This window comes from Rhinoderma darwinii, chromosome 3 (genome assembly GCF_050947455.1).
Source record: "Rhinoderma darwinii isolate aRhiDar2 chromosome 3, aRhiDar2.hap1, whole genome shotgun sequence".
Taxonomy (NCBI): Eukaryota; Metazoa; Chordata; class Amphibia; order Anura; family Rhinodermatidae; genus Rhinoderma; species Rhinoderma darwinii.
Genome location: NC_134689.1, coordinates 284,005,059 through 284,077,147, shown reverse-complemented (window position 1 = coordinate 284,077,147; position 72,089 = coordinate 284,005,059). Strand labels below are relative to the sequence as shown.

Sequence of the window (72,089 nt, the reverse complement as noted above, 5' to 3'; positions counted from 1 at the left end):
CACGAGTGGTTTGGCGCAAACCATGAGGCCCCGCTGACCTCTCCACTGAGGCCTGAATTTGGTCTTGCAAATGGCGATTAATTTGCTGCTGTTCTTTTAAGGCCAGTCTGTGGGCTTCACCCAGCAGAATATTGGTTTCAGCCTGTGCACGCATGGCTTCCTCATGCACCATTCGCTGAGTCGCGTTGGCTTCTTGCAGAGCTGTGCTTATCTTCCCCTGATTGACATTAGCCTGAATCAGCTGCTTAAGTATTTTATCCATTAACAGTCTCTTTTTCTAGCCCTGTTGCCGCCTTCACCCAAGACATACACTTCCAAGCACTCTCGGGGGAAATTGTGTTGTTGCCCCCAGCAACGATTTTCCGCTTGGAGCAGAAAAAGTCCTTTTTAAATAGGTGTATGTCTCTTTAAGACCGCGCCCGTATTCTCCACCATATGTGAGGGTTTAGCATCAGGAGAGGTTGGTACAACGGTTTCTTCGTAGTCAGAGACAGGGACACAGTGCATTAAAGTTCATAACAGGGCTTTGCCTGTGTTTTATTCTTGTCAAAGAAAACAGCCTCTTGTACAACAAGGCAAAATACAAAATAAATCCTGCTCGTCTGAACACTAACTAAACAAGATATTATCTAACTATAACAAGTGCCTTCCTACCAGGCACTGGACACAAAGTAACACACATAGAATACAGATTACTCCAGACTTAGTAGTCACCGGTCTGAGTCGGGGGGAGGGGATCTTTACACACTGTGTCTGCACCTTTTTATATACCGGCGGCAGGTGTAGCTAATTGAGCAGCAGCCTTGTCCTACAAACAGAGATGGACTAGGGATTGGGGAACCCGTCCTGCTCTTCCCCAATCCAACTCCAGGCCCTTTTTTACGGCTTTTCCTTAAGCCGAGATTGGAAAGCTAGAGCTTTCTATTGCAAAAAATACTCATTCCCTGGAGCCTAGGATACATATGACAGGATTTTAGGGGAAATGTACCTTCCCTCAATGACTTTACCTGTCACTGTCTCACAATATATATATATATATATATATATATATATATATATATATATATATATATATATATATAATACCAAGAACACTCAAATGAGGTATTAGATGATATTCAGGTCAAAATATTAGTTTTCAATTTTGAACAAATTTATTCAAGGGTCCTCATTGTATTGCGAGTCCCTACACTAAACTAACAGAACTATGTATTACATAACTAACTAAATTTAACTAACAGGAATACACAGCATCTCTAGCAGATAGAGTCTTGCTGCCAGGGCACTGCTCCCTCATGGCTCCCGAAATAATCCACAAAGAATTCACAAATTCGTAGGCCAGATGTTCCTGGTCTTCCTTGCGGTGTCTCGTCCGAAGTCAATGCTCCAGTGGCCATGTGATGTCACCATCACCTGTTGAATCGTGCATACATGTGAAGTTGTGCAGGATGACACAGGCCTTGATGACGTGATTGACATTGTCTGCATCCATCTGGATTGTCAACATGAAGACCCTCCATTTATTTGCCAAAATACCGAAGGTGCACTCCACATAACGACGAGCCCTGGTAAGCCTATGATTGAAAATACGCCTCCGCTTGTCCAAACCACACCTAGGAAAGGGGGGCATAAGATGGGTGGAGAGTCCAAAGGCCTCATCTGCCACTATCACAAATTGTGCAGGGTCTCCAAAAGATCCGGGCAGTAGGCCGGGTTCTGGGAGGAATAGCTGGTTGCTTAGAAGTCGCTGACCCATTCTGGAAGCCCTGAAGTTGCCAGCATTCGAAGTGCTACCATAGGAACCGATGTCTACAATTACAAACCGGTATTGACTGTCAGCCAAGGCCAACAGCACTACCGAGAAATACTGTTTGTATTTGTAGAATCGGGACCCAGAGTGTGGTGTGTTCTTCACTCAGATATGTTTTCCATCCCGCGCTCCAATGCAGTTTGGGAATTGTGCGCTGTCTATGAGCTATACACATCCACTGTTCTGCCGTGGGTTCAGGCATCACAGTATCTTTTCGTTTCCGCCAGATGAGCAAAGAGGTGGACATGATAATTCCTGAAATGGTCGACGTCCCCAATAGGAATTCAAAATGAAGGGACGCAAACTAATTTCCAGTGGCATGGAATCTGACAACAAAAGATAGAAACTTAGATTAATTACACAAACTATGCTCTGTGAGATTATCAACAGTGCAAAATAACATAAAAATTACATTACTATTTATTGGATATGGTCTTTGTGGCCTGCACATTATTTTTGCAGGGTAACATGGTAAAATAGGACATTAAGGGCTCATCCACACGCTGTGGAATTGCTGTGTTTTTTTCCGGACGGAATTTCGGACAGAAAAATCTGCGGAATACAGTAGCAGCATAGTGGATGAGATTTTACAAATCTCATCCACACTCTGCATTAAAATTCCAAGCAGAAATTGACCTGCGGTGCATATTTTTTGGACCGCAGCATGTTAATTCCTGCTGCGGAAAGTGGACAGAATTGCTGTGATTTTCGGAGATGTCTCCTTTGTGAAAAGCGCAGCAAAAGACGCACCATTTTCTGCCGTAAAAATCGCATTTTGGCTTCAGTGGAATGTCTGCGTTTTTCAATGGAATTGCTTCAGAAATTTTCTGCAGCAATTCTGTTGTGTGCGAACAAACCCTTATATTGGTAATTGGATAAGGCAGTTTACCATAGTTCTAGCCTAGGCTGACAGTGCACATTGTTTTTTTAAAATGCAGACAGTATGTATTCTTACCTCAGGGTGACGATGAGATGTTCCTCTGGTGAAATGCTGTGACGCATGTTAGTGTTCCGAAATGTTAGTGTGGAACGCAGCTCCTCCAGTAGCTGATCAAATGTTGCGACTGACATCCGGCAGAAGGAATTAAATTTTGCCTGATGCAGCCGCAGGTCCTCATAAAGGGTGTGGAAGTGCCATTTGGAAGCACGTTGGGAGATAATGGGATGAGCCCAAAGCCTCCTTCTCCTCCTAGGTTCTTCTTCCACCATCTTCCGTCTCTCTCCATATGTGCGAGAGATACGCCACATCATAAGAACATGGTCCAGAGCTTTGGATGTCATGTTCCTAAAAAAGTTATTTAAATCCAAACAGACGAAGCACAGCAAACCGACAAAGCTCTCTACGCTGTAACAGCAATAGAAAATGGCGATTTCCGATCAATTGACCTTCCTGTAGGTGTTCCCAGAGGTTGGAACCAAAATTGTGACCAAAAATATTGCCTTCAGTTTTTTACGCGCGTGTTAAATCCTTGTCATACGCGTGTCATACGCACGTAAATAACGGACACACGGAAGCACAACGGAGACACTCACGTGCGTATAATGCAGCGTATTTCACGCCCGTGAATCTGATACGCTCCTGTGAATGTAGGCCATTATCACAGAGCTGTGTGGCATGTATATATCCGCTATATATAATTGGGTATAGTTCATATATATATATATGCCTCCCTATTCCAAGGACATGTAGGTAAATACCCTTCTAATACCGCCATAAGGTGATGTGTAATCCCTTACCCACATGGCTCACCGACCCCCCAACAAAAACAATGCCTGCTCAACCCCATCCTGTAACCCAGACAAGAAAATGTCCAACCCAAAATCCGTCAAATGCACTCCGTCCGGCAACAACAATCCCCTGTTGTCACCCTCCAACTCCCGATGGCGAACCACCACTCCACCCCTAGCTCGGACAAACCGAGACACCCTCGTATTTAAAAGGCGCCTGCCCCGTTCAATGGCATTCACATCCCTTGCCCAATGCTAAACCAAAAGAGGAACAATCTCCGACCATATGAGCACTAAACGGGGGAAAAAGAAAGCAAACCTCTCCAAATCTGAATGAATAAGCTAAATTAACTCCCCCAACCTAACTGAACACAAATCATTCCCACTCAAATGTAACACAACACCGTTGGCACAAGCCGATGCCGACTGATGTCGACCACTTCTCCAGTAAACTTTGACATTTCCAAAGCCCAACGACCATCCTCCAGGTCGGATAGCAGCCCATCACTCCGCCCAGAAGACAAAGGAGTGCCCGAGAATGCACACAGAGGGTCTGGTACCTAAAACAAAAATCAAATTAATGCAACATAAGATCAGGGCGAACATATCCAGCAAAACAATCCGACCTCCACCGACCAATGCGCCTCACCGCCGCATCGGATAACACCAGCTCACTGTCCATCGTCGCCGCTCTGATTCTGAAAGAATGAGTCCCATACTCCCTCAGGGGTTTTCCCATCTGAACTAGTGCTTACGAAAAATAGACGAAAACTGAAATCTAGTAAGCGGCCTACCATCTAAATGCAATAAAAATTGAACCCCTAGCCTACGCACACCCAGGAAAGCCGACACCGCCTCAACCGGACAGGCCTCCCCAGAACCGATCAAAATGAAACCCAATAACCCCGCCAAAAGACATCCGTTTTAGAGCGACGTAAATGTAAACGAACCCCCACAGAAGAAACTACGACATCTTCGAACAGGAGGGCCCCCGGACGAGACGCCCTCATCGGAACCAGCTCCGAAAAATGCAGAGCACCAAAAAAAACACAACGAAAAGGCCACCAAAAATAAAACAGATTCATAATGGGAAGAACAAATCAACGGGAGCGCCGCAATAAGTTGCTTTAATAAGGAAAAAGACACTGGCCTATGCGACTCCCTTCTGGAGGCCAATTTTTTCCAACCCTTCAACGCAAGCAAAATAAAAAAGGACTTAGTAACATCCGACCAACCCTGCAACTTGGAAAAGAAGGCAACCCCGGCCAGGTGCCGCTGAGCTACCACCTCTGACACCCCCCGCTCGCGCAAAGCAGTCAAATACTCAAGTGTTACAGTCTTACGCAGCACGGGATCCTCCCCAACACATCTATCCCCAGCAGCGCTCAACCATTCCTTTCACCCATTACCGTAAGTAGCCCAGGTAGAAGGCACAAGGGACGACCTCACCAACGGAACTAGCTCCGATCCAGCAGCTGCCAAAAGAATTACGGACAGCTGGTCCCCTCCAGATCCGCCTGCGGGCAAAGGGAACGAAAAAACTGCCAATTAAAACGAGATAAAGCATCAGCAACAACATTATGAACACCTGGAATATGGCAAACTCGAAACCGAATGTTACATTGTAAGCAAAGCAACACGAGATGCCGAAGCAAAGCCAGAACCGGACCTGAGGAGGAAGTAAGTTTGTTAACTGCGAAAACAACACTCATATTATCAGACCAAAACACCACAGAACGATTGGAAAGCAGCGCCCGCCACAATTCCACAGCGACAACTATGGTGAAAAGTTTCAACAATGTCAAATTCGCGCACCAACTCCTGTCCCGCCAGGAATCAGGCCAGGATTCAGCACAACACGCCGAACCAAGCATTGTACCAAAACCCACCGCGCCAACGGCATCCGTAAACAATTCAAGATCAACGCTGGAAATAGGAGGCGCCATCCAACACGTACAACCATTATAATCCTCCAAGAAGGTGCGGCAGACGCGCAAGTCAGCCTTAATGGAACTAGAAATCCGCACACGATGAGAAGGCACCGAAACACCGGCTGTAGCTAGGGACAGCCGCCTGGAAAAAAAACAGACCCATGGGCATAATACAACACGCAAAAACCAACAAACCCAATAAGGATTGGATCTGTCGCAACTCCAACTTACGTGCAGACAAGGCCACATCCAATGCAGAATGCAACTTCACGACCTTCTCGCCAGGAATGGGAAAAACCATGGCACCGGAATAGATTTAGATGCCCAAGAAACACAACACTGTCAACAAAAACTGACACTGCTCAGAGGAAGAAGGCCCGACAAAAAAAAAATCATCCAAGTAATGAGTCACCGACCCACAACCCGTAAACTCCCGCACCGCCCATTCCAGAAATGAGCTAAAGACCTCAAAATAATAACAAGAAATCGAGCAGCCCATAGGCAAACATATGTCACACAGCCCAACACATGAAAACAATCCGCGTGAACAGGCAACAAATGAAAAGCGGACGCAATATCAGACTTAGCCATAAGGGCACCCGCCCCCGCCCGACACACTAAGTCGACAGGCTGGTCAAAAGAAACATATACAAAACAGTTGCTAGCTCACTGCTAATGCCGTCATTCACCGACCGCTCTCTAGGGTGAGAAAGATGATGAATGAGGTGTAACTTACCAGGCTTCTTCTTAGGAAACACACCAAGCGGCGAAACCCTAAGATTAGGAAATGGCAAAGCAGAAAACAGACCGGCCAAGCTCGACTTCTTTCAACACCTTATCCCTAATGGCATCAGGAAACTCAACAGCCGACTTCAAATTTTGAGACAAAACCGGGGCGGCCTGTGCCGTAAAAGGAATAAAGAAACCATAACAAAAACCGACTCCAAGCAGGGCGGCTTCCGCCTTCTTGGGGTATCGGTCTAACCACGGGAGCATCGCGGACACACACACCAGCGTACTCCCCTCTACCAACATCCGCAGGGCGGACGACTGTAGTGGGCCGGCAGGAGCACATAACAGCGAAATGGGTTCCGCCACAAGTGGAGCACTCATGCTGGAACTTACAGGAGGCATAAAATCTGCAGTGTCCCTCATTAAAGAGCCAACTGGCAGAATGGGAAGTGGCAGGGGCAGCTGGCTGAAAGGGCCGTTGCACCATTATCAAGCGCAACCAAACGTCAGTGGCTTTGCTACCTCAACCAACCTCAAGCCTCTGAGCCAGCCGCCTCCGAAACTCCTTATCATACCGTCACCAAGCCGTACCCCATGCGATTTATACGCGCTAAAAAAAACTTCAAGGTAAACAACTAAAACGCACAATCAAGCCGAGCCTGACTAAACACACCCCCCAAAATAGTAAAGGCCTCTAGCCAATTATTGAATGACTTCACGACCTTGGGCTTAACCAGAACGCCCGCGCTCCTTATCATCCGTCGACGAATCGACCAACAAAAGGGACCAAATGTCAATGTAGTCATTCTTACATATCTTCCCACGAACATCCTCAGAACGTGAGCCCCCAGGAGAGAACACTACAGAAATAGGAACCTCTGAATGCAGGCACCGAAGTCGTTGACATAGAACCATGGATTCAACCATGGACCTCGCAACCACGGCTTGCGCCGATGGTACCATGCAAAGAAACGGCACCTGCCACCAGAGATCGCACAGCAGACAATAATTCAGCATCAGACATGTTATCAGCATTCCAAACCCTGCAGGCCAGCATACTCACCGTGTCTAGGAGAAGGCGCAGCAGCCGGTGCGGACAGAGCCACCACAGCAGGCAATGTCACCGGTACCGCAGAGGGCAGGGCCGGCGCAGGGGACTCAACCCTGCGAGCTCCAACAGAGGAACCGCGACTACGAGTACCCCGGCCGGGCCCGGCACGAAGGCTCCTGCCACTTCCACCATCGACCAGCAAACTTCCATGGGAGACGTCCGAGAAGGAGTCAGAAGGGGACCGCTCATACCTCTGAGCCTGACACCTGCTATAACACCGGGACCGACTACAATGCAACCCCCGGCGACGACGAGACCTGGAACGGCTATCTCCACTGCGACCGTATGAACCCCTAGACCAAGGGGAGCCATCTCGCAATGAAGAGCATGGGCCCACAGCTGGAGGCATGGGCAAGGGGGAGCCACGTCAGTGGGAGGGGCCGCCGCCCGATGGGCCAGTAACCCTCGGGAACCCCCCGAGAAAAATAACTCCAAACCCATCCTGCGACCCCTCATCCTCTGGCAGGGAAAGGTCAGCCACGCCCCACTACATCGCACTGAATCCCCCACCCCGCCCTACCTTCCGAAGTGAACAACAGGGGGACACTCCCGGAAGGAGGAGCAGCTGCCGCTGCAGAAATAAAAGCCGAGGCCACGGCCTGCAGAACGGAGCCCCGACATGTCAGTGGGTGGGGCCTAAAACCCACCCAACCCAGAGGAAACCTGGGCACCCGGCGTCGGAGGAACCATATCCCCCGCTACAGCCCCCGACACCCCCGAGATCCAAGGCACTGAGGCCGGGGGAGGAAGCAAATACAGCAGGGGGATGGGCGGCAATGCATGTGGTGCCAGAACTCACTTCCAGCGGCCGCACCCTACCTTGATCAGACGGGGACAGACGGGCTGGCGGTCGAGACGTGCACGCTGAGCGCCGCCGCCCAGAAGACAAAGGTGGAGCGACTGCATTCAATCACTCCCTTCCGCCGCAATCGTGGCGCAGATCGCCTGCATTAGCTACTGCCGGTACATGGGAAAATTTGGCCAAAAGAGGACAACGGCAGAGGTGAGGGAAATATATACTACCCCTTATTTGCATAAACCGTCCCCCCTCACTATCCTAACGCCCTCCTCCCCTTATAATCCTGACTCAATGGAAAAGGAGGGAGGGAAGACTACCCATCTCACCGTAACCCCTTAGACCACAACAGTCCCTGGCTCAGCGGTTATACACCTGTGAGCCTCCATGAAAGCTAGTGCTTCCCGCATTTTGCCTTATCCATACGACAAATGGTGGACACCGGCTCAGAAGCTGAGTCGGTTAACACCATCCCCGGGTGTTGGCAGCATGTTATAACTGACATACTGCGGTAATGGCGAGGACCGTAGTTTGCTCCGATCCCAGCCATTAACCCCTTAAATACAGCGGTCAAATGCGATCATTGGCACCCCAGCAATGAAATTTCCAGGATGCCGGTGGCTACAAAGGCAACAGGAGGCCTAACACTGGCTTCCCGGTCTGCCTCGGATGGAAGACCTTCAGGCCCCGACCGGAGGCGGGGCCAAAAAGGCTTCCGTAACCGCCGGCAAGATGGCGGCGGCTCAGGAGCTGAGCCGGCGTCATCAGCGGTGGATGTCAGCTATATGTTACAGCTGACATTCACCCGTAATGACAGGAACCGCATCTAGCTCCAATTCTTGCCATTAACCCCTTAAATGCAGCGATCGAAAGCGATCGCTGCATCTTAGTGGTTGGCAGCAGATCGGCAGCTCTGCCCTGCAATCGCAGGACTGCCGACTACTACTATCGCAACAGGAGGCCTAACAATGGGCTCCTGCTTTGCCATTACGGAAGCCGATTAGGCCCCGCCCGGAGGCGAAGCCTAATCGGCTTGCTGTCAGTGAATGACTGACAGATCTAATACATTGCACTACATAGGTAGTGCAATACATTAGAAAAATAATCTGACAGTTGGACCTTCAAGTCCCCTAGTGGGACTAAAGAAAAGTGAAAAAAAAATGTGTAAAAATAAAAGTTGTTAAAAGTAAAATAAAAGTTTCAAGTAATAAAATAAAACACAATTGCCCTGTTTCACTTATCAAGTCCTTGATTATTGAAAAAAATAAATAATGCATACGTATTTGGTATCGCCGCGACGGTAACGGCCTGAGCTATAAAAATATAATGTTATTTATTCCACGCAGTGAACTGCGTAAAAAAAAAGTAAAAGACAATGCCAGAATTTCTATTTTTTTTTTTTGTCACTTTGCCCTACAAAAATTGTAATAAAAAGTGATCAAAAAGTCACAAGTATCCAAAAATTGTACCAATAATAACTACAGCTTGTCCCGCAAAAAAACAGCCCTCATACAGCTCCGTCAACGAAAAACTTAAAAAGTTATGGTTCTCAGAACATGGCGACAGAAAAAAGACATTCTGGACATTTTAAGGGTATGTTCACACGAGGGCGTCCGTTACGGCTGAAATTACGGGGATGTTTCAGCCTGAAAACATCCCCATAATTTCAGCCGTACCGGCATGTGCAGGCGCTTGAACGCCGCGTCTATTACGGCCGTAATTAGCGCTGCTATTCATTGGAGTCAATGAATAACGGCTCCAATTACGGCCAAAGAAGTGACAGGTCACTTCTTTGATGCGGGCGTCTATTTACGCGCCGTCATTTGACAGCGGCGCGTAAATTTACGCCTCGTGTGAACAGACAAACGTCTGCCCATTGCTTTCAATGGGCAGATGTTTGTCAGCGCTATTGAGGCGCTATTTTCAGACGTAATTCGGGGCAAAAACGCCCGAATTACGTCCGTAAATAGGCCGTGTGAACATACCCTAATTGTGCAAAAAGTTGTAAAACATAAAAAAGAGCCATAAATTAGGTATCGCCAGAATTGTACTGACAGCAGAATAAGCTTAACGTGTCATTTATGACTTGTGGTGAACGCTGTATAAAAAAACCTAAAAAAACTATGCCAGAATTGCTGTTTTTGGTCACCTTGCCTCCCAAAAAATAGGATAAAAAGTGATCAAAAAGTCACATGTACCTCAAAATGGTACCAATAATAACTACAGCTCATCCCACAAACAAACAGCCCTCATACCACTACGTCTATGAAAAAATAAATTCGTTAAGGCTCCAATAAGTCAGGAAAGAAAAATATGCAGTTGAGCCGGCATAAGGGGAACATTTCTTTTGTTTCAAAAGCCAATATATCAAGGCCCTAAAATTAGGGAACCAGGAAAGGGTGGGCCCAAACATATCTGCTGGAAGCGATGGTGCCCGTATTATACCAGGACAACACTTCCCAGTAAAATTCACCAAACTGCAAAGGTGCGCAATGTGGACCAAAAGAGGAGAAGAAAGGACATTTATCAGTGCGACACTGGCCTGTGCAGAAAGGATTGTGTCCCAGCGTAACACACATCTATGGATTATTTTACCACCTGACTTCTGGGGGGTTTCCACTGTTTTGGTCCCACAAAGGCTTTGTAAATGCCCAGAAACCAATCCAGCAAAATCTGCACTCAAAAAGCCAAATGACACTCCTTCCGTTCTGAGCCCTACTGTGTACCCAAAAAGCAGTTTATTACCATATATGAGGTATTGCCGTACTCGGGAGAAATTGCTTTACAACTGTTGTGGTTCTTTTTTTTATTTATTTGTTGAGAAAAATAAAAATTTTGAGCTAAAGCTACATCTTATTGAAGAAAAAGGATTTTTTCTATTTTCACTGCCCAACTCTAATAAAATCATGACACCATGTGGTGTCAAAATGCTCACTATACCCCTGGATAAATTCCTCAAGGGGTGTCGTTTCCTAAATGGAGTCACTTTTTGGGTGTTTTCACTGTTTTGGTCCAAAGGGGCTTTGCAAATGTGACATGGCCACATTCCTCCTAAATTTGAGCTCCAAAAGCCAAATGGCGCACTTTCCCTTCTAAGCCCTGCCGTGTGTCCAAACAGCCATTTATTACCACATATGGGGTACTGATTTACTCAGGAGAAATTGCTTTACAAATGTTGTGGTGCTTTTTCTCCTTTAGTCCTTGTAGAAATGAGAAAAAATTAGCTAAACCTTCATTTTCTTTGAAAAAATGTAGATTTTAATTTTCACAGCCTACTTCCAATAATTTCTGCAAAAAACCTGTGGGGTCAAAATGCTCACAATACCCCTAGATAATTTCCTTGAGGGTCATAGTTTCCCAAATGGGTCACTTTTGGGGGATTTCCACTGTTTTGGCACCGCAAGAGCTCTTCAAACCCAACACGGTGCCTAAAATATATCCTAATAAAAAGGAGGCCCCAAAATCCTCTAGGTACTCCGTTGCTTCTGAGGCCTGTGCTTCAGTCCATTAGCATACTAGGACCACATGTGGGATATTTATAAAAACGACAGAATCGGGGTAATAAATATTGAGTTGCGTTTCTATGGTAAAATCTTCTGTGTTACAAAAAAAAATGGATTAAAAATGAATTTCTGCAAAAAAAAATGAAATGTCTAAATTTCACCTCTACTTTGCTTTAATTCCTATGAAACGTCTAAAGGGTTAAGGAACTTTCTAAATGCTGTTTTGAATACTTTGAGAGGTGAAGTTTTTATAATGGGGTGACTTATTGGTGGTTTCTAATATATAAGGCCCTCAAAGCCACTTTACAACTGAACTGGCCCCTGTAAAAATAGCCTTTTGAAATTTTCTTAAAAATGTTAGAAATTGCTGCTAAAGTTCTAAGCCTTGTAACGTGCTAGAAAAATAAAAGGATGTTCAAAAAACGATGCCAATCTAAAGTAGACATATGGGGGATGTTAACTAGCAACAATTTTGTGTGGTATAACAGCCTGTCTTTCGATACATTTAAATTTAGAAAAATGCTAATTTTATCAATTTTCACAAAATTTGGGTGTTTTTCACAAATAAATACTGAACGTATCGAGAAAACTTTGCTATCAACATCAAGTCCAATGTGTCACGAGAAAACAATCTCAGAATCGCTTGGATAGGTAAAAGCATTTCAGTTCTTTCACGCAGATTGTGAACTACAAAGTAGGCAGGGTTGAGTGTCCTGATAATGAATACACATGAAATCCAGCCTGGACGTCATGTGTACTCAGAATCCTGACACTGCTGACTCTTTTCTTTGAGATTTCTAGCAAGTGAAACGAAATCTCGTTTACCTCCGTAATCTCGCGAGATTTCGCTTCCCTTGCCGGAGTCTCACAGAAAAGATTCGGAAGTGTCAGGATTCTGAATACACATGACGTCCAGGCTGGATGATCATGTGTATTCATTATCAGGACACTTGATTAACGTTAATCTCTGTTTATGTGGCTGCAGATCGCTGCTGTGTAAATCAATGGAGAGGAGTGTATGATGCTGACTGGTCACTGATTGGTCAGCGTCATACACGTAAACACGCCCAGTTAAAAACACAATACGCGCCCAGTTGGACATAACAAAAAAACCGCACAGTTGTCCATTTCAAACCTCATTTGCATATATATAAAATAGCTCATAACTTGGCCAAAAATGAATGTTTTAAAAAAAAAAAAAAAACTTTACTGTTATCTACATTGCAGCGCCGATCCCATGCAATAGGAGATAGGGATTTGAGAATCTGGTGACAGAGCCTCTATAAGCTATTCACCCAACCTGTAATGGAAAGTTCTGAGAAATACATAAAAAGGTTCAACCATTATAAATGAGCAAATCATATTGCATCAATCGATAATTGTATTTATTAAGACATTGTAGACCCCATTACATAGATGTGATCGCTTGTAATTTTGGAAGGTGACCATAATATAAAAAAGGGTGGTGCTTTTTACAAACATATACGGCACTCAAATTCATGGACTTTAGCTACTGTACCTGTGATGCTTCAACTACATGTCGGTAAATATGGGATAATCGCTGTTCTTATTACGAATAATTAATCATATATTATAACATTAAATATATTCTTATATGTATTTCTCTAGTGTAGACTATTGATACAAGTGACTATAAACACTTGTAAAGAAATATAGACTTCTATTTCTATTTATCATTCATCTTGTCTATTATCTAATTTGATATATAAATACATGCCCTTCCTTACCTTTTTTCTTATCTCAACATATCCTAAGATGTGTTTTGCAGGTTGACCAACTTAAAAAAAACAAACAACATGATTTTGCTATAATCCATCACAAGATGTCCATGTAATATGTGCCTATAACTGGCTACCCATTAGTTGTGATGTGTACTGCAGCCTGTCAAGGGTTTTGTTAGCATGTCGTGATAATGTTTTGAAATAGTTTCATGAGAACTTGGAGCCCTTAACCAAATTCAAGCAAAGGTAACGGTGGACACATCTGTATATTGAGAACATGCTCAGGGGGTCAATCTCTGGCTATATGGAACATATGTATGAAAGCACAAGTATCCCACCCAGTAAGGTACATTTATGAATGCTATCAGAACGACAAGTACCATTTGAAGAAAAAAAAAAATCCTGCCGATATATAAAGATAGCTCAATATGTACATATCAGGTGCTCTGCTCGAAAGCTGTACGGTAGTTGCAATTCTGCCCTGCTACATGCAGATGGCTGGAACGGGGGGGGGGGGGGGGGATATTCTGGGATCTGCTGCCACTACTGTCGTAAGCCTCAAAACTACTGACGGAGCGTATTAAGGGAGGAGGATGGCATTGTAAACATACCTTTTGTCTTGGCCATGCAAGTTGTGTGACTGAGAAACTAAAATTTGATTCCCCTAACCAGAGACCATTGGAGCCGTCACTCGGAGCAGGGGGACGGGAGTGGCAGTGCGAAGAAGCCAGAAGCACTTCCACATCAAGTGCACACCCAGTGGTACTTGCAACCGTAGGGGGTATTAAACATTGATTTCTCGGTAATACAAGAGACAAAAGGTATGTTTACAATGTTTACAATGCCCTTCCTCCCCTATTTTATATATTAGCAGTTCCGAGGTCTCAAAACTGCTGACAGATTCACGTTAATAAATCAAGAGAGGTTTGAAGGAAGGCTTCATCCACGGCAAGGATTCAGCTCCCCACAAAGTAATACCTACAAATCACTATCTGCTGACATGGTACATGAATTTGCAGTTCAGCAGCCCAATCATCATTCTGCTTTGCCCTGGCACTGCCTCTGCTGGCTGGCAGCCTCCGCTCTCTCCAACCATGCAAAGTAAATCTACTGCCAAAACAGTATATATCCCTGCTGTTTATAAAACTATTATTACATTTTACGCAGGTGCCAGTGGTAATTCATTGTGAGGCAAGATGGAGCACTGTGTTTTGATTTCCAGTAGTTAATACCTCTGACAGAAGAAGCTATAAGGAAAGTCATAGTCTTGATAAAGCAGGCAACAATCTGTAATCTCTAATGGTATTTCAATTTCAGCAAATAAATAGTTACACAATTTTTCATTGTACTATCTGTATCAATTCCTCACAATTCAAGTCATTCAATAGGAACCTTCATTGTTTACCTCCAGGGGATAAGAGTCTGTCCATGGTCATGTGCTGGACACACAGGTGCACTGCTCGTTACAAGACACCGCTCTGATACACATACTGGAACTGAAGTCAATTCTGTACCTGTGTATCCATCGCAGCCACATTATAACTAGTCCCAACTATCTCCAAATACCCTAATAGAAAACTTTACAAGTAGATTTTAACATGTAAAGTCGTTTGTAAATTTCATTTATATTGTTCAAGTTCTTGTTAGGGTATGTTCACACGCAGTGTTTTCAGGTGTATTTCGGGATGTAAACGCTTCGAAATATGCCTGAAAAAACAGTAGTTCAACGCCTACAAACATCTGCCTATTCAATTCAATGGGAAAAACTGTGTTTCGTTCAGAGGGGGCGTTTTTTTACGCCACCATTTTAAAAAACGGTGTGAAAAAAATGCTGTGTAACAAGAAGGAGCATGTCACTTCTTGAGACATTTCTGGGACTGTTTTTTATTGTGTCAATAGAAAAATAGTTACAAAAACGGCTCAAGAAAAGCTTCCAAAAACATTTTCAGCTTCAAAAACAGCTGAAAATCAGAGGCTGTTTTCCCTTGACTTCGTGTGTGAACATACCCTAAGAATTTTTATTTAGCTCATAATTGAATAAAAGCAGCTTCGGATTTAAGGTCAAGTTACAAACTTCTCCTATTTTGTTGTAATGACACTTATGGATTAAATCACCTGTATCTAAGCAACTGAACTCATAGCAACTTGAAGCACCTTTCATACAAACAGGGCTGGTCATCATTTTTTTTTTCCCGAGTCAGTGTATTAAAGGGGTAAGAACTTCGGAGGCTCTTCAGAGAATGCAGATGTGACCACAGCACACAGGTAGAGTTCAATTTCTTTATTGCTGCCTATTCTGCTGCTTCCCATTGAAATGGCATTAATGTATTTAATACATTTTATTTTATTTTTAGAATATTTTATATTGACTGAGAAAAACAATGTCATGTCAATCATTTTTCTGTTTAAAAAAATAATAATTCTTGCATGGTCTCTTATACAGATTAAGATGTGTAGCTATATAGACAGCTAATTGTGAGTTTTTATACCTATTGTTTTTTCAGGCTTCTCATTTTTATATGTTATCTAAACTATAGTAATAGCACATTTGTGGTTAAATGGGTCTGGTGTTTCTTTTGAAGGCTCCCCAAGTTTATTACATAGATTTGGGATGGAGAGTATTGGAGGGATATGATCACATTATGATCACACAATAGAAGGCAGGCATTGAATAGATGAATACATCAAACGCTGTCCACCTGCCAGGGAAAGAGAAGATACATTGGTAATTGTACTGCGCCATTTAGCTCAATGCCCAAGAGCCCAGCAGAACTACTTGTTTATTGTTGTACAGCTATTGATGTGTAGGTGGTTGTTGGCAGTCCAGAAAGAAAAAAACCTGTTTATTACAAGGCGATATGTCCAGCATTAGATTTTGTATCGTTACAATGGGTGGAACAAACAGGACATTACAAACATTTAAATAAATATATATAGACACATAGACAGTACATAGCAAAAGTTAAAATACAATTACATTTTGCTCTTTTCTGGGCAGCGAATTTTGCATTGATGTTTATAAAATGAGCAAAATTTTCAATAAGTATTTCATGTATATTGTGCAATAGAAGTAGGATTTTCAATACATAAATTCAACAGTTTTACTCTGTAATATTTTATTTGTAGCCCTATCATCTTTTAACAAAACATTTTCACATTGCCCTTTTAGGTTTATTTATATTATATTCAGCCTTGGAACCCTAACTCCTCCTAAAAATTCACACAACCAAATCCCATCCATGTCCTACTGATGCCTTATGCCATTGTTAGGGTGAAGCCTTATGCCATTGTAAGGGCACGTTCAGACGTGGCAAAGTTTTTCCGCTGCAAATGTTGGTGCAGATTTGGGGCAATTACGCAACGAATCGGCACCAACATTTGCATATTTGACAGGTAATTCAGACGTTGCAGAAAAGACAGCGGACTTGCCACAGATTTCAGTTTTTGCATTGCAAAGTCTGAAATCCGCAGTGAAATTCCGCTTCTTCTCCGAAACAGACAGTGCATGAAAATTCCGCAACGCAGCCTATAGTCCGCAGCGGAGTTTTCCGCAACGTCTGAACCAGGGGCGTAACTAGGAAAGACTGGGCCCCATAGCAAACTTTTGACTGGGGCCCCCCCTCCCCTGGGTGTCACACAACCCCCCGTTGTAGATAGTGCCTTTTTTACAGCCCCCCCTGTAGATAACGCCATACAGCCCCCTCTGTATATAGCGCCATACAGTCCCCCCTGTAGATAACGCCATACAGCCCCCTCTGTAGATATCTACAAAGGGGGCTGTATGGCGTTATCTACAGGGGGGCTGTATGGCGTTATCTACAGGGGGGCTGTATGGCGCTATCTACAGGGGGGCTGTATGGCGCTATCTACAGGGGGGCTGTATGGTGTTATCTACAGGGGGGCTGTATGGCGCTATCCACAGGGGGACTGTATGGCGTTATCTACAGGGGGGCTGTATGGCGCTATCTACAGGGGGGCTGTATGGCGCTATCCACAGGGGGGCTGTATGGCGTTCTCTACAGGGGGGACTGTATGGCGTTCTCCACAGGGGGGACTGTATGGCATTCTCTACAGGGGGGACTGTATGGCGTTCTCCACAGGGGGGACTGTATGGCATTCTCTACAGGGGGGACTGTATGGCACTCTCTACAGGGGGGACTGTATGGCGTTATCTACAGGGGGGACTGTATGGCGTTATCTACAGGGGGGACTGTATGGCGTTATCTACAGGGGGGACTGTATGGGGTTATCTACAGGGGGGACTGTATAGCGTTATCTACAAGGGGGACTGTATGGCGTTATCTACAGGGGGGACTGTATGGCGTTATCTACAGGGGGACTGTATGGCGTTATCTACAGGGGGGACTGTATGCCGCTATCTACAGGGGGGCTGTATGGCATTATCTACAGGGGGGCTTTATGGCACCATCTACAGAGGGGGCTGTATGGCGTTATCTACAGGGGGTCTGTATGGTGCTATCTACAGGGGGGCTGTATGGCGTTATCTACAGGGGGGCTGTATGGCGTTATCTACAGAGGGGGCTGTATGGCGCTATCTACAGCGGGGCTGTATGGCGCTATCCACAGGGGGATTGTATGGCGTTATCTACAGGGGGGACTGTATGGCGTTATCTACAGGGGGGACTGTATGGCGTTATCTACAGGGGGACTGTATGGCGTTATCTACAGGGGGGACTGTATGCCGCTATCTACAGGGGGGCTGTATGGCATTATCTACAGGGGGGCTTTATGGCACCATCTACAGAGGGGGCTGTATGGCGTTATCTACAGGGGGTCTGTATGGTGCTATCTACAGGGGGGCTGTATGGCGTTATCTACAGGGGGGCTGTATGGCGTTATCTACAGAGGGGGCTGTATGGCGCTATCTACAGCGGGGCTGTATGGCGCTATCCACAGGGGGATTGTATGGCGTTATCTACAGGGGGGACTGTATGGCGTTATCTACAGGGGGGACTGTATGGCGTTATCTACAGGGGGGACTGTATGGCGTTATCTACAGGGGGGACTGTATGGCGTTATCTACAGGGGGGACTGTATGCCGTTATCTACAGGGGGGACTGTATGGCATTATCTACAGGGGGGACTGTATGGCGTTATCTACAGGGGGGACTGTATGGCGTTATCTACAGGGGGACTGCATGGCGTTATCTACAGGGGGTCTGTATGGCGTTCCCTACAGGGGGGGTCTGTAGGGAACGCCATACAGCCCCCCTGTAGGGAACGCCATGCAGCCTCCCCCTGTAGGGAACGCCATACAGCCCCCCTGTAGGGAAAGCCATACAGCCCCCCCTGTAGGGAACGCCATACAGCCCCCCCTGTAGGGAACGCCATACAGCCCCCCTTGGGAATGCCATACAGCCCCCCTGTAGGGAACGCCATACAGCCCCCCTGTAGGGAACGCAATACAGCGTCCCCAACCCCCCAAAAAAATGCGACCTACAGTGTGAAAAGACAAAAGACATGTATCCCCTCTCCACAGGATAGGGGATACATATGTGATCGCTGGCAGCGATAGGGAGAACGGGGGACCGAAAGTCCCCCAAGTTCTCCATGACTAATCTTTGACTTCCGGCGTCTGCGCAGCTCAATAAAAATGAAAGCAGCACTGGTCACGCATGCGCACAAGCGCTCCATTCATTTCTACGGAGCTGCCGACACAGACCCCGGAAGTCCGAGGTTTGTGATGGAGAACTTCAGGGGACTTTCGGTCCCCCGTTCTCCCTATCAATGCCAGCGATCACACATGTATCCCCTATCCTGTGGATAGGGGATACATGTATTATGTTTAATTGCAGAGCGGGGAGATACCTCCCTGCTCTGCCGTAGTGTTCAGTGACGTCCCGCTGTAGCAGCCGTAGCGGCTGCTAGCGGAGCCTCCGGCCATGGTGGGGGCCCGTGCCGTGCCCCTCATGCCGCGGGCCCCGTAGCAGCCGCTACGGCTGCTATAGCGGTAGTTACGCCATTGGTCTGAACTAACTTGCCTAAAAATGTATTGAAACAAATGTAAAAAACGGCCGCTGGAGAATTCCACTGCAGACTGTCCACAGCGGAATTCCACCACGTCTGGCCGTGCCCTTAGGCTGAATTCATATGCAGCAGACTTTTTGCAGAATTTCTACCACTGTCCTAATGATCTTTGCAGACATCCATGCACATGCAACAGAAACAACCCCATTCAGATGTATCTAATGCATTTCCAGCTGGAGAAATTTCTGCAGCATGTGAATTCACCCTTATTCTTTAGGTAAAGAAAAGCAAAATCACTTCTTTATTGCAAGGAGTGAATTCAAGTCATTTACTCCAGCGCTTTTAAAACTTGAGTTTTGCTTTTATGTTTCAGGCTAGAAAGCGTCCTTAGTCATTGGAATAAAACCTACACCAGTATATATATTTTATATATGAATTTGTTTTTTTATGGAGAATATTATATTTAATACAGTAGATGTCTATGTAAATCATTAGACATACAGCAAGATAATAATATTCATGTGTGTGTTTGTATGTGCATATTTGACACCTTAGCTCCATTATGATAATGTAATAAATGTATAATTACCAGCCTAATCCTCAGCTCTGCTCCATAACTGACAAACCCGCCTGGATTCAATGTAAGTCAATGGCAAGCTGTAGGAACATGCACAGAGCACAGGTGCAGTCTGGGAGATGTAGTTTTCTGATGAAGCTTGTGGTCATGTGGTTAAATGTGTTCAAGAGGTTGTTTCCCTGGGGCTGAAGCTTGTAGAATTTTGGGCACTGTTTACTTGTGGGAACACCAGGACTTTTTGAATTAGCACAATAGGATTTGCAATATGATATTAAGGAAATAAGAAGAATGGAGACTTCATCAAAGCAAACATGAATGTTTTTTTAAATGACATTTATGGATTAATGCTCTGGATAAATTCTTTGATGAACGTCTCCAAAACAATTCCTGCCAGAGTTCCTCTAAAAAGATTCAGATTTTCCCCATAAGGGTGCAGTTACACGTGACAGATTTTTTTGCAGAAATTTCTCCAATTCGAAAATCACTTCCATACATCTGAATGGTTTTATTTCTGCAGCAGGTGCATGGATTTCTGCAAGTTCCATTCAGTTGAATGAAACTGATTTTTATTTGCAGAAATTTCGGCAACAAAATCTGCCATGTGTGACTGCACCCTCAGGGCCGCAGCGGAGTTTTCCGCAACGTCTGCACGAAGATAACTAAAAAGGTGTGGAAACCAATAGACAAACTGTCTGCTAAGAATTTCCACTGCGGACTGTCCGCAGCGAAAATCCGCAGCAATTCCACCACAATTGAAAATGCCCTAACAATGCCCAGCAGAGCTGCTCCAGAAAGACTCCGAGGTCCCTCACAACATCAACTATAAGAGTTTCAGAGACATAGTGCCACAATATTAATGCTCCTATAATAGTACCACCAGCCCAGAAATATGCTCATCAGGCCCTGACAACTATTGCCACAAAAGTGTATATTTAATGCTTTTAACATTTTTTGAATTAGGTTTTATTGGAATACACAATTAAAATAAGGGTAAAGGTAAAAGTATTTGCATGTAGACTAAAGGTATGATGGTCAGTCCTTAGTATTTTCATGTGTAAATTATGCGTAATACCTTTGCAATTCGATTTTAAAGAGTTTTTTGTCATATGTAAATGAGCTCGCATGTCTCCGATGGGCGTTTCATACTAAGGAAGAGTCCAGCATATTTATGAGTTAGCAAAGCAAGCCGCCTCCAGCAAAAGGATTGATGTTACAAATCTCTTCCACCTCTTCCACCTCCGGGATGTAACCTAAAAAATATTGCACATTCGTTATCGGCAGCTGTGCAATGTGATAACCCTGTACCCAACGCTGGCTTCAAATAACTACTTAGCTGCAGGAAAACTGCAATGTGCACCTGCAAGATACTTGATCACAGCACCGGTGCGGGACTTCAGAGACAAGAAGTGGGAGAAACAGGGATGTCAATGAAAAGACTGGAGGCTGATGGAGGCTGGAAAGAAGAAACCCTGATGGAACGGACCATATAATCACATAAGGTGCGGGCAACACTTGGAAATAGAATCACAAAGGTATTGCACATTGTTTACACAAAGAAATATTAAGGACCGACTATCATTTCTCTGGTCTACATGCCAGTGTGAGGGGTTTGGTTCCAAAACCCAGGTTGACAGGTTCCTTAAGATAACAACCAATCAATACAGTAAAATAACCACGAGATACAGTTATGTCCAGCAAGTTGATATAAAGAGCATAAAGAAAGAAGGAAAGGAAGGTCTCATACATGCTAAATCATAAAATTGAAGTGGCAGAATATGAGTCCCGCAGAGACCACGTGGCTTGAAATTTGTCCATAGTATTGTGAATGGAAGCAGTAAAATATTCCATTGAGTGGGTATTCTTAATCCAAGCGTAGAGATCTAATAGGGAGGATGTAGCTGTACGTTTCCAGAAAAGGGCAATGAGGTATTTCGATTCTGTCAGTATATGGAGGTGCTGCCTGGTATTAAATTTTCTAAAGGTCTTAGGGAGGACACTCAATAAGTAAATAAGGGGTTATAGTGGTAAATCTGTGGTAAAGATTTTCAAATGGAGGGAGCAAACCATTGTCCAGAACGGCTCAATTATCAGGAATTCACAGAAAATAGTTGAAGCGTGCCGACATGGTGCACAGCAGGGACTGTGTAGAATATTGACATTTTTGTAGGCATGTTTACACGCCCCAATTTCCCAAACCACCGACAAACAATTGATGATTTGAAAAATTGTGGCCAAGTATCTGAAGGATATGATATGATCATTGCAAGCCATGCTGCCCACAAATATGAGTTTTTATGGAATTAGGATCGATGAGGAGGATTATATCATTCTTTATTTACATTGGCCAATTATCGTTATAATTTTCCTTCATCTGCAAGAGCCTAATATAACCAACATCACCAAGTAAGTACCCAGTATGGAGGGGACAAGAGTAAATACTCCACCTCACCTACATTTTTATTTTCTTCTAGCTATTTAAATAACGGCTTTCCATTCAAGGTAGTATTGCAGTATGACCATTCAGGCGAAACATAAAGAGGACAGTACATCCGGAACTAATTTTCTCTCTTTGCCACTTACCAGTTCTCCCTCATGAATTTCCATCATTTTGAGCCCACCATTTACAAGGACAGCATAGACTTTTTGGAGTTTTCCACTGCGCAGCTGTCCTGTGTACTGCAGAATATAGTCTCAACTTCATCAATTCTTTAACCCAGGAGATTGTTGTTAATTGTAGTCAAGACTGAATTTCCAGGTTTTGGGAGGAGATATGCTTTAAAGTGAATGTCCACCCATGGGCACTATTTTGTTTTTTTTAACTATATAGGTCAGAAATTTTGTGCTGAGCTCTGTTGGAGCTCTGTTTTTCTGATACAGTGCTCCAAATCCCTTTTAAAGTCATAGAGTTAAATGATAAAATTATGACTGATTGTAGCCACCACTAGAGGGAGCCTGGGATCTTACAGCATACTGTTTGTACATTAAACAATACTAAGACCATATGCAGTAAGCTCCCCCTAGTGTTGGCTGCACACAGGCAGAATTTTTTCATTTAACTATATGTAAATACATGGCTTTGGAGCTATGTATCAGAAAAATACAGCTCTAACTATTATAAAGATATGTTAAGAAATGAATCAGCACAGAATTTTGGACATAAAATGACATTCACTTTAATATTCTTGGCTTTTGTTATAGTCCAGCAAATATGAGGCTATGCACAAGAGATTATTTTGCCGTATAACGACTTTCAAAGAATCTTTTCAGTTTTTCATGGACAAAAGAGATGCTAAACCTTAATTCTAGGGTACTGTGGTCATTCTCTTCCTTCCAAAATATTGTATGAAATTGATATTTTACTTGCAGAGAGAAAAACTGTCATAAAAGTTCCTCCAAAACTTTGAACTTAAGAAAACCTCAAGTTCAAAATTCTGCATTTCTTGAGTCACATTGATGTAAATGATTTGTCAAGGGCATCTCCCCCTTAACAGATGGCCAATGTATAATCAAAGTGAAATGTGTAGTACAAAGTTGATGATGAAAAGTTCATTTTCTGTTTTGACTAAGTTTCCTTGCTATCAAGCAGATTCCCAAAACATGAAAAGGGTAAATGCCAACACATTAGGTCTTAGATCTGATGCCGTATCTTCTGTCTGCTGTCACTTGAGGTTTTTAAAGTCCAAGGTAATTAAAGTTTTTCCTCTCTACAACTATACTTAGGAGAAAAGACAGTCCTGGAAAGACTTGATTCCAGAAGCGCTCAACCCAATGCAGTACAACATCACTGAGGTTATGCCCAATGTGGCACCGGCGACAGCTGCATCTGTGGTGGTTTTCATATTTTTGCTTATACTTATTTGGAATTATGAGGAGACGTCATCAATACCAGGTAAGAGAATTTATTTTACTTTGACTGCCTATTGTTATAGATTACATATTCCATGTCATGCAAATTTACTGCTAACGTTAACAATTAATTCCCTGTGCTAATAAAATATCTATCTATCTATCTATCTATCTATCTATCTATCTATCTATCTATCTATCTATCTATCTATCTATCTATCTATCTATCTATCTATCTATCTATCTATCTATCTATCTATCTATCTATCTATCTATGTTGGCCTTACATTAAATTACTGGAAGTACATAAAATGTATCAGAGCTGATCAGCTGATTGCCACAAGTCTGCTGTCTCTAACCTCCGGTGATCAGCTGTTATCGCCATATCCAGCCATACATATACCCTGCAGTGGCTGCTGTAGGGAAATTGTAGTGTCACCGGCCACACACTCAAATGAATAGCCAACTATGTAATACATGGCAAGGCCGTTATAGAGTCTCTTTATGAGTGGCTCTCCACTCTGGCTCATAGAGGGGGTCTCTATCATGTCCATATGCCCTAATCTATCTATCTATCTTATATAATCTTTGTATCTATCTATCTATCTATCTATCTATCTATCTATCTATCTATCTATCTATCTATCTATCTATCTATCTATCTATCTATCTATCTATCTATCTATCTATCTCATATCTATCTATCTATCTATCTATCTATCTATCTATCTATCTATCTATCTATCTATCTATCTATCTATCTATCTATCTATCTATCTATCTATCTATCTATCTATCTATCTATCTCATATCTATCTATCTATCTATCTATCTATCTATCTATCTATCTATCTATCTATCTATCTATCTATCTATCTATCTATCTATCTATCCATCCATCCATCCATCCATCCATCCATCCATCCATGCATCCATATTCAGATGTATACATTTTATGTATCTTTCTTTCTATCTATCTATCTATCTATCTATCTATCTATCTATCTATCTATCTATCTATCTATCTATCTATCTATCTATCTATCTATCTATCTATCTATCTATCTATCTATCTATCTCATATCTATCTATCTATCTATCTATCTATCTATCTATCTATCTATCTATCTATCTATCTATCTATCTATCTATCTATCTATCTATCTATCTATCTATCTATCTATCTATCTATCTATCCATCCATCCATCCATCCATCCATCCATGCATCCATATTCAGATGTATACATTTTATGTATCTTTCTATCTATCTATCTATCTATCTATCTATCTATCTATCTATCTATCTATCTATCTATCTATCTATCTATCTATCTATCTATCTATCTATCTATCTATCTATCTATCTATCTATCTATCTATCTATCCATCCATCTATCCTACATATTCAGATGTATACATTTTATTTATCTTTCTATCTATCTCTGTCTATCCATCTAACCACCTTAACGTTATATTACTTTCTCAGGTCCTTCCTACTACCTGGGACTTGGGCCGCTGATTTCCTATGGAAGATTTCTTTTGACAGGAATTGGGACAGCATCCAACTATTACAATAACATATATGGAGAATTTGTACGGGTGTGGATTAATGGCGAAGAAACCCTCATTATCAGCCGGTAAATTTGCATTTAGTCCAATGTTATATCCGTTATTGGAAATATTAATGCTAACCACAGATATACATATATTGGATATAACTTGTGTCATCTAGTGAATGACAGCTCATATCTATTCATTCAGCACGCACGATACATTATAAATTCAGACTGGGGCAGACAATCAACACATACAGACTGCAGCCATCAATAGGAGGTTATTACAGTGTATGATATTACGACCAGTTGGGGGATTTGCTTGTTATTGTGGGCCAAATAACAGTTTTGGAGTATAACATCCAATTCAATCACATTATGCTAAAAAGCACTCTGAGCTTGACACATTAAGGTATTATCCACAGACGCTTGCTGCCAGTGAATGAAAATATTAATTGTTTACATTCAAAGATCTTATACTTGTCCTCCTCACACAGCTTCTTTTTTTTTTTTCTTTTTCTTTTACAATGTCTTAGTGTAGGTAAGGGGAGTTTAGGACAGGAGAGAGATAGTGCAGCTGCTGTATTTATTTAACAGAGAATTGCCTAGACATAAATACATACAGTACATACATATAGTACATACATTGTAACAAACCCATCAGCTATGTTATCAGCACCAGGTTACGTCAGGATTTTCAAGCCCCTGAATGAAAACAATGAATATTTCCCTTTACAGACAGCAATCCGAGATCTTGAAACTGGCGATAAACTGTAACACAAACATATAATAAAATGCCATAACTTTTCATACTATAATGAATAATCTTTATTTGTATAGAACAGGTAAACCCTTTAAAACCTTTAAAATGTAACCCGTCACTTTAAACTTCTGGAGTCAAAGGCTTTTTCTTCTGTCCATACAATTTCTATGGGGTAATTTACGCAAACTGCCTCATCTTTACATCATGGTAGTGATCGATCAAAGGAAATAAAATGGAGTTTCCTACTGTGATTGTTCATTGGCGGTCCTCCAGATTCCCTAACGAATAATTTCTTGTAATCCCACAACCTACATCTATTAGCCATGTACAAGTGGGGGAGCTCCAGGGGATTAAGCTGGGAAATCAAGATACTGCCCTTGTGTTGTGCCAGAACATAGGTTTTTCATTTATTTACTCTGTGAATTGGGAGAGGGGCTATGGGAATGGCCATCAGCTCATTACAACAGCCCCTCTGGTCTTCCGATTCGCAGAACATGGGTGCTGCTCTCCTATGTCTTCCAGTTTGCAAATACCTTTAGGGTGCACACACATGCAGCGGCAATGAGGGGGCTGCTCGCCACGCCATTCCTGGAGGGTGTATATGCACGCAGTATTTGCCATGGTTTTCGCACAGTTGTGGTCGCAGTTTTAAATAGGTGGACTTCCTATTGTATTCAAAGTTGCGACCACAATTGCGGGAAACCACAACAAAAACCACATAAAACACACAAGCAGAGGTGATGAGGTGTCAGAACGCAATGCATGTAAATAATTTCAGTTTTTAAGATGCGATAATGGTGCAGCTTTCTGACCCAACATTACCCGTATGTATGAATCAATGCAGTGAGCATGGGGGAAACGTTGTACATAATAATAGGACGTAACTTCAACTTTTTACTCATACAGATGAAAATAAATCCTAAAAACTAAACCACCCTAATATCATCTCTACATTACTTATCAGAAATATCAAAAAATCTGTGCAACAGCTCCCCCCATAGACAGGCAAATGTACTGTACTTGAACAAAGATTCCCGACTAATCTCCTTCCTGAGATGAATATTTATTTATGTATTAGCTGATGGTGTATTCCCTTTGAAATGATCAGAAAGAATTGCAAAAAGGTGAAGGATCAAAAGTGGGCAGCGTCATAGCCTCCACATGCCAGGCATCAATTGGCACCAATTATATGTATAACACAAAAGAAGTAAAAATGACATCAAGGTGTCCTTTACTATAAAATAAGATGATAAGAGAAGCCATAGAGGAAATCCTGGTGGGGGAGGGGTGAACATGGCTGCAGGACATTTTGTGCTGTGTATATACTTGTGTTTGGCAGTCATTAAGATCTTTTAAATTTTTTTGCTTACTGCGTGCTGTCCATCTATCTCTTATCTATTCATTTCTAGTACAAGTAAATTTTCTTATCTGTAACATCCCATTGCTGAAATGATCTGTTTATCACCCATAACGCCCTAATGCGCATGGATAAACTGTGTGAACAGGGCCTTACAGAGGCACACACAATCGTTTGTTTTTATAAAAAAAATTATTACAAAACCGCATGTCACAGTATTCTCCCCAGAAGGAATTTCTCCGTAATATAGCACCAAATGGAACATGCCCGATTATTTTCTCATAGATCTGTGAGGGAAAAAAAAGTTTGTATGTCTCTCTATGAAATCAGTCATATGGAGATACCGTATAGCCCCATAGATTTCCATGGGTTTTGTACATGAGCCCTCATGCAGATGTCACTGTTTTCATGTAGATTCCAACAGGAGCAGAACAGAATTGACACCTTTTTTTATTATATACTTGATCCTCAAGGTCCTTACCACATACTGTAGGTGTCATATAATATAAACTTCTTATTTCATTCGTTTTTACTACAACTTTAGGATATACTTTTATAGAATTCACATAGCGTACAAAAGATATATAGCGCTGAATATGGCCTCAAATAATAATCTACATTTGTCATTTTTCCTATAGATCTTCAGCAACGTGCCATGTGATGAAACACAGTCATTATGTGTCAAGGTTTGGCAGTAAATTGGGATTACAGTGCATTGGTATGAATGAGAATGGGATTATTTTCAACAGTAATCCGACTCTGTGGAAAATCATACGGCCTTACTTTAACAAAGGTAAATATTTTGTAAGCGATTATTAGATAATAATAGTGCATTTAGTTTAGATATGTTGTGGAGAAAGAACAGAAGAACATATTCAGAAAGCGTAGAGTTAGCACCAGATCACAAGGGCCATTGACTGGAACCATCCAAGATCAGATTATGCGGAAAAAAATATATAATCTAAAACATGTAACATTCAAAACAATCTGCACAATTTTTCCAGTAGTATAAGATGTATTCTATACATTACCAATACTTGGTTTTATACATGATATTGTCCTGGTAGTAAAGGTATTGCATTGCCACCTGCTGGCAATGGTCAACACTGCAGCACATTTAAATGCTATTTATGTAATCGGGCACACTTTAGGGGTTAAAGTTAATACAATGTATATTATATGAACCCAAAATATAACTTTTAATAGAAAATAGTGACTACACTTAAGCAGTGAGTCTTAAAAAACTTTTATTTGCCCATTTAGTAATTTTCTGTATTTTCAATAGTATCATAAAACCTCTCTATTCTAAGGGTATGTTCACACGCAGTGACCAAAAACATCTGAAAATAAGGAGCTGTTTTCATGCGAAAACAGCTCCTGATTTTCAGATGTTTTTGTAGCAACTCACGTTTTTCGCTGCGTATTTTAAGGCCGTTATTGGAGCTGTTTTTCAATGCAGTCAATGAAAAACGGCTCCAAAAACGTCCCAAGAAGTGACATGCACTTCTTTTTTACAGCGACGCGTAAAATTGCACCTCGTGGGAACAGAACACTGTAAATCCCATTGCAAGCAATGAGCAGATGTTTGTAGGCGTAATGGAGCCATTTTTTCAGGCGTAATTCGAGGCGTAAAAACCCCGAATTACATCTGAAAACACTGCGTGTGAAGATACCCTTATTGTTAACTGCAGTAGTACTAAATTTAGTACTAAATGTTTGCTGGTAGTCAATAGGAGAATATGAAGTTTCTACAGATATTGTGGTAGTGAAAGTTATAACTGGCATAAACTAAGATCAGGCAATATTAAGATGCCCCAAATGGATCACAGTGGCTTTATGATAAATTTGGTGTATATTGCTGGACACTTTTATCTTCCTTAGGCCTCGTTCACATCAGAGTTGGGGTCCCGTTCTGACGTTCTGTCTGAGCTTTCCGTCAGAACGGGACCATGAACAGACACAGACTGACATGTTTCCGTTTCCATATTGCTTTCAGCAAAACGACGGGTCCGGTGCACAACAGAGACAAACGGAAACCATGGGCACCGGATCCGTCACCATTGAAATCAATGGTGATGGAAACGGAGACCTCTGGTTTCCGTCTGTGTCTGTTCATGGTTCCATTCTGACGGAAAGCTCAGACGGAACATCAGAAGAGGACCCCAACGCAGATGTGAACAGAGCCTTATACAAACTCTTAGTTTTTGTTTGGTGCATTTTGGCGCATTCTAAGTCACGCCTCCTCAGCTAAGTTATATATACCCTTTTCTAGTGTCTAGTTAGGCGCAAATATCTGTACTTAAATTAGTCTATAATGAAATGCATCAAAATGTGCCACGTTCTTAGATACAGACACAGTAGTAAATCTGGCCTATTGTGGCATGTTTATCGACATTGGCGTGTCACTGGGCAGTGTGCCTGTATGTAACTTTAGTGCAGCACTTGCTGTATTCATGCACAAGGTACGAGCTGTTTTGCAGCTACTGAGCTAGACTGCACCTAGCATAACCCACTGCCACTTTACCCATTGGAAATTTGGTAGCTTACTTTGGGTAAAGAAGTTGCACTGTGACTGTGTGCTACCTGCAAGTCATGCCTCTTTTATCAAACACTTTGCAAGTGTCCAAAAAAGCAATAGGAGGCTTGATAGATACGGTGTTTAAAGAGGCTCTGTCACCAGATTTTGCAACCCCTATCTGCTAATGCAGCAGATCGGCGCTGCAATGTAGATAACAGTAACGTTTTTATTTTTAAAAAACGAGCATTTTTGGCCAAGTTATGACCATTTTTGTATTTATGCAAATGAGGCTTGCAAAAGTCCAACTGGGCGTGTTTACAGTAATACACACCCAGTTGGACTTTTACTGTAAACACGCCCAGTTGGACTTTTGCAAGGCTCATTTGCATAAATACAAAAATGGTCATAACTTGGCCAAAAATGCTCGTTTTTTAAAAATAAAAACGTTACTGTAATCTACATTGCAGCGCCGATCTGCTGCAATAGCAGATAGGGGTTGCAAAATCTGGTGACAGAGCCTCTTTAACCTGAATACCTTTCTTTTCAATGCAATTGTTCCAGAAACTTGGTGCAAATACATTGATAAATATGCCTCAATTCTTTTTTTGCTCCCGTTTTTGTCCCCAGTGGAGTTTTTGTGGCGCTTTGAGGGAGTTTACTACCGATAGACTTCAGTTTTAACAGAAGCTAGCTACCTGAAAAACTGCAACTGCCTTTGTTGCAGTATTTGGAGGAGATTTTATGTATAAAGAAGGCGCCAAATGTAGATATGTAGTTAAAGGGGTATTCAAATCATAAACCTTTATGCCACAGGATATGCCATAAATGTATGATCGATGCAGGTCTCGCTTCTAGTATCCTCACCAGTTTCATGGGTGCCTCGTGACTCCTGTTTACCGAATCACAGTGGCCGCATTCCCTATTGCATTCAATGGAGCGATGCATGGAAGCACAGCCTGTTCAATTGAAGTTTGAGGGAGTTATGGAAAGAGCGGAGCAAGCAGCTTTAAGAATGGCACCAATATGTAAAAAACTGTAAAGTGTTGGTCGGAACTATTTGTTTTGCAGCCAATTGCCATATGTAGCAGCTATCTTCTCTAAAAGCAGTTTTTAAACATTATTCTAAAGGTTGAGTTCTCACTGGGCGGATACGGTACGTAACAGCATGCAGCGTATCCGCCCTTTGCGCCGCAGGGAATTCCGGGCAAAAACACGCACCAAACTGTGGTGCAGTTTTTCGCCTGGAATGTCCGCTGCGGAAAACTGCTAGCAGGTCGGCCTCCTGGGATGAAATGTGATTGGCTGCAGCGGCGGTCAAATGGGATGAAGCGTCATCCCAGATGGCCAGCCCTCTGACTTCATCCAGGCTGGCCTCTTGGGATGACGTCTCATCCTATGTGACTGCCTCTACAGCCTGTGTTAGGCTGTAGCAGTCACATGGGTTGAAATGTCATCCCGGCTTGGAGGAAGAAACACTCGGTAAGTATAAGATTAAAGTTTTTTTCTGAGTTGCGTTTTCTGCAACGGAATCATTTGCGAACCCGGCGCAAAAAACTTAACTACTGCGTTTTACCTCCCCATTGAATTCAATGGGGAAAACCCTCAACAAATAAGCAGTGTTTACGCAAATACAATTGACCTGCTGCGGAATAAAATTCCGCACTGCAGGCAAACTTCTGAGCGTTTTTTCCGCCCTGTATTTACGCAGCGTGAGGATGAGATTTGTTTTATATCATCCACATTGCTGCTACTGTATTTGCTGCGGATTTTCCGCAACTAATTCCATTGCGGAAAATCCGCAGTATTTACGCAACGTGTGAACTGACCCTTAGACTTTCTTTTATGTACATGGCCATATCACAAATGCGGATCACAATTACCATGGTCATAGATAGCAATTTTTTTTTTTCATAGCTCTATGAGAATGTATGAAAAAAAAAAAGTAAGATACTCCAATGTGTGCTGTGTTATGGAAAATATTCTAGGGGAAAATACAGTGTGACAAAGAGACACCATACAGTGGCACATGGGGTGTCACAGAAAGAAAAGTGTGTTATGAATATTAGATTGATATTAGTAAGTGATTAAAGGGGTATTTTCATCTGAGACATGTATGGCATATCCATAGGATATCCCATAAATGCTTGATAGGTGCAGGCCCCATCTCTGGGATCCGCACCTATCTGGAGAACGAGAATGCTCAGCTGTTTCCAGCTGTTTCATGTGTGCGGCCACAACTCCATTCATTCTCTGCCTGGATGTGGCCACTTCACCAGTCAGGACAGGGGTTGGGGGACCCCTGTTCCCCAGGTAGGTGTGGGTCCCAAAGGAGGGTACGGCACCTATCAGACATTTATGGCTTATCCTGTTAATATGTCATAAATATCTGAGATGGGAATAACCTTTTGAGATAAAATGCTGGAAGGTGAAAGGTTCTCTTTAACATTTAATTTTGGGTTGTCTACTGGAGATTCCCTATCCTTACAAGAGAGTTTTATATTCAGGGCAAGTAATGGAGATGCCAGCCTACTCTCTAGGGGAACCATATGCCAAAGGGATGAGGCCATCTGCATCTGAACCTACTCCAACTAATAAAAAAGCTAATTACCAAAACGTGCGTCGAGTCGCTTCCTGGGCACACTGATCACTCTATACTAATGGGTAAGACACTTGGTTTTTGATACCCTATGGTATTTGGCAAGTTCTGATATTTTGAGAGACAGCATGGGGGTTTTTAGTTTCTGCCATTTTGTAGTGTTTAAACCAGATTTTGCAACCCCTATCTGCTAATGCAGCAGATAGGCGCTGCAATGTAGATTACAGTAACGTTTTTATTTTTAAAAAACGAGCATTTTTGGCCAAGTTATGACCATTTTTGTAGTTATGCAAATGAGGCTTGCAAAAGTCCAAGTGGGCGTGTTTAAAAGTAAAAGTCCAAGTGGGCGTGTATTATGTGCGTACATCGGGGCGTTTTTAATACTTTTACTTACTGGGCTTTCTGACGAGAAGTATCATCCACTTCTCTTCAGAACGCCCAGCTTCTGGCAGTGCAGACACAGCGTGTTCTCGAGAGATCACGCTGTGACGTCACTCACAGGTCCTGCATCGTGTCAGACGAGCGAGGACACATCAGCACCAGAGGCTTCAGTTGATTCTGCAGCAGCATCGGCGTTAGCAGGTAAGTCGATGTAGCTACTTACCTGCAAACGCTGATGCTGCTGCAGAATCAACTGTAGCCTCTGGTGCCGATGTGTCCTCGCTCGTCTGACACGATGCAGGACCTGTGAGTGACGTCACAGCGTGATCTGGCAGAAGCTGGGCGTTCTGAAGAGAAGTGGATGATACTTCTCATCAGAACGCCCAGCTAGTAAAAGTATTAAAAACGCCCCGATGTACGCACATAATACACGCCCACTTGGACTTTTACTTTTAAACACACCCACTTGGACTTTTGCAAGCCTCATTTGCATAACTACAAAAATGGTCATAACTTGGCCAAAAATGCTCGTTTTTTAAAAATAAAAACGTTACTGTAATCTCCATTGCAGCGCCTATCTGCTGCAATAGCAGATAGGGGTTGCAAAATCTGGTGACAGAGCCTCTTTAACACAAATCCTAAACTATATTGAACTCTTATGTGTTTGCTGGCCACTTATGCTTAGCAAATACCACTCCCTGTCTGCCATGTACTGTGGATATACATAGACACTACTATCCTGTCCATTTATACTATCTGCGTTTGTGTATTTAAGTGTTTGTACTACCATTCATATACTGACCTGGCTTGTATTAGACTATCGACATCACACCCTCTATTTTCACCTGCTATGTATTCCCGTATACGGCTAATAATCACATGATATTGATATCTTGTCGTTTTCTTTGGCCCTTATACAGTTAATCCTGTTTGGTTCTCCTGTATATTTTTTCCATTACTTTGTTTCTGTGTATTTAATAAAAATTTAGATTTTTCAATTTCTCATACTATTTACAGTTCATGACTCCCTTCTTTCTCTTTTGTATGCTAATATCAAATGGACCTAACCCATCTTTCACTTCTTAACTCTCTCTTGTCCACAGCTCCCTGTATTTAGAAAGCACTGCTCTTTTAACATTTGATTTGGTCATTCCATTCTTCTGCTCCATCATATGAGCAGAAGAACGAGAATGACGAGAATGACGACAATGACGGATCCATCACATGACGCACACCGGCACCACCTGATTAAATCCATTGACTTTAATGGGTTCCAACAGGTTCCATGATGGTTTCCCCTTATTTATTAAATAGCGCTAAATTCTTTGCTATATCCTACAGGATTTTTTACAGAATCTGCAACGAAGGCTCCTAAGAGAGCCTCCAACGCAGATGTGAAGTAAGCCTTGTACAGCACCATGTTAAGCAAATGACTTTGTAAATGTGAGAGTTCACTCAGAATTTATTTTCTTCAAAGAACCCCGTCATAGGTAGTTTGTTGTAGTCTGAGAATAGATATGTTCCTGAAGGCCACATAAATACATTACTGTTGCCAGCTCGTTTAGACATTCAACAAGATTTTCACTTTTCTTGAGATTGCCATTGACAATGAAAAACTTATAACAAATCTACTTAGCATAGCAGTGTTGTATAAGGTATGAGACTCACACAAGCTCTGCTGTACTGCCACTTAGTTATTTACACTTATAAAAAGAAAAAAAAGAAAAGTCTTTACAGAACAATCAATGTTGACCGGTACACACAAATTTCTCTTTTTTATGTGGCAATTATAATACTTTTTTCTGGAAGATGCAGCAGCCGGGCACATTTGATGGTATAATGGCTTGGTTTACTGCCTTATTTAAAAAAAAATACCATTTGTTCATGCAGTATTTTACAAAGCAAAAGTACGATTTTGCACCTTTTAGCAATCAGGATCATTCCTATCATCCACATCTACTTCTCCATTTCTTACCATCAGTAGACACTGGACTGGATAAAAACTATCCCAGATGAACCCCCCATGTAAGGCTAGGGCTACACGATGGCTTTGATCACGACACAAGTCGCACGACCAAAGATCGCTGTGTCTTGCTACCATTGCAGGTAATAAAAGTGAATGTGGTTGCTTTGCAACCCTCAAGTTTCTGCGACCATGACTCCACAGTTGCATGATGTTCAGTGGGTTTGGATTCCTTACATACAGTAGTATTGCGTTCAATTGCCGGTCGCAAAGCGACCATTTTTACTTTCATTGCCTGCGATGCAGGCAGCACAACACAGCGATCTTTGGCCGTTCGACCTATGTCACAACCAAAGTCACCGTATAGCCCTAGCCTAAAGGATAAGGCAGTTCCGCTTTCCCCCACCAGAGTATTTCGGGGCTTTGAAGTGTTACACAGCCTACATAAAATGTCAAACGCTAAGGCCACACCTGCTAGATTCCATTACAGTGGTGTACTCTACTTGCATGTAGGTCTGGGCGATTTTGACAAAAAATAGAATCTAGATTTTTTTTTCAACACTGGACGATTTTCGATTTGAATCTTGATTTTTAGATTTTTGTTAAATAAACTGAAAAAAAATAAAATACCATGATAGGGTATTTATGGTACATTGCTAGTAAACAATGTACAGTATATATGGTGTGGCGCATATGAGCAGCAGGAGAAGAGTGAGACCTGAGGTAAAATACACTTAAGATCCTGGTCGCATAAATTTTTTCCTACGGTTAGTGTGTACGCCTGGAAAGATCCAGACATACACGCTTAAGGCCCTTTTACACTAGGCAATTATCGGGCAGATAAGCATTCATAGAACGCTCGTTGCCGATAATTGCCCTGTGTAAACAGGGTAGTGATCAGCAGTAGAATGAGCAAACGCTCGTTCATCAGCTGATCGTATAGTTTTAAAAAAATTTAATATTATCGTTGTTGGCAGCACATCTGCCAACATGATAATAAGGTATGGGGTTGAGCGATCGGAGTAAGGAGCGCTCGTCCACATACATGGCTCCTTGTGACTGGAGCAAACAAGCACCGATCAAGGAGCTGTCTTGTTGATCAGCGATCGTTGCACTGGCCAAAATTGGCCAGTGTAATAAACCCTTTAACATGTATTTATATTACAATTAGCCTGGCGTAAATTATAATAAATTTGTTGGGCCGCAGTGGTCACAATCTTTCCCAAAGGTCAAGCCTCTTTCTACAAAAGTGTAGTGGGTGGCGCAAACATGGCAATATTGGGAATTATTGTCTTTTGTCACAATGTATGATGTTTTTGAACTTTTCTTGTTAATCTTTTAGCTTTGTCTGGTCCTGGACTTCTACAGACCACGGAGCGCTGCATTAACTCAACCAATCATTTCCTGGCAAAGCTGAGTGATGTCACTGATGATTTTGGTAAAGTCAATGTGCTTAAGCTCATGAGACTGATTATATTAGACACCTCCAACAACCTCTTCCTCAGAATTCCATTAGATGGTAAGTAAATCAGTAAACCTGCACAGTGTTCAATTTGAAGGTCAATGGGGTTATTTATGGAAACTGATGCATAAGAGAAGTAGAAGTTTTCATAAGGGTAACCACTCATATTACCCTCTCCTTCAGTCTACGTTTATACCTAAGTAAAATAGAATTCCTTGTCAGTTCAGCAGTAAATACATTATATCTAAACAATCAGACGGTAGAATCTTTGCTTATATCAATTCTTTTGATTCTTTTAGTATTCTTTTCATGATGCTCAGGTTAAGAAAACTGTCCCTTTTCAGAAGATTTTTTTTTTCTCTGATGGTTTCCTGTATTACTTAGTATTAATCTTGTGACTGATTAACAAATTGTGACTGAAAATACTCTACCATGAACCCGCAATAAATAGTATTTGTCAACAAATGCACGCAGTGAGCTCACTCATTGAAGGAGCCAATATTTCCTCCTTATGCATGGAATCTATCCAAGCAAACAACCCCCCTGTGCTTGTGTACTCTCTACATTATGGAAAATACTTATTCTGATGTTCAGTAGAAAGCGATGAGACCACAAAAGGTTCTGCTTATAATATATTAGTATGAAATGGGCCACCTCATATTATTATCAAGCTGCATTTTATAATCTTTGAATCTCATTATATCTTTTATATTGACCCCTTCATCATAAATAATGTGTTGTAGCAGCAGCTTCTAAGTTCATTTAAAGTAATCTTGAGCCCCATTGCATAACCTGGAGATGTTCCCACTCCTCCCGGACATGAAAGGCTTGTGATGATTTTTTTTGGTCTCTACACTACTCTAATCTGTTTTGTCTTTTCCTCCTTTTCTTGGTGTTCCAGTGATCTCTATTGATTTTCTCACTCTAGTCGGTCATCATCAGTGGCGTAACTGCCGCCGTAGCAGCCATAGCGACTGCTACGGGGCCCGCGGCATGAGGGGGCCCGTGTCGCCCGCCGGCACGGGCCCCCACTATGGCCGCAGGCTCCGCTAGCAGCCGCTATGGCTGCTACAGCGGGACGCCACTGAACACTACGGCAGAACAGGGAGGTATCTCCCCGCTCTGCCATTAAACAAAAGACATGTATCCCCTATCCACAGGATAGGGGATACATGTGTAATCGCTGCATTGATAGGGAGAACGGGGGACTGAAAGTCCCCTGACGTTCTCCATCGCAAACCTCTGACTTCCGGGGTCTGTGTCGGCAGCTCCGTAGAAATGAATGGAGCGCCGGTCGCGCTTGTGCGCATGCGTGACCAGCGCTCCTTTCATTTTTATTGAGCTGCCGACACAGACCCCGGAAGTCAGAGGTTAGTCATGGAGAACTTCTGGGGACTTTCGGTCCCCCGTTCTCCCTATCAATGCAGCGATTACACATGTATCCCCTATCCTGTGGATAGGGGATGCATGTTATTTGTAGGACACTATAGGTCGCATTTTTTTGGGGGGGGGGACTGTATGGCGTTCCCTACAGGGGGACTGTATGGCTTTCCCTACAGGGGGGGCTGTATGGCGTTCCCTGCAGGGGGGCGCTGTATGGCGTTCCCTGCAGGGGGGGGCGCTGTATGGCGTTCCCTGCAGGGGGGGGGGCGCTGTATGGCGTTCCCTGCAGGGGAGGGCGCTGTATGGTGTTCCCTGCAGGGGGGGCTGTATGGCGTTCCCTACAGGGGGGGCTGTATGGCGTTCTCTACAGGGCGGGCTGTATGGCGTTATCTACAGTGGGCGCTGCGCCATACAGCCCCCCACTGTAGATAACGCCATACAGTCCCCCTGTAGATAACGCCATACAGTCCCCCTGTAGGGAACGCCATACAGTCCCCTCTGTAGATAACGCCACACAGTCCCCCCTGTAGATAACGCCACACAGTCCCCCCTGTAGATAATGCCACACAGTCCCCCCTGTAGATAACGCCACACAGCCCCCCCTGTAGATAACACCATACAGCCCCCCTGTAGATAACGCCACACAGTCCCCTGTAGATAACGACACACAGTCCCCCCTGTAGATAACGCCACACAGTCCCCCTGTAGATAACGCCACACAGTCCCCCTGTAGATAACGCCACACAGTCCCCCTGTAGATAACGCCACACAGTCCCCCCTGTAGATAGCGCCACACAGTCCCCCTGTAGATAACGCCACACAGCCCCCTGTAGATAACGCCATACAGCCCCCCCTGTAGATAACGCCACACAGTCCCCCTGTAGATAACGCCACACAGTCCCCCCTGTAGATAACGCCACACAGTCCCCCCGTAGATAACGCCACACAGTCCCCCTGTAGATAACGCCATACAGTCCCCCCTGTAGATAACGCCATACAGTCCCCCTCTGTAGATAACGCCGTACAGCCCCCTCTGTAGATATCTACAAAGGGGGCTGTATGGCGTTATCTACAGAGGGGGCTGTATGGCGTTATCTACAGGGGGGGCTGTAAAAAAGGCACTATCTACAAGGGGGGGGGGTTGTGTGACACCCAGGGGAGGGGGGGCCCCAGTCAAAAGTTTGCTATGGGGCCCAGTCTTTCCTAGTTACGCCCCTGGTCATCATCCACAGTTATCACAAACTGCACCTTTTCTCTGAGTGTAGATGAGTCCATGGGGCAAATATTCATTTTGCTACCATAGACCTGTATACCCTGGCACAGGCAGAGAGGTGCCACCACTGGCCCACAGCAACTGGGATACGTGCAGCCACAGCCTCGACAGCTAAATTACTCGGGAAAGTTTAGGGTTGTTGTTACCCAATATGTGGTCAATTGCTTCTTATAAATCAGGATTTAATGGTTTTCTTCTTTTATAACAACAATCCTTCTTTTAAAAAAAAAATTAGATCATAATACTAGTGATTAAGTAATTATTCTTTAACTATATAAGTGCTTATATAAGAAAAAAACAATATTGTTGTCAATGTTTTCCCCTTCTGAAATAACTCTGGGTATGTGCTGTACTTGAACCAGAACATCTATTGATCTAAAACCAAAAATGGGAATACAGCTTAGGAAAATAGTGAAGGCAGTGAAAGCTATCCCATGAGTATGGTTTACTTCTACCTTCTCCGGGGATCAATTTAGTATTGTTTCTGCCATAAACTGGGAAAGGTCGTGATGCATTTACGTCAGCTAAGCTGTGTGATTCCCTATTCAATGACATTTACAATTCATTTAGTTGGATAGAACTCAGGTTGGATGTACATGCTATAATTTTGCATACAACCAATTAATTCCAGCTGCATCTATAAATAAATACCATATGTAAATGACCCATAGTAATTATTTTCTATGGATGATAATAGCTGCCATCGTAACTGAAATGAATCTGACATGCATAGATTTTGTGTCTTTAGAGATGCTCTATTGGGGTGATCGCCATGTCGAAACAGCAGTCTTTAACCTTGTCAGCATTGGAATGGCTGACTTCCTGATTTCAGAATGTGATCATTATTACAGAGGAATCATTTGTATCCTGTAGAAGAAATTCTGGATGTAAACACTGTTGAATTATGCATAATTAGGGTATGTTCACACGAGGTCATTACGTCCGTAATTGACGGACGTATTTTAGGCCGCAAGTACCGGACCGAACACAGTGCAGGGAGACGGGCTCCTAGCATCATAGTTATGTACGATGCTAGGAGTCCCTGCCTCGCTGCCAGACAACTGTCTCGTACTGAAAACATGATTACAGTACGGGACAGTTGTCCGGCAGCGAGGCAGGGACTCCTAGCATCATACATAACTATGATGCTAGGAGCCCGGCTCCCTGCACTGTGTGCGGTCCGGTACTTGCGGCCGAAATACGTCCGTCAATTACGGACGTAATGACCTCGTGTGAACATACCCTTAGGGTATGTTTTCCCCTAAAAAAACCCTTGGGATCCCCACCGGTCAGCCGAATGAAGGGGCCTATTCATTTCTTACCCAGACAGTGTCGTGCATAAGAGTGTGCCTGGTACTGCAGTTCAGAGGTTCAGCCCTATTCATGTGAATGGGACTGACCTGCAGAACGAAGCACAGTCATTCATATGGACAAGACACATTGATGATGTAAACAATTAAACAGATCCTTCTTTCTGACAATCAGCCCCCACCAATCAAATATTGATGGCTTATCCTAAGGATAGGCCATCTATGTTTAAAACTACACAAACCTTTTTAAAAAAGCATCTGTTACTGACTTTTTATCAGGAATTTGTAATTAGTGTAAATGAGTCAAAGGGATGTGCTTATCTCTAAATGAGTCTATTGGGTGGAGCTTATAGATAATTTTTGAAAGGGCTTTGACCAGTGACATTCACTCATCAGCAGTAAAAGTAAAGGAATCTTCTCAATCATGTACTGTAAGAGAACTAGGCAGGGGTGGGACCCTAATGAATATTTATGAGCAGTCATATTAATGTAAGAAACACAATGATGAAAACCATGAATATCACAGTGTTAAGTATTTAAAGACAATAAACCTCACATAATGCAAAATATTCCTATTTCATTTAATATAATTAGTGTAAAAAATACAGAAACTGCATTTTGGTGAAGATGCGATTTTGATAAAGAAGTTTGTCTCGATTTTATGGAGATCATGGCAATATGCATAAGTTGCAGAATACAAGGATTGTTTTATATAGATGGATGCTCGTAGTCATATGTCATGTTCTTATCATTTTATCATTGTCGTTCCAGAGAATGACATTGTTGTAAAGATTCAGAAATACTTTGATGCGTGGCAGGCACTTCTGCTGAAACCAGACATATTCTTTAAAATTTCCTGGCTGTACAAGAAGTATGAGAAATCAGCGTGAGTTCCCAGTGTCTAAACAAAGCTCTCCCCACTGTGAATGTAATTGTGTATGAATAAAAAAATTATTTTGCTGATTCTAAATGTAACCATCCTCTTTGTATTTCAGCAATGATTTGAAAGAGACTGTTGAAATTCTCATTGAGCAGAAGCGGCGGGAGCTTGCCACTTCAGACAAGCTGGATGAGAATATTGATTTTGCAACAGAGCTTATTTTCGCACAGGTGTGTAGTAAAAATCAGTTTAAATAAATTCATGTATAAGTAAGTGCGTGGAGAATAGCAGATGGCACTTTGCCTACAAATCTAAGAGCGGAATGCTAAAAAGGATCCATTCTGATCTAATCTAAAACATCATCTCCGGCCCTATGCACACGGCAGTTCCATATAAATGCCTACGCACTACGGGCCCGTATGGCAATCCATGAGCCACGGTGTGGTGATGTGATGTCACATAACATGCCCATGGCAGCGAATCATGGCACACCCCTGCAACATTGTGAACACTGGAGCGTGCCGTGATTGGCTATCATAGTCCTATCATGTGACGTCTCAAAGGCCATAAAGTCATCACCTGGAGGCCGGCAGCCTTTTTTGCAACCATATAAACAGTTAAAAAAAAAATATTTCCCTATATTTAGCACAATAAAGGGGTTTTCTGAAATTCACATGAATCTCAGGAAACCCTTTTAAGATAAATCATTGCATAGTAAAACGTTTAGAATTTTTCTAATATACTTTTAATACTATACTTTATTTTTTTCAATTTCTTACACCATGTTAAATTTCTGTTTGTTCTAAGTGAATGGAAACATTGTTGTAAAAACCCATGCAGAACTACTACTTATCATAGCTAAGAGTACGCTACAAGTGAGAGAGAGATTTGTGCTTTCATCTATAGACATATCAAAAAGATTTTATTGGTAGGGGTCTATAAACTAAGATGTCTCCTACAGTGGGCCACGATCTTCTTTGTTTTATGGCTTTTAAATCTCCCAGTCATATTTGTTGAGTTTCCATTGAAGTCAATGTATCTGCTGCTCCTGCGTGCTTGCTGCAGCCCTCTCATTGTTGTAATTAGAGGGGGAACCCACTAATGGATATGGTATTTTTTGGCAGGTCTCGATGACATGTCAAAGGATAAAGGTGACCATTTATTTTAAATTGAAGAGACTGTAATGATCCATGTACAAAAAAATATTACTCACTTAAATATTTCTCTTCTTCAAGAACCAAGGAGATCTGACTGCTGAAAATGTGAACCAGAGTATTTTGGAGATGCTGATAGCTGCTCCTGACACCATGTCTGTCTCTCTGTACTTCATGCTAATGCTGATCGCTCAACATCCAAAAACTGAAGAGATGATATTGAATGAGATCAACACTGTTGTTGGTAAATATCACATGGACAAGCACATTGACAGTCATGGGTTCTCTTATCGGTGGCAGACATTAGTGGCATATCGCTAGGACATGCTACCAATTTCCGATTGGAGGGGTTCTGACCACTTTTAACTTTGCTGATCACAATTCTTCTCCTCTGGACAACCGCATACTGTCCCGTACTGTAATCATGTTTTTAGTACGGGACATTAAATGATGCTAGGAGCACGGCTCCCTGCAGTGTGTTCGGTCCAGGACTTGCGGCCGAAATACGTTCCGTCCTTTACGGACCGAACATGCTCGTGTGAATCCAGCCTTACTGGCCAACAATGCTGAGGCCTTATGCACACGACCATAAATTTTGATCTGCAATTACGGACTGTAATTGCGGATCAAAATACTGATCCATTCATTTATATGGCCAACTGACACCTTCCCGTATATTTATGGGAAGGTGTCTGGGCCATAGAAAGCATCCATAAAAATTAGGACATGTCCTATTTTTGGATTTTACGGACCGTGCTCCGATATTTTATAATTTGAGCACGGACTGCAAATGCGTGTTACTGTCTGCGGCCGGCTGTGCCTGTAATCACGGGCCGTGCACACGGTTACAGCCGTGTGCATGGGGCCTGACTCTGAAGACAGCTAGGCAGAAACGACAGGAGACAAGATAGCACTTTGCTTTCCTAGTACCACTGCCACTCTATTATAGCTATGGTGGGGGTCATCACAGCAGTTGGACCCCTGTTGATCGACATTTGGTGGTATAGCCTAAAAAATGCTACCAGTGTCTATTCTAAGATAAGATTTAACTCAAGAGTTATCGCAGCAAAAAAAAAAAAGTTACAGGTAAATAACTAGTTCAGCTCTCCTACATCTGTACTAGGATAGAGTGGGGTCGCAGGTATAATATTGGTCAGCTTGAGTACCAATTCACTGCAGGGTTTAGTCATATGCGTTAATATTCAGGTACATCTTTTTATTGACAAAAAATATGAATGATGCTTAGCACTTTCAAATGTATTATATTATATGTGCACGTTTTGGTATAGCCACCCTATTTTATGTACATCGCTTGTTGTTTAGTTCAACCTAACAATGTGACCCTTGGACCACACAAAATTTGTTCACCCCCATGGTACCATTTTTACTTATTGAAAAGAAAGGGAAATAGCATAAAGCAGGCAAGGGAAAAAATACAACACTCCAAACAAGCTGTAAATCAGGCCATGTGCACGTTACCAGTGAAAGGATAAATCCACTCCTTAGTATGAAATAGATAGCGGTAGGATAGAGCAGGTAACAGCACCAGGACTTCAATTTTGATGGAGAGATGTTGGTTTATTCACCACAGAGTGAGCGACATTTCGGTTCACATCAAGGCTTGAGAAAGGTTCAGATGTGAACCGAAACGTCGCTCACTCTGTGGTGAATAAACCAATATCTCTCCATCAAAATTGAAGTCCTGGTGCTTTGACTTGCTCTATGCTGCCGCTATATATATACAAGCTTGAGAAATATCCGATTTAGTTGGATTGAAACGTTGCTGAGGTGAATAAAACACACTACTCTTTTTATATTCATATATATATATATATATATATATATATATATATATATATATATATGTATATATATATATATATATATATATATATATTTATAGCAAACAAAAGAATTGATGCAGCTCTCATTGCTGCCTCTATTCTTTTGTTTGCTGTCTATATGAGGGCTCTTAGCCGGAGGAGTTGCACCCACCGCTGAAGCTGTGCTGCTTTATATATATATATATATATATATATATATGCATATATATATACACACATATATATATATATATATATATATATATATATAAATGTATAGCACTGCTACAGCAGTTGGGTGCAAGTTGATCCTCCGAGACTCAGGCCGCAAGTCCAGAGATACAGGTAGAAAGATTGAGAAAGATCCCATTGAGTTGGATTGAAGCATTGCTGGGGTGAATAACACACTATCCTTTTTTTATTCACTATTTGGAGTGCTGCCTCTATTTTTTTCTTTTATCTATTATTATCTATTATCTATCTCTATCTTTTTTCACATTTTCTTATTTTGAGGCCTTGTACTAAAATAAAATAACAAATTCAAGATTACCCCATCATTTTGCATTCAATACCCCATAATGACAAAGTGAAAACAGAATTGACCATTTTTTTTTGCTAATTTATTAAAAATGAAAAGCTAAAATTTCACATGGACATAAGTATTCAGACCCTTTGCTATAACACGTGAAATTTAGCTCTCGGGGCCTCCCATTTCTCTAGATCATCTTTGAAATGTTTCTACACCTTCATTGGAGTTCACCTGTGGTAAATCCATTTGATTGGACATGATTTGGAAAGAGACACCTCTGTCTATATAAGGTCTCACATCTGACAATGCATATCAGAGCAAAAACCAAGCCATGAGAAGGAGAGAACGGCCTGTAGAGCTCAGAGACAGGATTATGTGGAGGCACAGATCTGGAGAAGGGTACAATAAAAAATGTCTGCTGCACTGAAAGTTCCCGAGAGCACAGTGGCCTCCATAATTCTTAAATGGAAGAAGTATGAAACACCCGGGACTCTGCCACACTAAACTAAGTAATCAGGGGAGAAGGGCCTTGTTAAAAGAGCAACCATCACTCCAGTGTTCTTATGGTACATTGTGTTTGCTAACTGTGTTAGAAGGCTAATGGATAATTAGAAAACACTTGAAAACCCTTGTGCAATTATGTTAGCTCCGCTGTAAACAGTTTTGCTGTTTAGAAGAGCTATAAAACTGACCTTCCTTTGAGCTAGTTGAGAATCTGGAGCATTACATTTGTGGGTTCGATTAAACACTCAAAATGGCTAGAAAAAGAGAGCTTTCATGTGAAACTCGACAGTCTATTCTTGTTCTTAGAAATGAAGGCTATTCCAATGCGAGAAATTGCCAAGAAACTGAAGATTTCGTACAACGGTGTGTACTAATCCCTTCAGAGGACAGCACAAACAGGCTCTAACCAGAGTAGAAAGAGAAGTGGGAGGCCCCGCTGCACAACTGAGCAACAAGACAAGTACATTAGAGTCTCTAGTTTGAGAAAAAGACGCCTCACAGGTCCTCAACTGGCAGCTTCATTAAATAGTACCCGCAAAACGCCAGTGTCAACGTCTACAGTGAAGAGGCGATTCCGGGATGCTGATGCTAGCCTTCAGGGCAGAGTGGCAAAGAAAAAGCCATATCTGAGACTGGCTAATAAAAGGAAAAGATTAATATGGGCAATAGCACACAGACATTGGACAGAGGAATATTGGAAAAAAGTGTTATGGACAGACGAATCGAAGTTTGAGGTGTTTGGATCACACAGAAGAACATTTGTGAGACGCAGAACAACTAACGCCATCTGTCAAGCATGGTGGAGGTAATGTGATGGTCTGGGGTTGTTTTGGTGCTGGTAAAGTGGGAGATTTGTACAAGGTAAAAGGGATTTTGAATAAGGAAGGCTATCACTCCATTTTGCAACGCCATGCTATACCCTGTGGACAGCGCTTGATTGGAGCCAATTTCATCCTACAACAGGACAATGACCCAAAGCACACCTCCAAATTATGCAAGAACTATTTAGGGAAGAAGCAGGCAGCTGGTATTTTATCTGTAATGGAGTGGCCAGCGCAGTCACCAGATCTCAACCCCATAGAGCTGTTGTGGGAGCAGCTTGACCGTATGGTACGCAAGAAGTGCCCATCAAGCCAATCCAACTTGTGGGAGGGGCTTCTGGAAGCATGGGGTGAAATTTCTCCCGATTACCTCAGCAAGTTAACAGCTAGAATGCCAAAGGTCTGCAATGCTGTAATTGCTGCAAATGGAGCATTCTTTGACGAAAGCAAAGTTTGAAGGAGAAAATTATTATTTCAAATAAAAATCATTATTTCTAACCTTGTCAATGTCTTGACTATATTTTCTAGTCATATATATATCTATATATATAGATATATATATATAGATATAGATATAGACGTTTGATACTAAGAACATGTGCATGGAACTTTGTATAAGTTAACCTTACACGCACAGATATACAGTATATATATATAAATATATATATATATATATATATATATATATATATATATATGTATATCTTATAATTTACAGCATGACCCTTGCAAGTGACTTTGTCCTGCCTGCTGACTGTAGACTGCCTGGAGATGGTCAATATGTCACATTAAATCTGTCTAATATTTTATACAATAGGCAATGAATGATTCTAGCTCCACAGCTAGGCAATGTCATAAGGCTGCCCTGATTCTTGTGGCAAAGTGTTACATAAAAGATACTGACTAGCTTGTAATATGAAGGTCTTTCAAATCACATTGTAAAGCTGAAGTCATAAGCAGTATCATATCAATAGAAGGTTAACATTAACTCTATGTTTAGATCTATGTAAAAAAGAAACATACAGTTCTAATAAAGAGCAGTTTTAATGTATTTTGAGAAGTTGTGGACTACAGAAAATAGAGCATTATACCCTGCAAACAGTCCATGAAGGAGTTTGGCCATATAGCAAACTTTATAGCTAGGTTCAAAAGTAAGTAGGCAGCTAAATAAAAAAAAGTCTCCTTAGCTACACTCCAGACCAGTCTGAACCCAGTGGAAACTTTTGCAGTACCAGCATGCTTCCCGAATAAAAACCCGCAGCGTACCTATATGCATATGGGAAAAATATTCTGCAACGCAGCCGGATTGCTCCGGTTCTTGGGTTGCTGAATACTTTTTTCCATAGACATACATTGTAAAGTTTTCCGAAGCATAGGTCTACACTTCGGAAATATAATGCAAGTACACCACATGTGAGCGCACCTTCAGGATGCCGATCAGATCAGTAACAGCCTCACACAAAGACTAGAAGGAACATGGTGAACTCTTTGTAAATATTTTCCTGTTAATTGTAGGTGATCGGGAAGTACAGAGCAGTGACTTGCAAAACCTTAAGGTTCTAGAGAACTTCATCTATGAGGGCATGAGATACCAACCTGTGGTAGACTTGGTCATGCGCAAAGCTCTGGAGGATGATATCATAGATGGCTATTATGTTAAGAAAGGCACCAACATCATCTTGAATCTTGGACGTATGCATAGAGTTGAGTTTTTTCCAAAGCCAAATGAATTCAGCCTGGATAATTTTGAGAAAACGGTATGTACATGATATTGTTACTATACAAAGCAAGTGGATTTCCTACATAAAAAAATTTCATTAATGATGGTCAAATGTTTCAAATTGCAATCCAAAGGAAAATAAAAAACATCAATATTATTCTGGAGGTATTCATTCTGTCTCCTCCTCCTTTCTCCTGAGTTCATGCTGTGTGAATAGGTTTGTTGCTCAATAGGGTGCACTCCATGCTGTTGAATATGATCATTGGAAAAAAAGGGTTTAGGGCCTCGTAATAATGGCATTTAGCCTGAACGCCATTCTTTAAAATGCAACTGTGTCGGAAAACTGGCAAAATTGTATAGATAAATATTCATTGTGTGAATGACCCCTACTTCTCCGTTAGATTTCTATAGAACTTTTTGTAGTATCCACTTTGGCTTTTTCCTATTTTTTCTCTTTCATTTTATATAGTGATACTTGCCAGACATAGTATCTGGACAACCAAATGCTAGATCTGGTAGTGCTATAGTGGACGTTTAACCCTTTATGAGCAGCCGGCTTCTATATCATGACAGTGGCACTTTAAGATGTAAATGCTTATCAGGGATACATAGGCTATGGCTAGTTTCCATTGTTACAACATCCTCTCAAATAATCACAGTGTTAATTGCATGTTTTTGTTAGAATTGAGTTTGGTGAGTAATACAGAACGTGGGCACATTAATATGACAATGCAGTGGAAAATGAATGCACAGCGTGCTGCTTAAGAATACTTTTACAGGACTTAAGTAGTGGTACATTTATTAACAATTATTTATCCTGACAATTGTAAAATGCAGCAATTTAAAGTCATTCTAAATCTTTTATATCATGGTACAGAAAAAAAATGTTCTCAATAAAAGTCTAAATGTGTGCTGTTGGTCATTTAGTAAATCAAATAATGATTTAAGATATGTTTACATGCAGCAGAGGGATGTTTCTGTATTATGTTCATGGATTTCTGCAAACTCCATTAAAGTGAATGGGACAGTGGCAATCCTGAAAATGAAGGGACAGAGGTCTCGTCAACATTTCTTATGCACAGTGGTGACCTCTGTGCAAGGAACTGCAATACAGTCCCATCCAAGTCACACATGTAGTCTTTGCTGCAGTTTGTTGAGACAAACACAGGACAGGATATAAAAGAAAGGAGAAATATACATCGGGTTCCATTTGGGGTTTCCATTTGGGGTTTCAGTTCATCCATTCTGTCAGACGAACGAAAACTATAGCTTCTGTTTGCATTACAATTGATTTCAATGGTAATGATTCCGTTTCAGTTGGTTTCCGTTTATTTCCGTTCTGTAAAGTTTCAGTTTTTTTCACAAAAACAATGGCGTAGTCGACTACGCTATTGTTTCTGTTCAAAAAATGTAAACTTTACGGAACGGAAACCAACTGAATCGGAAGTATTACCATTGAAATAAATGGTAATGCAAACGGAAGATATGGTTTCTGTTGGGCTTTCCATTCATCTGTTCCTCTGAGGGAATGGATGAACAGAAACCCCAAACGGAACCCGACGGTTATGAGAACTGGGCCCTAAGTTCTTCCTTTATAATTTTTCTCTCTTTTGAATCCACTCCTGGTTCTGCCTTAAAATAAAAATGCATCAGAAACTGCATGTGTTAATTCAGCCTATATTGAGTAACTGCGCTTTAAGCAAACTTTTAAAATGTCACAGAGACATATCATAAATTTGGATCAGTAGGGGTCCAGTTGTTAAAACCCCCAACGTTGCTGAACGAGCGCTATGCACCTTCAGCTGTTACCGGCACTAGCTGTCAGGCAGATGTGAGACATCTTCAGCCTAACAAGGAGCGCCGATCACAGCCGAAGATGCAGGGTGCTTAGTTGTGCACTTCTGCACCTTCGTTTCAGTGACAGTGGCCAGTGGGGGTCTCAGTACCCGGATCCCCACTGATACAAACTTCTGAAATCTCTTTGTGACAAATCAAAAGTTTCTGAAAGTGAAGTCTCTCTTTAAACAAGCTTTAGCAGTATCTGACAGGTGAAGGAGTACTACGTATTCACTAAATGGTAATATAAAATTTGCTAGATTAGTTTCCAGGGAGACATGAACCCCAAAACTAAAGTTACTATAAAACCTGTTCAAATATATATTTTGTGTTTTTTACTTTCAATTTCTTAATATTTCCTTATATCTGTAGGAACTCTGTTTTTCGAATATATCCATAACCCCTGCATTGAGATGGAGCCACATTCTCTAGCTATTTAAATCGGGTGGCACCAATGCTGGTGCATTTTGTACACAAAAAAAGTAGTGCCATACTGTGTGGACTCAGAAGTCAATGGAAATTGAAAACCATTCCATGTAAATATCCCCTTATGGGATCTGGATGAGAACCATTTTTCTACCCCCAAAGTGCTGTCACTGAGCAGCGGTTTTAAAGATGGAATTACTTTGGACCTCATATGGTACCTGTATGGTACACTATGGGGAATCGTGAGGTAAAAAATATGGTACCACAGGGACCGTCACAAGTGCAGTTTTTACATCCATACAAAGTGCTGCTTTGTACCGATGTTTCATACAGTAATATACAGTGCATGAAGTTTTTAAAGTGGATCGGTCAGATATTTATGCTGTCTGATTTCAGCGTGCTGTCACTTATTAGTTAATGTTAAGTAGTTATTGAATATTTAGATCCTCACTGTGTCTGTCAGTTTTTTATGCTGGTCTCAGACAGGGGAGCATAAATGTCTGACCAATCCACTTTAATTGCCTGTTTGCTGGATCCTGCATATATATGTGTATATATTTCACTTGAAAACCATTGGCAAAATATTAGAGTTTTCAGTTTGTAATATGCTGGTTTAAAGAAATTCTATTCTTTATTTTGGTGCTTTCTGAGAGCGTGTTTTTTTTTTCCTACTTCATAAAACTAAATACTAAACTAAAAGCAAAACGTTATAAAATGTTAATATACTCTTCTGAACTATTTGCCTGATGATTTCAGGTCCCACATCGCTACTTTCAGCCATTTGGATTTGGTCCCCGAGCATGTGCAGGAAAATACATTGCTATGGTGATGATGAAAGTGATCTTGGTGACCCTGATGAAGAGATACAGGGTGCAGAACCTGCAAGGACGGTCCTTGGACAACATCCACAACAATAACAATTTGTCCATACATCCTGATGAATCCCAGTCCTCTTTAGAGATGATCTTCATTCCTCTCCACACAGATCAGCTCACACATTAGCAAACAACATATCCATTTATGCCAAGTCTGGAACTCAGAAATGTGATTCATCTACTCACAGTGTTGGTCTGTGTTAAATCTTGATTCAACTTTTCCTTATGTATGGCAACTGTAAATGTCAGTGACAGGATTCCAGTCATATGTCTGACAGTAATCTATTTTATGTATATTTAACACAATTATTATTAATAAAATATCCTGTTTATTTTCACATATTATAAACATATATTGAACTATGAAGCAGGGCTCAGCTCTTTCCATTACTCCCAGAGACTTCAATGTAGTGGGCTGTGTGGCCAGTTCTCCATTGCATTAAACCTAGATTGATAGCCTTCTCCACCAAATACTGCACAGATTACGACACAAAATCATATGATCATAACCATGTTTTTAAATATTTTTATTCGCAACATAGCTAAACATGTTAAGAAAATCACATTTCACAAATTAGTTTTTCTATTTTAGACCTTATCTAAACAAAACATACTATCCAGAAAAACCTGACCCCCCCCCCCTCAATCCCAACCAACCCATAGAGGAGACAAAACGCATTGTAAAAAATAAGGAAGATTTTCCCAACTGATATTTCCTTTAGTTACCAGTCAATACCATCAAGAATAATTACTGCAAAATGTAAGTAGCCTTGTATGTCAATGAGATATAGGTCTGGACATCATAATGTCTAATCCATTGGATCCCTAAGTTTATGAAAAGCAGATAATTTTCCTCTATTGATAAGTATTGTTCGAAAAATAGACATAACTATTAATAGCGTTTATCGGTACAATAACTTTTTCCAAACTCTTGGTTATAAATTTCCTGGAAATAAAAAGTATTCTCATTACAGCTAGTCGTTTCCATCTATTTCTAATTCTCACATTACCCAAAACACATAATTCTAAATTATGGTTAATTATGGTTAATACCAAAAGCAGCAGAGAGACATCTACCGACAATTTCCTCCTAAAATCTAGACAGTTTGTGGCAACGCCAAAACATATGGATTAGGTCTCCATTCTGACGATCACATCTGTAGCAAATCATTATTAGAGAAAGCGATTTTGTATAGTAATTTTGGGGTCCAATAGGCTCCTTTTGAGAATATAAATCTGAATTTATCTTTCCACAGAGCTTAATTAAACATCCACTGCACTTTTTTTCAATTTTCTTCCATTTCTCTAAGGACATGTCAACAAGTTCCGGGACCATTTTCCAAGTCGATAAATTGGATATTTATTTGTAGAACGTGTATATTATATAATATAAAAATTTGTGTTTTTTTATTGTCTGTTCTTAAAAGCAAAATTTCAATCTGTCTCCATTCCTTGGAGACGATCCTCCTTATTAATTCTTTTGGTTCGCGTGTCTTAATTAGAGATATTGAAAAAAAAGATTTTTGGAATATTCCATTCTTATTAAAGACTCAGGAAGTCCTTTGACCAAAAGGTGTCATAATTTGGCGTAAATAATGAATTCCCTTTCTTGACTACATATGCAACTCATGTAACTTACATACTTCTGTGTATCTATTATAAGCAAAAAGTAGAGAAAAAAAGTGATAACCCATTTAAGAAAAATGTTATGCTGCAGAGGGGTAATCTGGGTTCATAAACATTGTTTTACTATGGCTGAAAGTATCCTTTCCCCAGTAATCCAGCGCTGATGCTCCAGCAGCACTCCCGCTGATTGTTTACATGCGGGCATAATGGCAGGAATACAACACATGACCACTGAGCCCTCTGATTGGCTGCTGGGATCACATGCTACAGGAATGTGAACAATCTTCGGGAGTGCCGCAAGAATATCAGCGTTGGATCCCCAGGGGACAGTATGGGTGAGTACTGCTTGTTTTGTTATTTCATATCATTTGCAACCATTAGTAAAAAAAATTTAGGAACCCAAGTAACCAGCCTCCCAAGCCTTTGAGTTTTTTGTAATACGCTTAGCCTCCAATAAATCATACCATGAGCTACCTTATGCAGTGTGTTGTTTGGGGCAGATTACAGTAACTAATTGAGCGGTCTATGGGTGGCAATATTAAAAAATTTATTTCATCCCAAAAATATGTTAAGCCAGTTCTCAAACAAGTACACTGTGAAGTGTAAAGGGACTCATTTTATTTAGAAAATACCTCCGCAATCCCTACTGTATCTATTTTACCCAAACTATTCCCTATTCATAACTAAATAGAAGACACCATTATGTATCATCTTCAAAAACTCTTGGGCTTTAGTTTCAAAATACATACCCCATTAAAAGCATTTAAAAATAATTAAATAAGTCCAACCCATGAAATATGGGCAGTAAGAGCAAGGACATTGAATCCACATCACAACATATTACAGTCACAAAACTCTGCCTCAATAATCAGTAAAAAAATAAATAATAAAATCAGTCATTCTGCAACACTACTAATGATATATCCAACCAGAAATATCATTTATATTATTGTGCATAACGACTATTGGCAGAAATCATTTTATCCCACGTTGTGGATCCTATGGCCCTAAAGCCTCTTAACCTCTGCATTGCAGTCTAAGTAAAGCGGCACTCCCATTCTCATTATAGGTGAGGCACCTAGAGGTGGTACCAGAATGGCATGCATCACTCATTCATGCCATAAAAAGTGAGTCCCTTTAAAAGTGAGAGTGTTAAAAGGGTTGTCCGGGCATATTATATTGATGGTCTATCCTTAAAGAGGCTCTGTCACCACATTATAAGTTCCCTATCTCATACATAATGTGATCGGTGCTGTAATGTAGATAACAACACTGTTTTTTATTTTGAAAAACAATCATTTTTTTAGGAAGTTATGAACAATTTTAGATTTATGCTAAGTACTTTCTTAATGCCCAGTTTTTTAACCTTTGACCAATTGGGCGTTGTGAAGAGAAGTACTCAGCGTGATCTAGCGAGATCATGTTGTGCAGTCAAATACACCCACATTAACGTTACTGAAGTCTTGACAGTGAATAGACATCACCTCCAGTCAGGACGCGAAACTGGGAAAAGACTGCAGCGACAAAAGCGGCAGCCCCATCAATCAGCTGATCGTTGGGGCTACCGGGAGCCGGACCCCCACCGATCTGATATTGATAACCTTTCCTAAGGAGAGGCCATCAATATAAAATGCCCAGAGAACCCCTTTAAATGTGTACAGTATCTGTGCATAAAGTATTCTTCGAATCTAAGTGTGACTACCTGCTTCATGGATTGGCTTCAAACGTCCCTGAAAGATATATAGATCTTTTCTCAAATGCATCATTGCTTAAATTTTTACAGGACCCAAGACAGATAGGATGGATCTATTATGATCTGTCATGATTTAGTATGATCCGTTTAATAGATCCATTATGATGTTTTTTTTCCTATTGACTTATAATGGGCCTGTCAGGTTTCGATTTTATTACTGGATAGAATAGTACAGCATGCTATGCTTTTCTGACTATCCAAAGCTCTGTTCCCAATGCTGACAGATCCCGTTGACTTGTAATAGGTCTCTCAGGCTATTTAGTTATTTTTTTGTACAGGAAAGAGTAGTGCAGGAGGTTACCAGATAGTAAATTCTTGATACAAAGCCGGCGTTCCATTTTAAATATGTACCATACGTACCATGGGATTACTAAGATGAACAATTGAATAAATAAATGTACTCATATGTAAATAAATAAATAAATATATATATATATATATATATATATATATATATATACAAAAATCAGGTAGCCCTCCAACGATGTAGCAAAAATAGAGAAGGTGCTGTATTCCATCAATCAAAATTGCAATGTTTCAGCTCTTCAATAGAGCCTTTCTCAAGCTAGTAAACACATGTTTTAACTGCATATATATATATATATATATATATATATATATATATATATATATAGAGGAAATACAATTAAGTAGGGGGTGCTTGCATCAAGTGATAATTTACCATAAATAGTAAAAATACAGTAATTAACAAATACACAATCATAAAATAGTGACACAGATAATGCATATAATGTTATGACCTATACATACAAAGGTTTCGATGTGTAAACAACATAGGGGTAATAGGTGTATAATCGTGATTATACACAATTAAACATAAACATCACCTGTGAAAAGAGTTACATGTGTAAAACACTCACCATGATGATACCGGCCATATTAATTCAATGCAGCCGCGCTATTCACAGCATCCCTTGTACGCTACTGCACAGGCCCAGGGAATTCAATATGTAAGGAGTGTATCACCCTATTGCGCATGTCCGCGCATGCGCTGAAGCAACTAATGTGTCTAGATCGCCATATTAGGTGTGGGTAAACGGGCGATAGCCATCAGTATCCCTAAATACTAAATGGTATTGGAACTACAAGGAGAATGGAGGAAAATACGTTGCAAATAGTAGTAATATATCGTGTCTGAAATACTCTCTAGAGAAAAGGTCCACTAATCAGACCCAAATATGCACCTCCTGCTTAATCCTTAATAATTCCACCCACATGATCCTGGAATAGACACATTAAATGTGGTGTTTGGTGCATACACCACTGACATATTGAATTAACAGTATGATACGTCAAGTAATAATTTTTTATTGAAAAGTTCAGAAAAAAATCATTATTAGCTGGTTACACTTCTGGTGAGTTCTTCCATTTTCCAATAATATGATCTGTAGATAGACAGAGAGAGAATTAAAATCAGACAAACATTATAAAACAGAAAACCTCAAATGAGGCAATCTTCAGCACGGTTTGAGAGGGATATGAGGAGAGCAAATTTATATAGCATTACCCAAAGGGAAATCAACATTTAACCCATATGGTCTAAGAGTCTTAAGTCTATCGATCCACTGCAATGCTCATTATTACTATCATTATTGAGAGTTATACTGACTAACAACTATTTTTTATTTCACAATCAATTCTATGTCCAGCATCAGGGACCGCAATGGGCTCTAATATAGCACCAACGTATGCAAATATCTATATGCATTCTCTCGAGGAGGACCTTATCCATGTATCCCACCACTTTAGGCATCTACTGAGGTGGTGGCGGTACATAGATTATGTCTTCCTTGTTTGGACTGGGGGGTCATTGGAGCTGATTGAGTTTCACAATTTTCTCAATACTATAGATCAGACTGTTAAATTCACTTTAGTTAGTTCAAAGACGACACTGCAGATTCTGGATGTCCTGGTAGAGTTAGATGGTACAACCTTCACAACGGATATTTTTGTTAAACAGATTGACTGGAATAACCTATTACGATATGAGAGCTCTTATCCAAGGGGATTAATTAAATCTTTACCGGTTAGTCAATTATTGCGAACTAAAAGGATTATAGACAAACCTGACAGACTTGCGTCTGGCCTTGAAAAAATGGTTGAAATGTTTAAAGATAGGGTTACACCAGTCGACTATTAGATCGACACAGACAAATGATTGAGTCAATCCCTAGAATAGATCTTTTAAAGAATAGGAACCACAAGTCCCATGTTAAACTCATTCTTTTTATCTCTACTTTTTCACCAATGAGATGTGAGATTAATTACATCGTTCGAAGACACTGGCCTATGTTGGGTAGATGTCTTCAAACGGTGGTGAAATTGCAAGATATGCCTATGTTCTCCTATAGGAGATCACCAAATCTTAAAGATAGGCTAGTGAAGTCGGATATGGGTCCCACCTAAGCTGGTCAACAAATGTATTTACATATCCCTAGGAAAGGCAGTTTTCCATGCCTTAATTTTACGAATTGTACACTCATGCTGAAAGGGAACTCTTTCAAATATCCAGATACAGGTCAGCAATTTCTGATCAGGCACTTTCTTACGTGTGATACCACATTTGTTATTTATGTACTCCAATGTCCATGCCACCTGTTGTATGTGGGCGAAACATCACTTGATGTCAAGACCCGTTTAAATCAGCACAGGTTTACAATACGGAAAAAGAGACTGGATCTTCCGGTTTCAAAGCATTTCACTGAATTAAGACATAATGAACGGGATCTCAAATTCTGCATTATAGATCATATTCCCTCGCGTAGACGGGGTGGTAACCAGATTAAATTACTCAAGACACAAGAATTGCAGTGGATCCATAGACTTAAGACTCTTAGACCATATGGGTTAAATGTTGATTTCCCTTTGGGTAATGCTATATAAATTGTCTCTCCTCATATCCCTCTCAAACCGTGCTGAAGATTGCCTCATTTGAGGTTTTCTGTTTTATAATGTTTGTCTGATTTTAATTCTCTCTCTGTCTATCTACAGATCATATTATTGGGAAATGGAAGAACTCACCAGAAGTGTAACCGGCTAATAATGATTTTTTCTGAACTTTTCAATAAAAAATGTTTACTTGACGTATCATACTGTTAATTCTGTATGTCAGTGGTGTATGCACCAAACATCACATTTATTGTGTCTAATCCAGGATCATGTGGGTGGAATTGAGTATTAAGCAGGAGGACATAGCATCCGTTTTTAATCCCTTTATACTGATTTTGGGTCGTTTAGGACCATATCAATATGTAGAGTGGCAACCATTCTTTCAGAACTAGCGCTATATTTAGTGTAGGACTTTATAATTAGTCCTTAAAGAGATACCCTATGCAGGATAGAGTGGGGAGGTCTATAGGCACCTTTCTGCACTATAATTGCGGTTAGTGTGCATTTTCCTTAACCGAGCATTTTTTTACTCCTCCGCCATAACTGAGGGTTGAGCCTAGAGTGCGCTCCTGTGCGTCTCCATGTATGTTTATTAGCTCAAGAAGCTTGACTTTGGTTGCATGTATGCATATTTGAGGAATATGTTGCCTTCCTACATGATAGAGTTGATTTATGGCTTAAACTTTGGGTTAAGAGGTGCATATTTGGGTCTAATTAGTGGACCTTTTCTCTAGAGAGTTTTTCAGACACGATATATTACTACCGTTTGCACCGTATTTTCCTGCATTCTCCTTGTAGTTCCAATACCATTTAGTATTTAGCGATACTGATGGCGATCTCCCGTTTACCCACACCTAATATGGCGATCTAGACACATTAGTTGTTTCAGCGCATGCGCGGACATGCGCAATAGGGTTATACACTCCTAACATATCGAATTCCCTGGGCATGCGCAGTAGCGCACAAGGGACGCCTTGAATAGCGCGGTGCATTGAATTACTATGGCCGGTATCATCATGGTGAGTGTTTTCCACATGTAACTCTTTTTACACACATACATATACATATTTTGGGTAACCATGGTCGTGTCCCTGGAGGGCTTGCACCCTCATCTTTATGATCCTTGGACTGTGCGGTTGACATTTTCTTGTGTTTATATATATAGCTAGGTTCTCCAGCACCCGGGGCAAAGGTTCAGTTTGGCGCCCGCCCCAACCTCTTTCCCGACATCTCCTTCCCCCTCGCCATGTTTCTTTTCTCTACCAATCGACGTGTCATTTCTTTTCCACATTTCTTTTTATGTAACTCGAGCATAAAAACATTTGTACATTTTACAAGCAATATAGTTCTATACACAACACCAGAATAGTGCTCAGTACATAAATACAGCACCAGCACAAATACAGCTCAATTTAGTGCAACCCCTGATGTATAAATTCACACGAAATCAGCTTCTCACTTTTCCTACATTTCTACACCTATAAAGAAAGATAAAGTTCTCATTATTCCACATACTACGCCCCTAAATATAATAATGCCATACACTGCACCTCTAATTATAACAGCACCATACACCGTGTCCCACACACACACACACACACACACACACTTTGCCCCCTGTAGATAGTGCCTGCTATAGAGCCCCCTGTAGATAGTGCCCCCCATAGAGCCCCCTGTAGATAGTGCCCCCATATAGCCCACCCCTGTGTAGTGTCCCACATATAGCAGCCCTATAGTGCTCTGCTCTGTAGATATAACCCACCCCTGTATATAGTGCTCCACATATAGCCCACACTAGTATATAGCCCCCCTGTAGATAGAGCCCCACCATAGAAAAAGCCCCCCCCCTGTAGATAAACCCCCCTAGATAAAGCCCCCCTGTAGATAAAGCCACCCCCGTAGATAATGCCACACACTTTTTTACGATAAAATAACAAACTATTCAAACTCACCTTAATCCCGTTCCCACGCCGTCCGGCAGCAATGGAGACCTTACAAATGGTTGTTACAATTCCCCTTGTCAAAGGGCTGTGTCCCTACATACTGGTGACAGTCTCCAACCATTACTGACCGTATCACACTGTGTAGGGACACATCCTCCTGACAATGGGAATGGTAACACACATTTGTCTATTAGCTCTGGGTACACAAAAATACGTAGAATACAAGGATTACCTGCAACAGACATGTCAGGAGAGGAGATCCCCTATAGATCCAGTGACGTCTTCTCTGATGGTAGCAGTTTTCTTTTCTTCTCCATCTGACGCAGACCGTTATGGCGACTTCTCCTGATGAGACATCTTTGCCCATCACTTCTGCAGCCATTTCCAGCCCCTATAGAAACACCCAAATTTAGACACCAAGGCCCAGGACCATACATTAAAGGGGTGGTGCGGGCACAGACCGTTTTTTATACTGATGACCTTTCGATGTACCTGGACAACCCCTTTTACTCAGACTAATAAATTTGGACCACAGACTACATGATAGAATACATACAGACCCCAGACATTCTAAACTATTGCGGTCCCCAGACCAGACCCCATCACAAGCACTCTGAATAAATACAGACCTCAGACCGGACCCCTAAATACAGACACCAGACCTGACCCCTACACTAATAATGACCCCAGACCTGACTCCCTTAATACAGACCTCAGACCAGACCCCCTAAACTATTACAGACCCCTAAATAAAGACCCCAAAACTAATACAGACCCCATAAACTAATACAGACCCCAGACCACACCCCCAAGTACAGACCTCCTAAATACAGACACCAGACCTCAAACTAATACAGACCCCCTAAATACAGACCCCCCAGACCAGACCCCCTATTCTAATAGAGACACCAGACCCCTAAATACATACCCCTAACCTAGAACAGGCCCCCTAAATAGGCCCTGTAAACAAATACAGACCCCAGATCAGACCATCTAAATACAGACCCCTAAATAAAGACCCCTATACTAATACAGACCCTAGAACAGGCCCCCTAAATAGACCCTATAAACTAATACAGACCCCAGACCTCAAACTAAAACAGACCCCCTAAATATCGACCCCAGACCACTTAAACTAACACAGACCCCTAAATATACAGACCCTAAACCCCTATATATATAATAGTGCCAATGTATCAACAGAACACAAAAACAATATCCCTACCAGGTGCCATCTTTGTCACTGTGACTTACCACTACATTGATGTATGTGAGATATTCTGTCTAAACTCAATGAGGATATTAAAAGTTTGTATCAGGAGCTACACCTCACACTGAATATCTACTAGTATAGCGCTATATACAATATGAAAGATATGACATTTTCTTGCAAGTTCATATTCTTTTTATCTTTGTACTTTCTGCTCTTAAATTCTAACTACTTTAGTGAAACTTCAACCCATCTCAAGTAAAACATGGCTTATAATGTAGGAGAACAAAGATTGCAATGCAATAACCTTGACTGATTATACTGCCAACGTGAATGGGAAGGCATCTTCAGCTGTTGTTCTTCTCTACATCACTGCATCATACACTGGAGTTGAAAAGCTTGTATGTCCTTGGAGGTATTTAGTGGAAAATAAGGAATGAATCAAAAAATTGAAAGATAACAAAATTGTAGGAATGTTAATTTCTAGCAGTAATGGTGCATTTTACCACTTTTTAGATAAAGTAAATTTCCACCTTTTACCACCATGTTTTTTAGGTTAAAGAAATGATTTCTTGATTAATTTCTTATATCTTTAATAAAGGAGTTGGAGCTCCGGTTTTCTTATACAAGCTCCCAAACTCCCCCTAGTGGTGACTGCAGACAGCAGGAAATGTATGATTTATCCCCTTGCCGACATTTGACGTAACTAAGTCCATAGAAGCAGAGTATGGAGTGCAGACACTCCATACCGTACCCAACAAGTGTCAGCTGTATGTTACAGCCAACACCTCACTGTAATAACCGGGATCAGAGATTATTTCAATCTGTTTAACCACTAAGGTTGTGCAGTCAATACTGACCGCGGCATCTAAAATGTGAAAAAGAGGGGGACGCCTACTGTCACTCCATTGACCCCTGCAACACGATTGTGCGGGGGAGGCGATGGTTGTCATGGCAATTTGAGGGCCTAATAAAGCCAGTATATAGCCCAATACACTGCAGTATAGTGTTGCAGTGAATTGTACCAGCGTTCCAACTCTCGCTTGTTCAAGTCCTCTAAAAAAACTTTTCAGTATGGTACAGAAAAATGAAAAAAAAGTAAAGTTTCTTTAATAAAACTTTTTCCTCTTTTTTATCCTAAAATAATGTAATAAAAAGAAAAAAGTAAACATACTTGGTATCGCCACCCCTATAAATGTCAAAACTATTACAAAATAACATTATTTATACCGCAGAATGGATGACGTAAAATAAACAAAAAAAGCTAGAATTGCTCTTTTTTGGTGATCTTTAAGGGGTTTTCCAGTCCTATAAAGTTGATGGCCTATCCTCAGGACAGGTCATCAATATGTCCCGGCACCCTTGCCAATCAGCTGTTTTGAAGGGGCTGCAACGCTCGTAAGCTCGAAAGCGCTGCTTCCCCTTCATTTCCACTGCTCGTACTGTAAATCACCAACACACTTCTAGCAGTGGATTACGGTTTTATAGCCTTCTCGCATGTAAGTGAATAGGAGAAGGCTGTAATACTGCCCTTATAAAACAGTTGATCAGCGGGGGTGCCAGGAGTTGGACCCCGACTGATCACATACTGATGGTCTATCCTGAGGATAGGCCATCAATTTTATGGGACTGGAAAACCCCTTTATTCAACAATGGTATTAATAAAAACTACAGCTCACAATCAAGTACTCACACCGCTCCATTGACGAGAAAATAAAAATGGCTGAATATTGCGAAACAAAACGTTTTGTTTTTTTTAACAAATAGTTTTTTCGTAGTAAAAATAGTAAATTAAAAGCAAATCTATATAAATTTGGTTTGGTATTGCCGGAATCATGTTCACCCAGAGAATAAAGTTAACATAATTGTTAATGCGCCGAGAAGGCTATAAAAACTAAACCCAAAAAACAATGGAGGAATTGCTGATTTTTTCCCCCCATTTTTCAGAAGATTATATGGTACAATAAATAAAAACTACAACTCGACGCACAAAAAACAAGCTCTCATACGGCTACAGTATGTCTGTGAAAAAATTCAAAAAGTTATGGCTTTTGGAAGATTATAAAAAAAATTACAAGGACAAAATGAAAAATGACTGCGGCAGTAAGAGGTAAAGAGGAGCTGTCACCAGCAGCAGTGGCTGTGTATGGCTCTGTAATATAATATTAATATTGTTGTAGACATTAGGATAAGAGGGAAGATATTACAGACACAATAGTGAGGTATATCAGACTTTGTTTGAACCCATATTATATGTCTGCAGTGGTGTAACTACCGCTGTAGCAGCCGTAGCGACTGCTACGGGGCCCACGGCTTGAGGGGGCCCGTGCCTCCAACCGACATCCCCCCATATGCCCGGTGGCGCCGCTAGCAGCCATTATGGCTGCTACAGTGGTAGCGATGCTACTACGGGGCCCACGCTGCCGAGGCTCTAACATTTATGGGCCGGCAGCACGGGCCCTCTGATGCCTGGTGGCATCGCTAGCATCGGAGGGGGCCCCGGTGTTAGCGACAGCCATCCCCTCTTGCAGTAATTGTACCTGCGTGTATAGCACGCAGGTACAAATACATGCATTAGCGCTGAACGACCATTCAGCGCCTTACAATGACTCTGATTGGCGGGGCAAAATTACCTGTTGCCCTGCCAATCAGCGCCTTTCAACGATGCACCGCTTGTGTCGTTTAACTCCAGCAGACCTGATCAGAAGAGAGCAGATCTGCATTGCCACCGGACGGCGCAGGAACAGGATCAGGGTGAGTATGTAAAGTTTTTTGTTTTTTTACTAAAACTGTATCTACAGGGGGTCTATATGTTGGGATGTGAGGCACTATATATAGGGGGAGCTATATGTAGGGCACCATCTACAGGGGTGGGCTATATGTTGGACACTATATACAGGGGTGGTCTATATGTGGAGCACTATCTATAGGGGGAGCTATTTGTAGGGCACTATCTATAGGGGTTGGCTATATGTGGGACACTATATACAGGGTGGGTTACCTGTGGGGTTACCTGTGGGCACTATCTACAGGGGGGCTATATTTAGGGCACTATCTACATGAGTGGGCTATATGTAGGACACTATATACAGGGGGAGCTATATGTGCGATACTATCTACAGAGGTGGACTATATGTGGAGCACTATCACTAGGGGGAGCTTTTTGTAGGGCACTATCTACAGGGGTGGGCTATATGTGAGACACTATATACAGGGGTGGGTTACCTGTGGGGCACTATCTACAGGGGGCTTTATGTAGGTCACTATCTACAGCGGTGGGCTATATGTGAGCCACTATCTACAGTGGTGGCTATATGTGGAGCACTATCTATAGGGGAAGCTATATGTAGGGCAGCACGGTGGCTCAGTGGTTAGCACTATTGCCTTGCAGCTCTGGAGTCCATATGTGGGCACAATCTACAGAGGGCTGTATGTGGCGCACTATCAACATGGGCTTCTATGTAGGGCACTACCTACAGAGGCTCTATGGGGGTCACTATCTACAGGGGGCTATGGGGCACTATCTACAGGGGGCATGGTGTGTGTGTGTGACACAGTGTATGGTATGGTATGGTATGGTATCGTATGGTACTATTATAATCAGGGACACAGTGTATGGCAATATTATAGTTAGTGGTGCAGCGTGTGGGGCTATTATATTTAGAGGTGTTGAGAATTTTATCTTCGTTTATAGGTGCAGAAGACATCTGAGTGGAAGACTTCAGAAATGGGTCGTGGCCGGGAGAAATCCATCATAGATGTCTGGACCGGAGGGAGAAGAAAAGAACTAGACTCCGAGACGTCACCAATGTGTCACTTAATGTAAATGTTTATTCTGCCTCTAATCAGTACTGTAGTCACTGTATGATCTGCAGCGAGATGATGGGTGGTATGATTTTTTTTGTGAAACTCAGCATATCCTTACCATTGTTCGGGCCATGCTGGGAGCTGTAGTTTTACACCGTAAAAACCTATACAGCAGGGGTTGCACTAAATTTAGCTGTATTTGTTCTGGTGTTGTATATATGTACTGAGCTTGGTTCTGGGGCTGTTTATATGTACTGAGCTTTGTTCTGGTGCTGTGTATATATGTACAGGTCTTGGTTCTGATGCTGTATTTAAGTACTGAGCTTGGTTCTGGGGCTATATTTTTGTACTAATCTTGGTTCTGGTATTGTATATATGTACTGACCTTGCTTCTGGTATTGTATATTTGTACCGAGCTTGGTTCTAGTGCTGAATTGTTGTACTGAGGTTGATTCTGGTGCTGTATATATGTCACAGCTTGGTTACAGTGCTGTATTTATGTACTGAGGTTGGTTCTGGTGCTGTATATATGTATTGAGCTTGGCTCTCGTCCGTATATATATATGAGCTTGGTTGTGATTCTGTATATATGTCAGAGCTTGGTTCTAGTGCTGTATTTATGTACCGAGGTTGGTTCTGGTGCTGTATATATGTATTGAGCTTGGCTCTCATGCTGTATATATGTATGAGCTTGGCTGTGGTACAGTATATATGTACTGAGCTTGGTTCTGGGGCTGTATATATGTACTGAGCTTTGTTCTGGTGCTGTATATATGTACTGGTCTTGGTTCTGATGCTGTATTTAAGTACTGAGCTTGGTTCTGGGGCTGTATTTTTGTACTAATCTTGGTTCTGGTATTGTATATTTGTACCGAGCTTGGTTCTAGTGCTGAATTGTTGTACTGAGGTTGATTCTGGTGCTGTATATATGTCACAGCTTGGTTACAGTGCTGTATTTATGCACTGAGGTTTGTTCTGGTGCTGTATATATGTATTGAGCTTGGCTCTCGTCCGTATATATATGTGAGCTTGGTTGTGATTCTGTATATATGTCAGAGCTTGGTTCTAGTGCTTTATTTATGTACTGAGGTTTGTTCTGGTGCTGTATATATGTATTGAGCTTGGCTCTCGTGCTGTATATATGTATGAGCTTGGCTGTGTTACTGTATATATGTACTGAGCTTGGTTCTGGGGCTGTATATATGTACTGAGCTTTGTTCTGGTGCTGTATATATGTACTGGTCTTGGCTCTAATGCTGTATTTAAGTACTGAGCTTGGTTCTGGGGCTGTATTTTTGTACTAATCTTTGTTCTGGTATTGTATATATGTACTGACCTTGCTTCTGGTATTGTATATTTGTACTGAGCTTGGTTCTAGTGCTGAATTTTTGTTCTGAGGTTGATTCTGGTGCTGTGTATATGTCAGAGCTTGGTTCCAGTGCTGTATTTATGTACTGAGGTTGATTCTGGTGCTGTATATATGTATTGAGCTTGGCTCTCGTGCCATATATATATATGAGCTTGGTTGTGGTGCTGTATTTATGTCAGAGCTTGGTTCTAGTGTTGTATTTATGTACTGAGGTAGGTTCTGGTACTGTATATATGTATTGAGCTTGGCTCTCGTGCTGTATATATGTATGAGCTTGGCTGTGGTACTGTATATATGTATGAGCTTGGTTCTGGAGCTGTAATTATATAGGATATATTTATAATAACAAAATTGCAGGGCAGATGGAATTGTTTTCAATTCATTGTATATTTCATGGGAACCTGTCTGGTAGTTTTAACCCCTTGAACCACCACTATGCGATAATACATGACCTGACAATATTTCCAAATGTATGTTTTTTTCAGATGCAGCAAAATCTTTAAAATCAACTTTTAAAATGGTGCACACTATATGCTAATTACTCATTAAAGGGTCATGGAGAAGTGCATCTATCCTGAAGAGTCACATAGTCCTGCCTCCAAATCCACCTTTCCATGTTTGATTGACATCCTCCTGGCTGATACAACTTTCTCGGATGCGCCATTGCCTTGTACTACTTGGGGGGCTGTGTGGCACTATATACAAGGGGGAAGGGGCTGTGTGACACTATACACAAGGGGGGCTGTGTGGCACTATACACAAGGGGGAGCTGTGTGGCACTATACACATGGGAGAGCTGTGTGGCATTATATACAAGGGGCTGTGCGGCACTACTAAGGGGGGCTGTGTGACACTCTATTAGGGGGGCTGAATGGCACTATTTACAAGGGGGAGGGCTGTGGGTCTATCTACAGGGGGCTGTGTGTGGCACAATCTACAGGGGTCTGTGAGTGGCACTATCTACTAAGGGGGCAGTGTGGCACTATCTACTAAGGGGGGGGGCTGTGTGGCACTATCTACTAAGGGGGCAGTGTGGCACTATATACAAGGAAGGAGGCTGTTTGGCACTATATACATTGGGAGCAGTATAGCGCTATATATAGGGGGGTCTTTATGGTGATATCTATAGGGGGGACTGTATGACACTATCTACAAGGGGTAGGTGGGGGTGCTATCTACAAGTGGGGTGTGACACTGTCTAAAGGCGGGCCTGTATAGCACTGTCTACAGGGGGGCTGTATGGCACAATCTACAGGGGGCACTATCTATAAGGGGGGCTGCATGTGGCACCTGGGGGGCTCCAGTCAAGAGTTTGCTATGGGGCCTAGTCTTTCCTAGGTATGCCCCCCTATGTCTGTATGAGTATACATATATATATATATACAGTGGCGAAAATAAGTATTTGATCCCTTGCTGATTTTGAAAGTTTGCCCACTGTCAAAGTCATGAACAGTCTAGAATTTTTAGGCTAGGTTAATTTTACCAGTGAGAGATAGATTATATAAAGAAAAAAGCAGAAAATCACAGTAAAAATTATATATATTTATTTGCATTGTGCACAGAGAAATAAGTATTTGATCCCTTTGGCAAACAAGACTTAATACTTGGTGGCAAAACCCTTGTTGGCAAGCACAGCAGTCAGATGTTTTTTGTAGTTGATAATGAGGTTTGCACACATGTTAGATCGAATTTTGGCCCACTCCTCTTTGTAGATCATCTGTAAATCATTAAGATTTCGAGGCTGTCGTTTGGCAACTCGGATCTTCAGCTCCCTCCATAAGTTTTCGATGGGATTAAGGTCTGGAGACTGGCTAGGCCACTACATGACCTTAATGTGCTTCTTTTTGAGCCACTCCTTTGTTGCCTTGGCTGTATGTTTCAGGTCATTGTCGTGCTGGAAGACCCAGCCATGAGCCATTTTTAATGTCCTGGTGGAGGGAAGGAGGTTGTCACTCAGGATTTGACGGTACATGGCTCCATCCATTCTCCCATTGATGCGGTGAAGTAGTCCTGTGCCCTTAGCAGAGAAACACCCCCAAAACATAATGTTTCCACCTCCATGCTTGACAGTGGGGACGGTGTTCTTTGGGTCATAGGCAGCATTTCTCTGCCTCCAAACACGGCGAGTTGAGTTAATGCCAAAGAGCTCAATTTTAGTCTCATCTGACCACAGCACCTTCTCCCAATCACTCTCAGAATCATCCAGATGTTCATTTGCAAACTTCAGATGGGCCTGTACATGTGCCTTCTTGAGCAGGGGGACCTTGCGGGCACTGCAGGATTTTAATCCATTACGGCGTAATGTGTTACCAATGGTTTTCTTGGTGACTGTGGTCCCAGCTGCCTTGAGATCATTAACAAGTTCCCCCCGTGTAGTTTTCGGCTAAGCTCTCACCTTCCTCAGGATCAAGGATACTCCACGAGGTGAGATTTTGCATGGAGCCCCAGATCGATGTCGATTGACAGTCATTTTGTATGTCTTCCATTTTCTTACTATTGCACCAACAGTTGTCTCCTTCTCACCCAGCGTCTTACTTATGGTTTTGTAGTCCATTCCAGCCTTGTGCAGGTCTATGATCTTGTCCCTGACATCCTTAGAAAGCTCTTTGGTCATGCCCATGTTGTAGAGATTAGAGTCAGACTGATTAATTGAGTCTGTGGACAGGAGTCTTTTATACAGGTGACCATGTAAGACAGCTGTCTTTAATGCAGGCACCAAGTTGATTTGGAGCGTGTAACTGGTCTGGAGTAGGCTGAACTCCTAATGGTTGGTAGGGGATCAAATACTTATTTCTCTGTGCACGATGCAAATAAATATATATAATTTTGACTATGTGATTTTCTGTTTTTTTCTTTATATAATCTATCTCTCACTGGTAAAATTAACCCAGCCTAAAAATTCTAGACTGTCCATGACTTTGGCAGTGGGCAAACTTACAAAATCAGCAAGGGATCAAATACTTATTTCCTTCACTGTATATATATATATATATATATATATATATATATATATATATATATATATATATATATATATATATATATATATATATATATGCAGTGTATATGTATATATATATATATATATGAGATAGCAAGTGAGACTTTCTAGCCCTTCTCTCCCTCTCTATTATTGTAGTCTCACAATCATTGGCTGCAGCCAGTCACATGATACATCAGGCATGGTTTATTTCAGACATGTTTACAAACATTCAGGGAAAATTTTTATCACACACAAAATACCCATTTATCAAAACATTACTAAGTAATGAAACAATAAAAATTAGAACAAAGAAACTTTAAAGGGGTGTTCTCAGATAGCCCCTTTAATATTGAAGCCATCGCGGTGATCTGGTTATCTCCTGCAGGTCTCGTTGCAGAGACTGAGAGGAATGATTACAATTTTGTGCCAACTTACAACTGAGGAAATATATATAAAGTACAGTGAAGTTTACCGCTCAGACGGCACTGGTAACAGTCCAATATCATTCAGTATGCCATAAATATCTGAGTTGGGAATAACCCAGAGGAAGCCGGAAGGGCGAAACCCAGGGTCGGGCGAGAGTGTTTTGGCGTGCCGCCTAGAAATGTTAAAGATTTTTACTTACCTTGATGCTTTTATTTCTTGTTACTTCTGTGAGTATGGATTAAACTTGGCGTGGAGCAATCTTTTTTCAGAGGGTGTTGCACTATGTGTCTTCCTTTTTCCATCTATTAGAGACATAAGATCCTTTTTCTACCAGGAGTTCTTTGAATGTGGAGAGAGACGATAAGGAGCTTGGTGGAACTACAAGGATAAGAATTACCATCCACACCCTCATTGGATTGTGTACTGTCCACTGCATTTTTCTGGGAGAGAGTCCATACTGAATGATATTGGACTGTTACCAGTGCCGTCTGAGCGGTAAACTTCACTGTACTTTATATATGTTATTTAGGGTATTTGTTGGATCATATCCAATTTAGTTTTGCCTGCTCCGGTCTGAGAGAGATTTTGTGGGTATTTGATCCAAGAGAAACCACCATTATATTTGTATCTTTGTAATCCTATTTCTTGTGCACTACCTACAATGGATATATTTCGTTTTCGTACGCAAAATTTTGCTGATTTTACAAACAATATAGAAGTTGATCTAGATATGGGACAGAGATCGGATGATCTAGAGTCCATGTTCAAACAGCTTGAAACATTTATTATCAAAGAGATATCCCTCATGTGGGATGTAGCTTCCCTAGAAAAACTTTTAAGCGAAAACATAATTCCTGAAGGCCTCAGGTGACAGCTGCAGTTGAATGGGGACTACGATCCACATGATTTAAATACATGGGAAGATTTTCTAAATCAATGTGCTTTTAAAGGTATTCAATTCATTATTAATATAAGAAAGAAGAAACTGAGATTACTTAATGAAAAAATTGAAGAATATAAAATTAAATTAGAACCATTTAAATCATTAGATGATTATATAGAACTATCAGGACTAAGTCAAAAGAGAATTAAAAAGATTGAGAATGATATTAGAGCCAAAAAACATAAGAAATATATAAAAATAAAAAATTACTATACAAATAAAACAGTATATAAATGGCACCAAAAATTAGATATCACACAGACCAATATAAATTTGGGGGACAAGGGAGAACAAAAATTTAGCAATGTCCCTGTACAGGGGTACGATAATCGCCACAGACAAGATGATCAGACACATGGGAGAAATTATAGAAGGCCTTACAATGGCAATAGTCCAAGAAGAAATTTTGGAGTATACCAGCAGAGCTATCCTCCTTCTTTTAGGAATAACTATAGCTCTCAAGCCTATCATAGAAATTATCACCATATCCCATATCAACAGAGAGGTTTTAGACCTCCGAGATATTATAATAATTATCAATATCAGGAAGTGGATCAATACATACCCTCATTACAACCAGGCAACATGAATCATGGTATTAATCCCAAAAATTTTCCCCACGAGTTATTAAGATCGCAAAATTTAATACTCAAGAAAGAAAATAATTTTCAAGGGGAAAGACTGACGCCGCTAAAAAGAAAATTAGACGAGGCAAAAGGACAAAGAATAGAAGGGGTGATGGTTCCCCCAAAAAAACAGAAGGAGATCTGAGTAAAAAAGGAGTATTCAATTTGAGTGATAAAACACTCACAGATGACCACTATAGAGTTCTAAGTAAAGGGATTAAATTTGCACCTTCGCAATCCATGAATAGATTTAAAACATACATTGACGTACACAAGTTCATTCGATCCCTCAACCTCCAGAAGCATTTCGCTATAAAAAATAGTAGAGATAACGTCACACATAAAGAGACAGTCTTTGAAGGACATAAAGACCAATATAACCACACACATTTACGTGATAAATCAGGATTCATACCCCTTATTAGCAACAACCATTGTATTGAGGCTTTTAAAAAGGTTGTACTTAACCAATTGGATCTTATAAGTGTGAAGAATAAAGGAAAAAATTTAACCTCCGCAGAGGAAACAGCGTTGAGAGATTTAGAAAAAGATCTTAAGGTGGTAATAAAACCTGCGGATAAAGGGGGGGGGGGATTGTTATTTTAAATAAATCTGATTATCACACTGAAATGAAGAGATTACTGTCAGACTGTGTTACCTATAAAAAACTAAAGAATAACCCTACCGAAGTTTTCAAAAAACAACTGGAGAGTCCCCTTCTGGATGCAAAAAAGAGGGGGATTTTAAATGACCGGGAATTTGAATATTTAAATACAAAACATCCCAAGATCCCTGTAATTTATTACTTACCTAAAGTTCATAAGAATAAGTCCAATCCACCAGGTCGGCCAATTGTAGCCGGAATAGATTCGCTAACTAGTCGCATTTCTGAGTATATTGATTGTTTCTTGCAAAAATATGTTGTTGCTAGTAGATCCTATGTGAAAGATTCCACACATGTAATCGAGGAGTTAAAAACCGTGAATGTCAATAGAGACACTATTTTATGCACATCCGATGTCTCATCATTGTATACCTGTATACCTCACGAATTAGGGATACAGGCTGTAGAACATACTCTTGGTATGGATAAAAATATGACTCCTGAGCAAGGTCGTTTTATTATAGACCTCATTAGGTTTAGTTTAGAGAAGAATTATTTCTGGTATAATTCAGACTATTACCTTCAGACTGCCGGTACTGCTATGGGCGCTAAATTTGCACCAAGTTATGCAAATCTGTACCTGGCAGTCTGGGAAGATTCTTTTATTTACTCTAGTAATAATCCTTTCTGTGAATTCATAAAGTTGTACAAACGTTACATAGATGATGTGGTTATCATTTGGGAAGGAACAACAGAGAATTTATTCACTTTCATAGATTATATTAATAACAATAAATGTAATCTGACCTTTACTTCAGAGTATGATAAAAATAGAGTTAGCTTTCTGGATTTGGAAATTTTTATAGAAAACAATGTACTATACACCAAAAATTATTTCAAACCTACTGACTGTAATAGTTATATTGAATGTTCAAGTTGCCATTTCAAACCTTGGCTTTGGAATATCCCAAAAGGGCAGTTTAAAAGGATAAAGAAA

General features: G+C 41.3%; 1 protein-coding gene across 2 annotated transcripts; it reads left to right on the top strand.

Annotated features, from left to right (window-relative positions):
• Window positions 1–14,005: 14,005 nt before the first annotated feature.
• CYP19A1 (cytochrome P450 family 19 subfamily A member 1) lies at window positions 14,006–52,298 on the top strand. 2 transcript variants are annotated; one of them, XM_075855219.1, is made up of 11 exons: window positions 14,006–14,174; window positions 15,555–15,618; window positions 23,639–23,807; window positions 25,252–25,402; window positions 28,077–28,231; window positions 36,239–36,415; window positions 41,096–41,210; window positions 41,320–41,434; window positions 42,440–42,602; window positions 47,551–47,792; window positions 50,774–52,298. In XM_075855219.1, exons 3-11 carry the CDS (start codon window positions 23,687–23,689, stop codon window positions 51,017–51,019), a joined length of 1,485 nt encoding a protein of 494 aa, XP_075711334.1. In that variant the 5' UTR covers window positions 14,006–14,174; window positions 15,555–15,618; window positions 23,639–23,686; the 3' UTR covers window positions 51,020–52,298. The 2 variants fall into 2 exon arrangements, with proteins under 2 accessions (XP_075711334.1, XP_075711335.1); XM_075855220.1 differs by lacking the exon at window positions 15,555–15,618.
• Window positions 52,299–72,089: the final 19,791 nt, after the last annotated feature.

Bases quoted from the DNA above. Each gene is read 5' to 3' on its own strand.
- CYP19A1 (XM_075855220.1), top strand. From the start codon at position 23,687: ATGCAGTACAACATCACTGAGGTTATGCCCAATGTGGCACCGGCGACA. The intron at 28,232-36,238 runs GTAAATATTTTG...TTAATCTTTTAG, and splicing joins ACGGCCTTACTTTAACAAAG to CTTTGTCTGGTCCTGGACTT. The intron at 42,603-47,550 runs GTAAATATCACA...TGTTAATTGTAG, and splicing joins TGAGATCAACACTGTTGTTG to GTGATCGGGAAGTACAGAGC.